Source organism: Gavia stellata, chromosome 4, assembly GCF_030936135.1.
Source record: "Gavia stellata isolate bGavSte3 chromosome 4, bGavSte3.hap2, whole genome shotgun sequence".
NCBI lineage: Eukaryota > Metazoa > Chordata > Aves > Gaviiformes > Gaviidae > Gavia > Gavia stellata.
In genome coordinates this window covers 12552284-12624372 of record NC_082597.1, presented here as the reverse complement: position 1 = coordinate 12624372, position 72089 = coordinate 12552284, and the positions used below count along the sequence as shown (strand labels likewise).

The following is a 72089-nucleotide window of genomic DNA, read 5'->3' as shown; positions in this document are numbered from 1 at the left end:
GGCATAGCAAGCTATGAACGTCCAATACTGTTTTGTACTGCGGACACTAGTAGAGGGTGTCCGGGTCACATATAGACACTTTCAAACCGTGCTGAGGAGCCAGAGGAGCTGGGGAGCCAATTCTGCAGTTTAGGCAAGGTACTGCAGTATGCACGACTGTATAAGCCCTCCCTGGAGCACAGTAATGCAAAGCGTTTTTCTCACGTGTCCTTCTTAGCTCAGAAATTGCCATGCTCCTGACCACTGCACAGCGTGGGCTTTCTCTGTGTAAAATCAACTCACTATCAGTGCTGGTCACAGTGTCCTTTGTGTCTGTAATCTCCACTGTCAAGTCACATATTCGCGTCACATGTTCACCCATGATGTCATAACTGGAAAGCACTATCTCTTCTCTCCCCAGTTCTCACTGTTGTATTTATCAATTACATATACTAGTCTGTCTCAATATCAGATGAGAGACTGAAGAGTTGACTACTCTGTGCAATGATAATTATAAAGGTCATTTTTTAATGCCAACAGCAGCTTCTTTTTTCTGCCAGTCATCAAGATCTGAAACTTTAGTAAGAAAGAATCAAAATTCAGCAGCCAGATCCAGTAAAAGGTTTGGTAAACTTGGCAGACGGACCTGTAGTGCATACTTACGTGCCCATACTTCTCTTTTCCAACGGCTTTTAAGTGATTTTTAATCAGTAATATAAATCAAGCTTTGAACTGTAACTGTAAGGCCTAGCAGCCATCAGGCTAGCAATGAGCTAAAAAGGAGTTCAAAGGAACAATGAAGTTGCCAGGTATCTCCACCACATTTCGTAATGAATTAAAAGGTTCCCTTTATCCAAATTACAGAACTCTGTATCAAGCTATCTGTGGCAAGTCACACAGCTTTAGTTTAACTAAGGGACAATCATGCTGCTTTGAGAATCAGCTTCACTTGTGGGATCTTTCGCAAGATCACATTGAGGCAATGTGTAATCTCTGATTAGAAGAGATTTGTTACAGTTCATTCCTAAATTACTTTATCATAGGTATCCTGACTTAAAGGAAGTATAAAAAGCAGATTATCTACTTTGATTTTCCATTGATCACTGACCCTTAAATTATGTACTTCTCATTTGAGAGAGACAGTTTCAATGGTCTCCTCAGTGCATTGCCTGGCATGGGGTGACCGCTCGGAACCCACGCCTTCGTCCCAGTAAAACACAGATGTGCAATGTCTTCTGAAGAGACTGTCCAGGCCGCTGCGAGACACAGTGCAGCCAGCTCCTCCTCCTGCTGCTCGCGTTCCTCATCCTTTTTATTACAGAATTTTCCCTCCACATTTTTATGATGATCGATAGACTGACTGTAGATTTTCAACTTCCTTTTTGTGGTGCAGCAGGTGTGGCTCTGTAAGTAGTATTTCAATATTGGTCTCACTAAAACTTCAAGAAGAGGTAAAATTGCCTCTTCGTACACTTATTCTTTGTTTAGCTATATAAAGATCTCTTTTTTTCCCCAGGGTCCAGCATTACAATTGTTCTAGGTCACTCTGTATAATTGCCTTAGCCTCATCATTACCTAATGTTTTGCTGGCTTGTGTGTCATATGCAAGTTTTATCAGGTATGGTATGATAATTAATTCAAAGTTATCAAGCACAGTGTTGAACAGAACAGAAATGAGTCCTGTTTTCTGCAGAACCCTTCTACAAATCCCATCCACCGGTGAAAATCTGGACCTAATATTTACATAATTGTCACAAATGCCAAAAATACGTAACTATATAAAGATACTAAATTTTATATATATTTTAAAAATCTGCCAGCTCACTTCTCTTAAATCCCTCTAAGGTCTGAATCATGGATAAAGCATATTGCTGCATTTTCAATCTGAACGTCATGGAACACTTAGTCAAAAACCTTACAGGTGTTCATCAAAAAATAAAAAGATTTATTTTTGGAAAATAAACTTTAGTAAAATGTTGATTGATTGGAATTTATTTTATTCCCACCTTGTAATTCATAAGGAACTGTATTGTATATCTGTTTTCTGTTATTTTGGCTCAGGCTGACCAGCCTACCGTAGCAGGGGATATCTTGGCAGCACTATTTCAATGTTAATATAATTTTTTTAATAATATTTCTATATGTATCATCTCATTGCTACTTTTTAATAGGTAATACAATAACACCAGATCTGTTTCTGTAGGAACAGAAACTTGTCGTAAAAACATGCTGTTTATACAATAATTGAACATCAGAATATCTCCGGAAATGAAAAAGCACAATACAGCCCAAATTCATGCCGACTTTGCCTAGCAAAACCAAGGATTGCGATGGGACTTACTCCTACTTTGCTCCAATATGCAAAAGAAGTTCAGAACAGTGAGAGAGAAGGCTTGTTTAAGAGGAAGAAAACCTACCAAATGGGTCAGTTTAGAACTTACAAGAATGTTATAAGGTTTTGGGTGGTTTTGGGTTTGTGGTTTGGCTTTCTGTTTAGTTGTTTTGTTTTGTTTTTATAAAAATGCAGTTTATGGATTCCAAACTGTTTTGCTCATTACCTGTCTGGTTTCAGTCCAAGACACAGTTCTGGGGGAAAACTGCCCATGCTGCTCTGCTCTGAAACCAGAGCCTCAGGCTCCAGCCCAGCCCATCCATGGGAGATGGAGGCACCGCTTTGAGCCTCAGGAAGTGGAAACTTGTGAACTGCAGCTATTCGTTGACATAGTAATTCTTACCCATCAGCAAGGGAGCTGCTAAGAACTGTAATGGTTTCTCAACTGACAAGTTTCGGTGAGCAGTGAGCTCTGCAAGCCTCTGAGTTTTCCGGTGAGAAGCAGTACTGCGAGCCCATTGGCCCAAGTGCCTGTCCGTAGTCTACCTGCCTTGCCAGACCCGTGGGAAGTGCAGCTCTTTAGTCACACCATACTGCACACGATCATGATGGCATTTAAATCATTGCCACATCTTCCCTTTTTTCAAAGCTTTCTGTCCTGCAGATAATGACCCATTCTGCATGCCAGCATCATACTTGCTTGTGCCTCCATTCATGACCAGCTCCTGATCACTTTATCAGTGCTGTATGCCTCTGCTCCAGCTGGAGCTCACTGCTTGCCTGGACTTAACAGCTTGCCTCTGACACAACAACCCCATGTAACGCTACAGGCTTGAGGATGAGTGGCTGGAAGGCTGCCCTGCAGAAAAGGACCTGGGGGTGCTGATTGACAGCCGGCTGAAGATGAGCCAGCAGTGTGCCCAGGTGGCCAAGAAGGCCAACGGCATCCTGGCCTGTATCAGAAATAGTGTGGCCAGCAGGAGTAGGGAGGTGATCGTGCCCCTATACTCTGCGCTGGTGAGGCCGCACCTCGAATCCTGTGTTCAGTTTTGGGCCCCTCACTACAAGAAGGACATTGAGGTGCTGGAGCGTGTCCAGAGAAGGGCGATGAAGCTGGTGAGGGGTCTGGAGCACAAGTCTGATGAGGAGCGGCTGAGGGAACTGGGGTTGTTTAGCCTGGAGGAGGCTGAGGGGAGACCTCATCGCTCTCTACAACTACCTGAAAGGAGGTTGCAGAGAGGTGGGTGTTGCTCTCTTCTCCCAAGTGACAAGACAAGAGGAAATGGCCTCAAGTTGTGCCAGGGGAGGTTCAGGCTGGATATTAGGAAAAAGTTCTTTACTGAGAGAGCTGTGAAGCATTGGAACAGGCTGCCTGGGGAGGTGGTGGAGTCACCATCGCTGGAGGTGTTCAAGGAACGTGTGGACATGGCATTGTGGGACATGGTTTAATGGGCATGGCAGTGTTAGTTGATGGTTGGACTTGATGATCTTACAGGTCTTTTCCAACCTTAGTGATTCTGGGATTCTGTGACTTCTCTGACCATAGCTGTAATACTTTGCTTTCTTTAGAGTGCCCTAGATATTTTTCTGATCATAATTCTTGTTTGCAACTTGGTCCTACTAATATAGGGGATAATTTGACTTCTGACTCCCTCATCTATAATTCCATTTCAGCTTTTTTAATGAGTGAAGCACCTTGTGGACCACTTTGCACTGCTGACCTGGATTGCTGACCTTGGACTGAGTTTCTGTTAAAGCTCTAATCGTTAGGGCAATGGTCATTCTGCACACAGCATTAGCATTCCACAGTAACAAACAGTCCTCAGTTTTTCCTGTTTAAATTCCTGACAGCTCTTTGTCATCTAAAAACATTTCCTGTTTTTGTTCCCTTAGACAGTTTTATCAAGACATAGTTTTCTCAATCTGGGTTCCTCCAATTCTTGCAGCAAAGGCTCACAACTCAGTTTTATAGTTCTGCTTCAGTCAGGGAAATCTCTGGATCATCCAAATGCCTCTCATGAGAGAAACTGAAAACAGCATCTATTTTCTTGGGAATAAATCCTAGATATACTAGCCAAACCCAACACGATGGAATAAACCGCATAGAATTGTCTGCCAGATTATTCAATCAGGTGATCTTGTGACACAGACAAGGAAGAATTATTTTTGCATACTGGAGAGGAGAAATTATTTTGTTAAGCGAGGTTTTTATTTCTGGATTCTTTTACCGCTTTCTTCAGCACTGTGGAATCCAAAGTTACAACAAAGTCTTACAGATATTGATGACAGCATTCTTCTTTCACTACAGTGGATCTAGGATTTGGTATTAATATTGTTGACAGTATTTAGCTGTTATATATTATTTCTATTGCTAACCGTAACGATTCTAATACATTACTGAAAATTTTTTCTTGTTATTTTACAAATAGATTTTATGCCTGTTTCAGCATTGTATTTTTATAAAAAACATTGTTTGTGTTACTTGATTTTATTCTGTTAACACAACTGATTCTACAAACTTTATTCAAGACAAAAAAATCTTCTGTCCTCCTCTGATACATGTGATTTTTTTTTTTTGTGAGATTTAAACAGATCAACAGAATTCTCCAAGGCAAAATTTCACAGCTTTCCAAGGGACGATTATATTCAAAATGTATTTTATAATAGCAGGCACCATTAGACATAATGTATTATTTAACTAAACACCATAATGGTATTCAATTCACGATGAAAATTAAAAATTAATAACTTTGCGACCATTGATTTTCTGTATTCTGCACAGATATTGAGAAAAGTGAACCAGTCTACTTGAAAAAAACTAGCAGCCCAAGCTTTAAGGACACTGAACATGTAAACACACAATAGAATGAATAACATTACCCAGGCAACTTGGACTAATTTGATATTTATATAAAAGTGAAGCGAATACCAAGGCAAACAAAGGAGCACTGAAATATAACCAATACAGGCTGGGTTTACTTGTTCCTGTTTGGAAGATGAAGGAAGAAGCATTAGAAACCGCTATTTCCTGTAATGAGGCTAATATCTGTTTTACACTGAGTAATTATTCATTTCATATAAATCAACAAAATACAACCCATCTTGCCACCGCATTAGAGAATATCCTGCATACTTACCCGCATCTTTGTGATGACAGGAAGTGTTCTGCTTTCTTCAGGCAATTGAAGGAGAAACTTAAATGGGAAAACTACTCAGTCCACAGAAACAAAAAATTTTGAATGGAGATGGAAATTAACTTAGATGTTACAATTTCAAGGGCTAAACTATGAGTACATCTTTCCTCCAAAATAGTTGAGGATCAGATTTTAGACAAAAAGTTATAATTACTTTCTTCATTTACCCAGTAAAAACAATGTTTTTGCAACACAGTATGTGTCAGCGTAACCTAACTACGTAAGACGTAATTTTGAAAGATGCTGAGCACCCTGGCTGTAGATCAGGGATGCACTTAAACACATGTATAACTTGAAGCATTTGAGCAGTTCCAAAAGAGAAATTCTGGCTGTACTGAATTACAGTAACAGTAAAGTAAAAGTAATGGTAACATTTCCATTGACTTTAGTATAGCCAGGATTTGAACCATGAACTTTGTTGCTACTAATAAACTGCTTAAAATTAATTTTTTTTTGGTAGAGGTAATATCTTTTATTTAGATCCACTGGTGCAGCTAGGACAAGCTTTAGGGCACACAAGCCCTTCTTCAGAAGCAGCAGAGTTCAAAGCTAAGTACACGCTAAGAGTAAAAGCCAGCCTAGATGTAAATATAACTCTGAATTGAATCTGAGACCTTGTATGCCTGACAACGAACAGGAGCATTTTGAAGATTCAGCATACATATAAACGTAAAACCATGGCAAAGGCCTTCCTTCAGACCTGCTTGATGTTGCTGCTCAGTAATAATCACTAGAAGGAGATAGGCAGTTTTATTACTTTGTTCCTTCTCCATCTCTTGTAATCAAGAGATTCCTACAGAGTCACAGTAATAGAATACCAAGGTCTAGTACTAGACTTTATGTCATCATGCCTGGGGAAGAGAAGGACAAACCCACTTTGATATACATTTCGTAGTTATTTTACTTGGTATTATTGTTCAGTACTCACAGCTATGCAACATTCTAAAATGGAAAGACTACTGCTATAACCCACACACAAATGTTTGCAAAGATAGAAAGGACCAATTATTAAGAAATTATTTTTCATTTACATGTCATTTTCTGGAATATCTTGCTTAGTATAATATCTTACATAGTTGTTTCACTCACGATACTTTTACAGATCTTGAATAAAGATGTTTATCTTAAATTAATTTAAAAAGACACCAACTTATGATGACCTAGCATTGCAAGAGTAAACATTATAGTAATGGATATTTTTGCCTAAACACTGATGTTTACTTCCTACAATTCAAAATTGAAACAGTCACTACAAAAAGGATTTACTAAAGCTTGTTTTGCTAACAACTGCACATGAATATACATATTCATGTATCTAATTTTTACTCACATGCAATAACATTTATAAACACAACACTTGGTGGTTCACAGTGCTGTTTCACACTTACTGTGAAAGAATTTAAATTTATCCATACCTACAAAGGAATAAAGAATAATGTAACTGCCCAGACCACATCCCAAAGAGGCATGTATTTCATAATATTACATGTTTACCTGATTTTTACATATAATTTGTTTCTGCTATGAGTATACTAAAGGCATAATGTTCTGAAGTTCTAGAGGATTTTGTGCTGGCCTCTTAGCACTATGGAAACAGATGTGTATCTGTGTGTGCCTCTCTCTTTCTCTCTCTCTTACAAATTAATACAATCTTCATTAATAGCATTCTCAGTTTTTCAATGAGTTCTTCTTTTCTTTATTTACACTACAAAGTCCATATCATGATCAGTTCATCTGCAGCTCAGGGTTAGAACAGACAATAGATTATGTAGTTTCTTTCGCCATAACTGTTCAGAATTAAATCTAAGAAGATAATCTTTCAAAAACATGCAAACTGCTGCACATTTGCTCCAGGCTCTATCATATTTTAGCAGAGGACTTATCTACAGTCTTTTCAAGATTGAAATCGTTAACTTACAGTCTCACACAACTTGTTGGAAACCTCATCTTTTGGAAAGGTTAACATAGTATGAATCAAATGTCAAATTCCCCTCCGCCCCACTGCTGAGCTTTCTCCTAGAAAAATACATGCAGTCCACCTCCAAGGACCTCTGGATTACACTGTATGCATACACAAAGCTGATCCTCCTCCCACATTAGTGTAATTAGCACGGCCTTCATTAAAATTGACAGAATCCTCATTGCGTCATTTCAGGGCAGCAGTGAGCACTAGGTCGTGCATAGCACTCACTGACCTACACGACATACGTCTCTTCTCCCTCCCAACATCACCATCCTCGCACAATATATACCTTGGAATCTCCCAAGGCACTGACAATAATTGCTTGCATCCATATTAACAAGCATTATTGGTGTTAGTATGCTACCGAGTTACAGCTCAATCAATTCAGTATTGTTCAGGTACAGCATTAGGAAATTTTAAAACAGAACTTGTTTTGTGGTTCCAAGACAAATTTCATTTTGAATTAAACGTATAAAGTCTTTTACTCAGAAAGGCCCTTCACAGATGTATTGCACGTGATATCCAAAGTCTGCCCTGTCATTAGTGACATTGCTGAACAAGGACATTACCATAGCTAATTAACATCTAGAGTATCCACTATCTATTAATTAATCACACTAACATGAGAGGAGAATCAGCTTCATATATGCATACAGTGTAATCCAGAGGTCCCTGAGGGTGGATTGCATGTATTTTGCCAGGAGAAGACTCAGCAATGGGGCAGAGGAGAATTTGACGTTTAATTTATATAGTGGATTTGTACCTGCTAGCCACCTTTGATGTCTGTTTTACCATTTCTTCACCTGTTTAAATTTCAAATAGCGTAATACAGCTTCTTACCCTTGGTAATGATTTAGATATGGTGTCACATGGGACCACGGCATCACATGGAAGGCCCCTAGTTAATCTGGAAAAAAATGGGGGTTACTAGAACTGTAAAAAAGGCAAGACGCTGGCTAACAGCAAAACTGCAATATACACAATTTAAAAGTGAAGCAGTAGTATGGAAGAAGATACCTTTCACTGAATCTTGGTAACACTTTGTTTTCTTAGCACAAAAATGAATTAAGTAAATTAGGTAAAATTTTATTTTAGCTTAGGCATTGAATTATAATTACGCATATAGTTTCATGCTTTATTCAGAAACTATTTTACCTTGGTCTAGTCACTTTTCCAAAGATAGAAATTGAAATTCTTTCCCAGTATCCTCTATTTCTTTCATAACAATTATATTCAATTTCTCATATGCAATTTTGTGTACTGTGTCTAGTTAAAAACAAGAGGAAGTAAGGTGGCTGAATCAGATGATTAAAATGAAAATCTGAAAAACAGCAAAATAGAAAGGTGAAGACTGATCGTTATCCCCACACAACACTGTATATTCCACACCAAACACAAGAAATTTTATCTATTAAGCAGATGCAATAGTAGCAAAAGATAATCTTAAAGAAAGATGAGCCCAAAAGCAGGTGATGGGGGCTCAAAAGGAGGTCGTATCAAACAACAGCCATTTGTTGTTAAAGCAAGCAAAATAATAAAATCTCTTGAAATAATCCTGTCTCAGGAACAAGGCTGCAAAACACACAAGAGTTTCTGAGCAACCTCCCAACTTGTCAGATACAGGTAAAAGCTGTATAATTCTAACTATAGGGATGAAATACACTATCTTATATAACCATACTGCTGTGAAGCAACTCTGATCAATGCGTTAGAACAAACACATTCCTGACATTTTGGAATAAAACTGATACATGCTGTACTGCCCAAATGCAGACTATATTTAACTATTTAACTATACTTTCTTTTACTACGCAGTAGAATATTTTAGATTGTAAGAAAATACTTTAAGACACCAGAAGTGAAGCTCTGCCACTATGTACAGATCTATATTAGCTCCAGATGTAGATTCAGGCCTCCACTGTTCTACAACTAAACATCATGTAAGACATTGTTTGTTGTAAAGCACTGCACTGACAAACTTTGTTTCGAATATTGGGAGTTTCGTGGCCACAATAGTTAGCACAATCGTTCTTCAGCCTTCTTGAGCCCTGTAAGAAGAGTATGCATTATTCCATGATCCTGAGAGCTTCTATCAATGCGAAGTAACTCTAGAATATAATCATTTATCACCTGGGTCATTATTCTGTAAGTAGAACTAAACAACTGACATTGGTGAACACAGCTGAAAAGATCTTTTATTATTTCAAAGGAGACTGCATAAAGAAATAATATCAGTGAATCATATGTAACATGTAATGAGTATTTCTCCTACTCCTGTAAAATTAAAAATCAATACAAACTGGCTGCAAATTTCAACACAAGTAACATGCATGTCAGAGAAAACATATAGAATCATAGAATCATTTAGGTTGGAAAAGACCTTTAAGATCATCAAGTCCAACCGTAAACCTAACACTGCCAAGTCCACCACTAAACCATGTCGCTAAGTACCACATCCACATGCCTTCTAAGTATGTTCAGCGATGGTGACTCCACCACCTTCCTGGGCAGCCTGTTCCAATGTCTGACAACCCCTTCAGTGAAGAAACTTTTCCTAACATTCAATCTAAACCTCCCCTGGCACAACTTGAGGCCATTTCCTCTTGTCCTGTCACTTGTCACTTGGGAGAAGAGAGCAACACCCACCTCTCTGCAACCTCCTTTCAGGTAATTGTAGAGAGCGATAAGGTCTCCCCTCAGCCTCCTCTTCTCCAGGCTGAACAACCCCAGCTCTCTCAACCGCTCCTCATAAGACTTGTGCTCCAGACCCCTCACCAGCTTCGTTGCCCTATGCAAGCAGATGGAAGCATATGCAAGCAGATCTTCAGGAGTAGCCCTGTTTTTGGTAATGTCCATGCACATAATGGTACACCTTATCCACAGGACTGTAATAGGAAAAAGGCAATAGAAAAGTCCCTAATTATGAAATAAAGTGGTTTTAAGATAAATAGGGTTAAAAAGAGAATCAAATCTGTTTATATTTAGGACTAGCTAAATGTGTAAAAAAGCAGAAATTATACAGTTCTGTTTTCCTGCTGCAGGGTGATAAAAAGAAAAGGAACTCAGGCCTATTTCACCCTTTATACCTATGGGTGTAATGACAGTGTTAAACAGACAAGAAGGGCAGAGACAGAACTGTAGCAGACACTCTTAGTCAAAAGTATAAAAATGTGTGCATGCTAAGCACATGATTAAATGAAACAAAATCCATGCAAAGTTGAAGTGTCCTACTTGTAGTATCTCCATCCTTATAACATCTACCTCTCTCATTATCACATATTTCCATCGACCATAATCTCTGCTTACTACTTTCTTATCCCTTAATCTGCACACTTACACTTGCCAATATCCAAACCACCTGTTGTTTATCTCAGAAATCACTCTTTATCCTTTATTTCCAAACCAGAAAACTATCCCTAAGCTTATTAATTTTCCTCACACCATTCTTTCGTGAGCAGCAGTCTACATCACTACCTCTGTCACTTTGTCACAGGAGACGCCAGAAACCCTAAAACAAGACTAGACTCCCATATATGAGCGGAATTGTTCTGTAATAACTCTTATCCCATGGTACCAGTGTGGAAGTCTGAATGAGAGAACACAAAATGGACTGCATACATGAAACACTCAGGAGGGCAAATGGCTGGTGGCAGAGAAGCAGGTCACACCTCTCAGCTGCCCAGCCGTTCTCCATAGCAGTAGCACAATGAAGACGGCCAAATAAAATGTCTCAGAGGTCTTACGAAGTGTTAAGAGTTAATATTGTGCAGGGTTACTTTAAGAAAGGATTTTATACCATGCTTTGCTAGGGTTGAGTGCATGCCTACCAACCAGAAAATGTTAAAATTATTTAAGTCACAGTTTAATTGAGCATTACCTGCTTCATTTTACGTCTTTGCTTACTGTTTATTCAGTGTCAGCGTTCAAAGACCCCTGTAAAGAAGAAAACCCAACACAACCAATAAAAAATGAACATTTGATACACTTTTCCATCAAGACTAAGTACTACAGAAAAAACTTTAAATTTACCAAGTATAGTAACATCTAAGTCTGACAAAGTCTTTGTACTCTAATGCTAAAACACCTCCTGTACTGTAAAATTCTGCTCTTTTCAAGCTCATTCTGAGGGCAGAAACTCTTGACATCCTACAGGAATAAGAAATCCAAAAAACTCACTGGGGAAGATGAACCTTAATTCTTAACAGACTTGCCTTGTAGACCCTTGTGTCTTAATGAATGTTGTGACTGAAACTTTTCCTGAGATTCACAAGGTTTTATCTTAAGTGCAGTCTGTTTATTTAAGAAATTCTGTGAAATCTACCTTGTTTCAAACTGTGCTCACAAGTCGGTCGGGGGCAGGGGGGAGTGGTGGATAGGAAGTCATGCAGAAGCTCAGCTGATCCTGCTTTGGGCAGGAGGTTGGACCAGATGATCTCCTGAGGTCCCTTCCAACCCGAATTTTTCTGATCCTATTATAAGGTAATAGGATCTTTCTTTTGCAATCCAAACAGCTCAACACGTGCACGGTGGGGAAAGCGTTGGAGACATTGCATATAGTTTTCTTAGGGGTTTTATATTAAAGAACAAAACAAGCAAGCAACAAAACAACCCATCGATAGCATGTAGCTATGCAGACACTTGAGCTCTGAGAAAGTACGCCAGGCACATGAAGAGAAAGTTGACCGAGTAGTTTTGAGCCATGGGGTGGGATCATTTTGTTTGGCTTTCTTTTCGTGGGGGAAAAAGTACTGCAGCCTGGTGAGTCTCAGGAGGGCAGAAAGCTCCGCTGCTGCCCCAGGCCCCCTCCAGGCCCCCTCCCGGCCTCCCCCTCCCGAGGGCACGATCGCCCTGCGGCCCACAAGCACTCAGCGCCGTGGGTGGGGGACAGACGCCGAGGCCCTTTGACGGATCGCGGCAGTGAAGCGGCGGGAAGGGAGCACAAAGCAGGCGGGGACGCCGGTAGCCGACGGCCACCAAGGCGGCCCCCAGGCGGGGCCATGACTCAGGAGAACACTCTCCTCCACCAGCTCCCGCTCTGGGCCGCGCCTCAGGCGACCTCAACCTCCGGAACCGCCCCTGCGGGCGTTGGTACGGCCCTGCCCGGCGCTCCCCCGCCTCACCGGGGAATGGAACCGCCCGCACAGAACCGTTTAAATTCGAGCCCTCAACAGTTTTCCCCGCGCTACTGGCTGGTGTCCGGGACTCGCATCACACAGACGCAGCCCAAGGCGAAGGGAGCTGCCTTCCTCCTCCCGCGCCCGTGTTTAACCTCATTTACGTTTTGGTTCCGTTGCGCTTCCCCCCGCCACAACGGCTCACTGATGCTGTGCGCACGCGCAGTCGCCCCGCCCCGCCCTGCCCTTCCCGCCGTGCACGCGCTCGCCCCCTCCCCTCCCCTCCCCGCTCCGCGTCGCCGCGTGGGCAGTGCGCGCGACCGAGCGCCTCTGGAGGGGCGGGGGCGGTGCCGCGGGAGCGCGAGGGCCGCAGCGGCGGGAGCAGCAACCTCTCGGCCGGCGGCAGCGGCCCCCGGTGCGTGGCCTCCGTCAGCAGCCTTCTGCCTTGTCCTCCGCGTTCCCCCGGGGACGGCTTCAGGAGAGCCTCCCCTCGTCGTCCCCCCCCGTTTTCTTCCTTTCCGCTTGCTTGCGTGTGAGGTAAACTCGGCGTGTGGTGCCTACGCTGCCGTTGCGTTTCAGGTGAGGGAGGGGGGGAAGAAGAAAGAGAGCGGGGAGGCACTCACTCCCCCTCCCTCCTCAGCGCCTCTCCGGCGGCCCTGGGCGCGAAACCCCGCCGCTCCCTTTGCTTCTATTCTCCCGGCGAAGTAAAACAGCCCCATTCCCAAAATGGGCTGCACGCTGAGCGCCGAGGACAAGGCAGCGGTGGAGAGGAGCAAGATGATCGACAGGAACCTGCGGGAGGATGGCGAGAAGGCGGCCAGGGAGGTCAAGCTGCTCCTCTTAGGTAAGGGCTCCCGTGAGGAGGTAAGGGTCCACCTGAAGTAATCCCCCCAAAGCCCTGAGGGAAGACCTTTCCTGAGGTAAGGTGCCCCCTCGCCTTCCAGCCCTGAGGTGGGGGCCCCTGTGGAAGTGAGGGCGGGGCAGGTGCTCACCGAGCCAGCTCGCAGCTAAGGTGGCACCCGAGGCTGGCTGAGGAGAGGGCCCCGCTTCGCGGGCTTGGAGGGCAGTTGGGCGGTGGGATGCCTTCCTCTGATAACGTGGCGTAGTGGAGTATGTGCTTATGGCCCCTCAGAAGTTTTCGGGGTGAGGGGAGGCACAGCAGCCTGTTAACACAGGTGGGTGCCTCGGCTTCTTTCAGGGTTAGAGGCAGGGTCATTCTGGGGAAACAGCACGGCGTGGTTTGTCCTGGGGCCCTTGTTTAGAGCGGGCCCTGACTTCCATATGAAGGGGGTAATGTCTCAAACTTTTGACGTCGGTTCTGTGTACCTCTCCTCAGAGGAAGGAAATTTCAGGTTGGATGATGTTTGCTCTTAATGTTTCTTGTGGACCCGAACATCTCCTAAACTGATGCTGTAAGAATATAGTGCAGAAAGCATCAAAGGAACACAAGGCAAAGCACGATTTAACTTTTTGCATTGTTTTATTTTTGTGGAAGCTGCTTATGTTTCTGAAATCTTACAAGGGGAAGTACAACCTTGATAGGGGTTCTAAATGTACAATACAGTGACTCACATAATATGCTAGCATGTGTTCTTGAGTTTTGCTCACAAGTACTTGAAGCTGGCTTTTATTTTAAGTGATACGTTTGTGTGTAAAGATAAGTAAAATAAGATTATTTTTAAAAATTACAAGAAAAAAGGAAGTGAGGGTTTTAATTAGAAATACCTTTGTGCAGGACTAAAACTACTGTACTGTTTGCAGACAGCTGAGTGCTGCAAGATTTGCATTGTATTAATGTTGCAGGGAGTTTCGTAGTATATGCCGTATAGCTAAACCAGACTGGATCCTTCTAATCCAGAGTTAAGAAGCTGTTGAATTGCAGCTTTCCTCGTGCTGCCCTTCTCCTCCCAGAGCTACAGTTTCAGGCAAACTTCTTAAACAACTGACCAATTTCTCATTCTCCTCGACATTGATTTTGCTAGATTGCTCGTCTGCAGTACTCTATTCACTACAAACATTGTAGTAGACCTCTTAAATAACTTCTTTCTGTTCCTAAAATCTAAAATAGCTTCAGAAAGGTACAGGAAACTGAAGCACTTTAATGTGTAGTTGAAGAGATGAAACAAACCTAGTATGGGAAAAACAAATGTCCTAAAATGTGTTTATAGATTTAAAATTTCGCTTGTGAGAGAAACAGTTAAAGCTCTTCTTTTTCATTTGTTTTCCAGAAAGTGTTAGGCTTTTGGTTGGTACTGTGCCTAGTGCTGTACATCTTTGGAATCCTCGGACTGTTGCATGGAAAGGTTATCCTCTATGTTATCAATAGCAGTACTGCAGAAGAAGTTACCGTCTTCTTTGAAGGTGGTGAAGTGATGCTTTATGTGTCTTCTGGCAAGGCATTTTAAAATGATTTTTCACTATTTTGCTGTTTTGTATGGAACTTTTAGTACCTGTAGTTTGGTAGTCGTCTTCATATCTTTCGTCATATTCTGTGGATACGGATAAAGTCCACGTCTATAGAAAGATGCTTTAAACTTGAGAATGAATTTTGTCACTATTTTTCAGTTGTTCAATGCTCTTATGTATGAAGTTCTGTGTTATGAGCTTTTATTTTTAGATTTTATAAATTCTGTGGTTTTAATACAAAAAAGCTTATGAGGAAGGTATGTTTTTCTGCTGGGATCTCATTAAATCTTAAGATATGGAACAAATGCCTCAAATACATATGTTTTCTTATAGTGTTCTGAGCAGTAGCTCAGTTGGTTTAATATTTCCCCCCTCCCCTCTTAAAAAAAGGTGTGAAAACTAGTGGGCTAACTTCTTCTAGGACCAGTGTTTGAATCATTATTTATACAAGAATTGCCTAAATGTTTACTGAACTTGGAATGAGGTTTTATATATACACCCATGGATGCATTTGTATATTTCACATGCCTTGGAATGAAATTTTTTCTGTTACTTTTTCTTGCAACTGTGTCAGATGTCTTAAATGTTATGTGAATGCTTTATCTTATGGAAAACTATTTACAGTTACTTCCACTAGAGTCACTTTCTTCTCACTGCTCACTTTCCCAATTGCTTGTTCAGCCCATATGTCAGTTTATCATCTACTCAGTTGTATTCCTACATCTATTTATGGGCTTGTTCTGTTGAAAAGGTACTGAAGTAAAAGGAAAAGTACAAATTGCGGTCTGCTGCCAGGAAAATACAATGTGTGAGAGGCATCTAAAGTACCTTGCTTGTGTAGAAAAAGAGCATGTAGCTGTATATCTATTGACCCAATAACACAGATTTATTCTAGCATCTATAAAAACTATATTTTTGTGTGGTGATTAGAGAATCCTGCTGAAGCTTGAGCTAGAATGCTCAATTGAGGGAAGATGTGTTTATGAAATCAGTCTATTTCTAGCCTTTAAATTTAATTTATTCCATTATATGCTTTTCTAAAGGTTTTTCTAAAACAGGAAATTGCAGTGATTTAATTAAGAGAGATGGATGTGACATTGCTGTACCTAAACCATGACTTTGTGAACAATATCACTGATCTGTGTTGGTTTTATATTTTGTTTTCCTGTCTCTAGGAAGAAGCAGACATATTTAAGCTGTGCAAAATACTGTTGGCCTGGATTGTCTAACTTTCATCATATCTGTAAATTGGTGCATCATTTTGTACAAATCTGACTGCAGGTCATTTGGAATAAAAATACTGGATTCTTAACATTATTCATGTATAACAATATTTTAACCTTGTAATTCTGTGCACTTCAATGTGCTATACCAACAGCAGGAGAATCTTTTCTGGAAAATTTCTCAGCGCCATCCTCAGCTGAATTTGAGCATATAGTTTGTAAGCCAAATGGAAAATGCTTGTTGATGCGTGGAATTTGGTGATTTTTTTTTTAAATCATTAAATAAGTGAGCTTCTTTCATTTAAAATTATTTTCAATCAATGTGTGACAAAGAAATACTTAAAATTCGTAGGAACTCAACAAAAATACAAGTGCAGTCTAATATATTGTCCAACACTAAAAATTTAACACACAAAAGTACTTTCCCTTAAGTGCCTTAATATTTGTGTCAAGTTGACAGTTCCTAAACTTCTGTTTCCTAATTGTTTGAAGTAATATTTTGTTTTATTGGGGTTTTTTGTTGTTTCTTATAAATAAGCTCATATACTTAGTGTGTTGTTGTTTCTTATAGATAAGCTAAGAAACTTAGTGTGAGCGAGATTTTTGAAAGGCAATGTATATTTTGGCTGTCTTCCAAGTAGAGAAAGCAGTAGACCCAAGTTGTTTTTCTCTTCCATGGTTCCTCATCTTAACTTTTAGTGTTCAACAAATAAAAATTTCAGCGATGTTTGCAGAATGAATGTAATTCTACTCATGTTGGGAGATGGTGGTTTTGTGTGACTGATCTGTGTGCTGCATTAATATACATGTGATCCAGATCAGGTGTGGATTTGCAAGTACATTTCTGTTGAATTAGCTAAAGCACATAAAACTGAATTTTTGCCAACTGCAGGAGAACAGGCAGTACCTCATTTAGTAGAAAGCCTTCTGGTATGAGGTTAACTCATCAGGTTTTGTGAATACATTCAAACTAGCAGCATGAGTTTATAGGATTAGCACATTGTCTTGTGGATTATCACATTCTTCACCTAATATAGCAACTTCAGTGTTCAGGTTCTTAGTATCTTGAATGAAAAAGGCAATAGATATGTCTGAAACATTCTTTAGGAGAGGCTTCTGGGATCCAGGAGGTCACAGACCATATATTTGACAACTGTAATTATGTGTCTTCTTTCTGGATAATCATGTTTGCAGATTTAAGTTCAGTGGATACCTTTATACTCATGACCAACAGATCCACTTTTCCATTCCTGAATAGATCCTTGTGATTCATACTGGAACATTGGCAGGTCGTGTTCTTAAAGATACCTGTGTTTTAACTTAGAACAGAGTACTGCTCTTAATCTTTTCCATTGCACTTTTTCCTGTTCCTTAAGGCAGTACTTAGAACAATTCTATTCAGTTGCTCTTTTAAATCTTCACATCTTGGGCATCTTTTTCTGGCTGCTTTGCTTTTGTTACAGAACTGCATCTTTCTGTCTGCTCAGTCAACTGACTCCCACTGCATATGCATCTTTTCAATAGCATGATCCTCACGGTCCTTGGCAATACCTGCGTTCCTCCAGACCTGACTGCACGTTGGACTAAAAAAATATATATATGCTGTTTGTACCATTACTTCTCTTGCCTTTCCTCCAGAGTATTCTCTTTCTTCACACTTGCAGACAATTTAGAAGTCTGAACTTACGGGAGCTCTCAAAAAAGCCTTATTCTCACAAACAAGTATTGCATATTTCAGAGATGTTGACCTCATCTTTATAAGTTATGCCAGCCTAGTCTGATACATTTCTGACAAAATATTTCCTGTCTCGCCTTCAGAGAGAACTATCTATAGATATTTACAAAGTTCACCTCTTATTTAAAAGCTGTTTTGTGATGCCTAAAAAAAGTGTTTAATGTTTGGGTTTGGTTTTTTGGGGGTTTGGTGTGGTTTTTTTTTTGCTTGTTGGTCTTTTCTGTCTGGCCCCTTCCTGCCCCAACTTTCTGCCTGTCTCCTTAGATTTAGCAGGAGTTTTGAACTAGGAGCTCTCTTCCATTTTAGTATGGTACAGTTGGACTCTGGCAATCAGGATGTTTTTATGTGGACTTTTGTATCTGACTTTGTAGTTAAGTCAATGAAATCCTCAAGTCTTTGTACTAAATATAACAATAATTTCAGAGAACAAAGTCAAAATTACTAGATTCCCACAGTGTAATAATCCGCCTTGCTTCCGTGAAAGGAAGCTCAAGGATGTACAGAAAACACAGCCATTCAGTTATGGATGTGTTTGTATAATTGCAGTTTGGATTCTTTTATGCTTGTCTCTTTCTATTTGAATGTTGATGTAATAATTTACAACATCATAATATTGGTCTTTAATGTGTGTATAGACTTCTTCACTACAATACAAATTATCTTTAGTAATTTCAGGTCACCCGTTGCATTATTATTTTAAATCTTCATTTTGGAAGCTTCTTTATAAAATCACCATTTATGATTGTATCATGATTTAAATTCTTTAACATTCTCAGTAAAAAATTTACTTCAGTACATGTTGTTTGAGAATGGGCTAAAGGGAAACTGTACATTTTGTACTATGTCATGATAACAGTAACGGCCACTTTGCTTTTTTGTCTCTCGATTAAAAAGTGTAGTTATGTATATATAGAAGTTAGTTTAACATATCTTTTGTATCAGGCATTAAGGTTTTTTTTTATTTTAAGATTTAAACAACAAAAATTTTAAACTTAAAAGATGATTTTTTCTTCAAGTTGTCTTTTAAAAACAATGTAATGCTGCTTTTCTTTTTTTTCCCCTCCTGAATTAGAGACCAAAAAAGCCCTGGTAAGGTCTTTTCTTGGTAAGCTGTTCACTCCCAGCACCAGTGGTGCCTCAGGACTACACATAAGATCTGTAATACACTGACTTAATTAGTTTCTTCCTACTTTTTCTGGCAGCACAGTTTACTGTATCATCATCGTGCTGACAGTTTACTTCAGTCCTATAGATTATATTACTGAAATGTGTTTAAGCTAACCTCCTTTTGTGAAGTTATTTTTAACTCACTTCAGAACTAAAATTTACAGTATAGATCCTTGCATAGTTGTGTTGGCACAACTTGAACTTGGGCTTTGTGCTATAGACTTAGGCTACGCTGATTTATATAATCATATTACCAAAGTGAATTGTTCTTTTGCTGCCACATTTTACCCTTTGGTCCTCTGAGAAGGAAGAACTGAGTAGTCGGCACATCCTAAAGTCTGGCTGAATATTTTGAGACCAAGCCATGAGTCCAGCTTCAGCGGGCATGAAATTCTGAAGTGAGTTTTGCTGCTGAGCTTGATGGATGTCTGCAGTGTTTCCTGTAATATGCTATCAAGCAAATGTCGAGGTAGAAAACTGGAAGTAGAAAAGAGATATTTAAGACATTCTGTTAAGTGTGAAGTTTTTCTGCCATGGAAACGCTGAAATAAAGATCTGAACTGACTTGATAATTAGCTGTTAAAAGGTTTTTTCCAAGATGTGTATGGGAGAACCTGTATTGATGAAAACGTGCTATTCTGAGGCTGACTCTTAGTCATTGTCCAGCTTTACTGAGGTCAGCTGTTCTATTTATTGCCCTTGTTTGCTCAGTGTCCTACTGTTACCTCAGGCTTTGTGTAAATTACTGTTTTGTTATTGTGCAAATGGAACTTAATTGGCTTCACCTGAGAGATTCTGTATCCAAAAAGAAGTATTTAAGTTGGTAAGGTATACAGAGTGCAGTTGGAAAAATCAAACTTCGAACTTGTGAGAGCAAGAAGTTTTGAGTGTACTATTTGGAAAAATGCAGAGTTTTTGAAGTGGCTCAATTTAGTGACCTTTCTGAGCAGAAGGATAATTAAGATATTGAAATTTATTAGATGCTTAAGATAAAAATAAACTCTTTTTGCTGAGACACTTTTGTGTTCTAGGAATGTATGCTTTTGCAATAAAAGATTTGAACTCATTTCTTCTTAATGCTAAACATATTTTGTTCTCCTTGTCCATTGAGTAGGAGCAGACAAGACAAAAATAAGATTACTTAATGAGAATCAGGGTGGGAAATGAAGGAATGATATGATGTCATAGACTAATTGTCCATGTTTGTGGCTGTCTGCTCATAACCCTTTCACAGTGTAGCTGTAAGAAGTGTTAAGAGTTGGGGATTTGGAAGATGCTTCGCATTATCATGGCTTTGCCTTTGGAATTTGCAAAGCTGTGGAGCCAGCTTCAAAATCTCTGGAATTACCTATAGCTTGAATATGTAACAGGAGGTGAAGCATCATGTATCTGTTTATGCTGTCCAAGCAAAATGGCCTAAAAATCACCTAGCGTCACAGATACCCATATGCGTTATTCCTTGCTTTGAAGGTATGTTATCTGTTGAGGTCAAATTTTGACTTTCTGTTTCATTTTGGTTTAATGGATGACTAGCCCCTTCCTTGACAACCATATTTCTGTGTAATTTTAAAAAAAATTCTCTTGCTATTATTCTTTCAGGATCTCAACTGATGGGGGTAACTGACATAGAGCATTTAAGAACCAATTCTTTAAATAAGAGATTTATGTTGTTAAACATATGATAGACAAATAAATTGCTTTCCTTTTCCTGGATTTGGTAATTGAAGGGTCATTGAAGCTCTGAGTAATACAAATTCTTGTCTGTTTAGGTATCAACTTAATAAATCAAGTAGTAGTGTTGACATATCTATTTGTTTGAGTGCTATGTATATATATTTAGAGATGCATGTAAAGTGCAATATTATATGTACGTATATAAATTGATATTGAAATTAGAAAATACTTTTCGTAAAGCTACTTATTTAAAGGAATCAACACCATTCAAATATACACTGCTTCAATTTATGAAAGAAACTGTACCTCATTACTTTTTAATATATGCTTTTTAGAAATGTAGTATTGCATTTGAAGTGTGTAATATACTTAGCAAAGGTACCTGATTAAATCTTTAGTGAAATATAACAGTATCTGGGCAACCAGAATGGACAGGAAGTCTTTAATATCATTGCTCTAAACAGATTACTTTTAAAGAAGAAATCGATATACTGTAATGAAAATTCCTGTTGAAGCTGTGAAGCAGGTTTATAATTCTTAATATCTTCTAGAATTTAATATGGTCTCTTTCTTCAGATGAAAATACTGTTGGAATCAAATGGCTACCTACGTTCCAGCTTCTCTTTGCAAAGCTGATAAAATAATTTCTTACATACAATTACATGTTGGGGTTTTAAATGAATGAAGCTGTTGTAGTTGTTTGACTCATAATATGAGTTGTTACCCATCATGATCGTAAGGATGTTCTGAATCTCTGGGGCTTTTTTAATAGTTTCTGGTAAAACTCAAGAGGTTCCTCAGGACTCAGTGTTGGGGCCAGTTCTCTTTAATATCATCATCAATGATCTGGACAAGGGGATCGAGTGCACCCTCAGTAAGTTTGCAGATGACACCAAGTTGGGCGGGTGTGTTGATCTGCTTGAGGGTAGGAAGGCTCTGCAGAGGGATCTGGACAGACTGGATAGATGGGCCGAGGCCAATTGGATGAGGTTCAACAAAGCCAAGTGCCGGGTCCTGCACTTGGGTCACAACAACCCCATGCAATGCTACAGGCTTGGGGACGAGTGGCTGGAAAGCTGCCTGGCGGAAAAGGACCTGGGGGTGTTGATTGACAGCCAGCTGAAGATGAGCCAGCAGTGTGCCCAGGTGGCCAAGAAGGCCAACACCATCCTGGCCTGTATCAGAAACAGTGTGGCCAGCAGGAGTAGGGAGGTGATCGTGCCCCTGTACTCGGTGCTGGTGAGGCCACACGTCGAATGCTGTGTTCAGTTTTGGGCCCCTCACTCCAAGAAGGACATTGAGGTGCTGGAGCGTGTCCAGAGAAGGGCGACGAAGCTGGTGAGGGGTCTGGAGCATGCGTCTTATGAGGAGCGGCTGAGGGAGCTGGGGTTGTTTAGCCTGAAGGAGAGGAGGCTGAAGGGAGACCTTATCGCTCTCTACAACTACCTGCAAGGGCGTTGTAGCAAGGTGGGTGTTGGTCTCTTCTCCCCAGTGATAGGACAAGAGGAAATGGCCTCAAGTTGTGCCAGGGGAGGTTTAGGCTGGATATTAGGAAAAACTTCTTCACTGAAAGGGTTGTTAGACATTGGAACAGGCTGCCCAGGGAAGTTGTTGAGTCACCATTCCTGGAGGTATTTAAAGGACTTGTATAGGTGGCACTTAGGGACATGGCTTAGTGGTGGACTTGGCAGTGCTAGGTTAATGGTTGGACTTGGTCTTAAAGGGTCTTTTCCAACCTAAATGATTCTATGATGCTGTACTTTCTAAATCCCTATCGGAATGCTGGAAATAAGCAGTGCATGTTGTCTAATACTGTAGTGACATAAGCAGTTGAGCCATTCTAGAAGCTCTGTGTTACTAAAAAGGGGAGTGCTCTCACAGCATCTGGCTGAATGGTTTTGCCCTCTCCCTGGCACTTTTAAATGCTTAATTCTGTTTTGTGCTGGTTTAATAGTCATATTGGCTTTCCTGTTCAGACTTAGTTCGCTGCTAGAGCGGTCAGTTTAACTGGTATTTCATAATGGTCTGGTGAGGACCTGATTACAGGCATCATCGAGGAGCAGAGATACATGACCTGTGCAAATGGAGTACTGGAAATGCATATCAGCGGATGGAGGGGAAAGTGGGTGCAGAATAGGATTCTTTTTGCATTTTCTGTGTCACAATTCACTGTAAAATCAGCTTAGGAATAATGTGAAATTGTGTTCACCTGTGAGGTCCAGTTGATAGACATGTAAAACTATTCAACACCCACTTCTTTTAAAACCTCATTGCTGGAATAGGAGATAGTGCCAGTCTTTCTCAATGAGTGTATTGATTAGGGCACTTGATCAGAAAATAGAGGTCAGAGTTTGTTTTCATTCCAAGTCCAAGGAGTCTCAGGCCTATGTTCCTTATTCTTCCGAATGCTATTCTAACTTATACGTTGTAGGCTTGACTAGGAAGAATCCTCTTCTACCTAGCACTTTGTGAAGAATGCAAGATGGTAGTGGATGAGAAGCATAGCTGCCAGCTCAGTGTCCGAACAGTCGAGAGGAGAATGGAGACAGTCTCTAGTTAAAACAGTAAAGTTGTACTAATATTATAAACAGAATACAGTGTGAATGTAGTATTGGAGTGCAATTTTAAAACTTGCTATGACTGGAGATAAATGTCTTGTAATAACAAAGTTGGAAGTAAACAAGAGTACTTATAGATTTTATTTAATTAAAAGTAATTTTGAATGCTCAGTGATTTCAGAATCTACCAGCCATGTACTGTATAAGAGTGGACTAAAAATAAGCTGCTAAGTCTCATTTAAGTGTTGTCTGTATTCTTGATGCATTAAATATTTCTTGAAGCATTTTGAAAGTGGATTTCTCAGCTGTATGCAGATTCAGTTACTGATCCTTAATAAATCCGGTAAACTCTTAGCAAAACCATTATATGCTTTCTAAAGCTCTTAAAGACGTTGACAGGGATTCCTTCTAATATGCTTTAGTGCCTCAGTGTTTGCTAGCAAAGGCTGTAATTTAATTCCTATATGAAAGACTACTTAGATTATTTTCTCTGTCTGCTGTTCTGGAACATAGGGCCTTTTGGGGTTGGATTAGATCGGACTTTGACAACATACCTGTTTGAGGCCTAACAAGCTGCTACTTATGTAGGTATCTATTTTTTTCCTTGCTTCTGGGCTTGTTGGGTGCGACTGCCTGTTTGAATGCGTTGAAATTTTTATATACTTTAAAGCTTTCTCAGTTTAATACAAAAGTCTGTTTAAACAACAACAAAAAAGCCAGATTTTTGTTGTAGTACTGTTAACCACAAATAATATTCTGCTTGTAGGTAGCTTTGCACGTAACAAGAGAATACAGTTGAGTATACACATGAATTTTCTTTCCTGGTTCAAATACAAATAAGAGTTCCAAAAATGTTTGCTTTTGAAAAAGATCAGTCTGGATAGCTAGATCTTTTAATTTAACATTTCAATCTGTGTCACTTTGTAAGTCCTTACAGTTTTTTGGTGGAGGTGGAGACCTTTTTATAGTGAATTTAGGTCAATTATCAGTATGCTTATTCTACTTACTTCTGTGGGTCTTAGTTCTTGAGCTACAAGATGAAAAAAACACACTTTTTAAGTTAGGTGTGGATGAGGACTGAGGATTTTATGAACTAAAGTTTATTGCGCTAATTTTACAATAATGGCTAACTTTTAGTATAACTGTGTTTGCCCTGGTATAAACTTTCACAGTACCCATTTATCTCATTTGCAAATAGTGCCTTGGTGTTACATGACAAGCAGAGGTTTGAATAAAATCAGATGAGGTTTTCATGAGACCTTTTTCCTATTTTGATAGGAATGCATGCACCTTGATTTTTGATTTTTCCCAACTCTTTGTACAGTTGCATAGTAATATGAGGTAGCAGGGACAGTTGGATCTGTCACAACTGTAGATAATACAACAGTAGTGTTGTTCTGAATTGCAAGTGGAGCCTGAGAGGAAAATATGCTGTGAATTCCAAGTTCTTTTGTTGTATCTGTCCACCAGAATACCCTGCATAAAGTATGCCTCTGTTGCAGTTGGGAATTTTTTGTAAAATATATTTGATTGTGATTAATGATAGTCTGCTTAGTAGTAGAAGTTCTCTCTGGTATCTCAGTCACTGAACCTACCATCTTTGCACACCATATTTATAGCTCAGTGAACAGTAAAAGGCCATGGAGGCCAACAACACTGTCAAGAAAAATGTCAGGGCACTCTGGATTTCTAGAGGTTTATTAGATATGTGTTTGGAGGTCTGGATGAGGCATGCTGTACTCTGTTAGCAGAAATTGACAGTGCCTGTCATGCTAAACATTGTAAGAGCAAAGGAGGTGGTTCTTTCCGTTGGAGCACTCAGCATTTATCTCATGTGTAGTGTGGTCATACACAATATCGACTCAAACTCGTGTTCTAGAAACTCTTTAATCATGTTCTTTCATACCATGATTTCAAATTATGTTGAGGTGTTTTCTGAGCATACTACTATGTATGGAAGAAGGTAACCACTTTAATTTTTTTAAGTAACAAATTTAAAACTTATTTTAATTTTGAAGAGAAGATCAGTTATTTGCTATTAGTGAAGTTCCATTAGAAACACTTAACAAGTTTCTGGACTTTTGAATTTTGAGGAGATTCACAAATCTTTTAAGAGGATAGTAGTGTGGAGGCTGGCCTTTGATACATTTTAAGTAGTCCACTGATACTCTTACCAAGCTGCTGTCGGCATTGACATGTTAGATGAACCTGGAGACACAAACATTTTAGCTGCTGGTGATGTGGCATATAATTGTCAGGCAGCAAGCATGATTACTATGTGGTTTTCATCTCTAAATGTGCATCCGTTCCCTTATTTGATTTCTGGCGTAAGTAAGATGTGAATAAAAGTTACCTTAAGGTTTGCAAAATGGAGTGTGTGCTCTGCTTGTTTCACCAAAAGCTTTATTTTTCAGAATTCATTGAGTTCCAAATGTTACACTAAATATAAAACCATACTTTTTCTTTGTTGTTTCAATACTAAACTAATTAATACAGTCTTTATCACTTGCTTATGTGTTTACTGTAGTGATAGCCTAGGTATCTAAGAAACTTAAAGCAGTTTATTGGAGGTCTAGACCTGAATAAACACACAGGATGCTAATGGGAGTTAATACACAATTGCTTCTTGAGGTAACGTTTTATATTAATGGTTTTCTTAAATGATGTTTTAGCTATAATATATTGACTGTTTTGTTGTGTACTATTGATTTCAAACATCTAAGAGCAATACTGAAGACCTAGGAAAGAAAGAAATAGTAGTCATTAATTCTTAATTTGTTAGGGTATTTACAAAAGTGACAGTGGCTTATAGGTTTAAATGGTGCTTCTTCTGTAGAACTAAGCCAGCATGCAGCTACTAAAACCTTGAGAAATATCTCAGATCTTTTATCTGAGTCAGTGTCATAATTTTAGAATCTGTCACTCCTGTGGTTTCAACCAGTGATGTAATCTGTGATTCACACTCTTACTACACGGCTAAGTTACTGAAACATTTTCTTCAGCTATTGTTCACACAGCTTCTTTCTTAACTCATTCAAAGTTTCCTGACACATTCAAATTCCAGTAGCTATGGAAATTCCAAGACTAGTGCCACCTTATAAGTAATGAGTACTGTCAACCTTTGGTTGACTATGTGAAAAGACAAAGGGGACAAAAGACAAAAAAAAAAAAAAAAAATTTTGCAGGGAGATAGAGCAATGTGGGCACTGGTGTCAGAGAATGTTTCCAGTAGTGGTCAACCTGTCTAGTGGATGTGTAACAACAACTTTCCACTATGGGTTTCTTATACTAGCCTTGATGTAGTTTGAATATGGTAACAATGATTAGCAGCTTGAATTCTAATGTCTCATGTCTGGTTATGTGTCATGAGGTGATAAATTTAAGAGATTATACTTCCAAGCTATCTGCTTGCCATGTGCTTTTGTAAGAGATTACTGGCCCCATAGCAGAAACAGTAGAAATCACTGGGCATTTAGCTTGTGCTGTGACCAGTGGCAGCTGAGGAACAGGCACTATTCATCTTGTGCCTTCTACTGTGAAATACTAATGTCTGACAGAAGACTGAATAGGAGACTTGTGGGGAGAGGGCTTTACAGTAGGTGAATCCAACAATTTATGGGTCAACGTGTTTTATTTTAAATTTCGTATGTCTCTATGTTTAAGTTAATCTGGTGCAAGTCTCCTGTTTTACAGTCTGAAAAGCTGACAAGCATCCACTGGAAGTTTTATATTAATTACTCTTGTCCACACTTGAACTCTCTTCTGGCAGCATACAAGACTATTCCACTTGTTTGTGGGTTCTGTTCCTTTGTCCAACTTAGTTGGTGGTTCAAAGCCAGCCCTGTTCTATGCTTCAGTTTTTATCTAACTCTTCTTTTAATCTAGGGGTTTTTTTCCCAAAAAATGTAGTCTACAGTTTTTTCTATGTTAGTGTCGCGAGGAGTATATTTGTACTATTAGGAATTGTTGTACTTCACAGTTGGTTTCCTCCAAAGAGGGATACTGTGAACTTGAAGTTTCCATTGCTTTTTATTTTGCTATTTGATTAGTTTCTACAGTAAGCAATCAGCAAATGCTTCACGAGTTAGAAATGTTACTGTTAAGATCTCAGCACTTACAAACAGCAGTTTCTGTGCTTGGGTGCATAAAACATTTGTTCCAGAAATTTGTGGTCCTGGAATGCTTGCTATGTAGGCAGTGTGTGGGATATTAAATCATGAGACAGTATGAGTAGTTTAAAGTAACATTTTTGCTGACCTGTTATTTTTAATCAAATTATAAAATATTTATCTCAATTCTTTTTAAACACACAGAAAGAATATTGAATCTGTCTAAAATTGTTTGCTACAATTTCATAGTAGTGAGTCATAGGATGATAGAATCATTTAGGTTGGAAAAGACCCTTAAGATCATCGCATCCAACCGAGTCTGACTTTTTAATATTTTTCTAGTAAGTCCTTGTGTAACTGGCCAAATATCAGCTTGGAGAATCGAGTACTGCTTTAGCTGTTTCTTAAATTAATTTGAGCTTTGCTAACCCTACTCAGTTCCTTCAGAGTACTATACGTGAGGTTGACCTGTTAAATTGTTTTTTGGTTGTTTTTTTGAACATGAAAATCCTTTGATTTTTCTCTCTGTTTCCAAAATTGAAAGTTGGCTTTGGAAGAAAATTACAATACAAATTCAGTCCCTCTTATTTGGCTGAGTTTCAGATCAACTGTGCCATGGATGGTGCAGCAGTCATAGGCCTGGGTTTATGTGCTAGGTATGAATTCACTGAGTGCTATCATAACTCATGCTGAATCCAGGTAAACGACTGCTTTGGATAGCACCAATACTAGCTGTGGAAGTATTGAGCCTGATTACTAAACTTTGAGGCAGAAGACCCTTCAGATTATAGTAGAATCTATGGGGGAAAACGTGATTCTGCTGTTTCCTGTGTTAAATTGTCCTGATTAAGTTGGACATGCTTTGCTTTTGCACTTTGTCAGTCTGCATGATGAAGCATAAGGACCTACCTGCTTTCTGGCAAGCAGGTGTAATAAGAGTATTAGACTTAGCTGAAGCTTATATTCATACTGAACTCTGTGAATAAAAGTTTTAAAATTCTGTTCTTTAAATTGGATTTTCATAGGATGTGTTGCCCTTTTTTTTGTGAGGAGCACATGAAGGACACAAAGTGTGCAAGAGAGGTGAAAATACTCATCGGTTATTAAAACTTTCCTTTGTCAAGGTTATGACCTAATGGTTAGCTTAGACTTTTATTTAAAACTAAGCAAACAAAAAATGCCCACCATTCTTTCAAATTTGGAACTGGTATGCTGCTGTTTTTCTATTCTGAGCAGAACTGTCATGTCTTTTTATTAATATTTTTTGTTATGCATAAATAGTAACTGAGCCAATAAGATTGTCTTTTCAAATTATTGGCAGTAGTGAAGCTGAAATCAAGTATCACACTTAAGTAGTAGGCAATAAATAGCAACCTTTATTAGATGATTGAGGAATATACAATCAAGTCTGTCTATATTTGGGTAGGGTTTGGTTGTGACAGTACAGCTAGCTCTGACATCTTATATGCAGCTGTCACATGAAATATTTAATACTGCTTGCTCGTGTCTAAAACTTTCTAAAACAGAATTAGTTCTCATTTTGCTGTATGGACAACTCATTCACACTGAGATAAAGGAGGAAATTTTACAAATGCATCCATCAGAAAACTTGTCTGAGCTCTGCATTCAGGAGTGCAAAAATAATGAATCTCCTTTCAGTATGGGACAGAAAGGTGCAATTTTCTTACATACTTTGCAAAGATTATTCGGCAAGCTGCAGGCATTTTATCATGCAGTTAAAGAAAAACCCCAAGCTAAACACAACTGTTTCTATTTTCCATTAAATAAAATAGGGGAATGCATCTTCCAGGAACTCAGTGTTGATGTTAGGTACTCTGTAATAAATGACTTAATTTTTTTCATATGTATTATGAGTATTCGTGGTTATGTTACTGAGAAGGCTTTTATGAGAATTCTGGGTATTTGGTACACATGATTTCTAATACCATAGAGAAACACGCATATCTGACTCAGGAAAAACTGAGTAGAAAGTGTATTACAAAATAATTAAATTTTGATACTGTGACTAGCTAGCCCTGACACTGACCTGCTCGATTAGTCAAATGTGGTAATTTTTTAACAGAAAGAGCACTTCAAAAGGTTATGTGAATTAAATGCTGTAATAATACTTCTTAATATCTCCAAAATTGCTGTTGAATGCAGGCCTATATACTTCCTTAAAATTGTTTGAATAAAAATATTAACCCAAAGCAAGTTATAGTAATTTCATTAATAAAGCTAATTTTTAAACTTTTGTCACCTATTTGTGCTTAAGTGCATAACTAGGTATTTACAGGTTAAGTGTTAATTTGGGTTATGTATGTTTCGGGAGTCACAGTAACAAATGACTTTTGTACTGGTCTCTCTGTTTTCTGTTTATATTAATATACTGATATTGAACTTCCATCGCAGCTCAACATCTGAGAACTATTGCTGCTCTATAAAGAAACTGTCAGGTTTATTAAAAATAAGTCTTTTACTTGGACATTAGCTAAAGATGGCATTAAGCAATCTTAGACTGATGTTGACAGGCCTCCTCTATTCGTTAGCTACTTTAGTTCTGCAGCACACGAGCTCCTGTTGGTGCTAACACACATTCTGCTGTGTGTTGGCGGAAGGGAAGTCTAGCCACATCAGTAGCAGTGCTGGGGAGGAGGCAGGACAACTTTTGGCAGCCAGTCTTAAATTGGTTTGAGCCTGTCATGAAGCTACATACTTGGTTTAGTAGGAGGAATATCCCAAAGGCATCACTATACAGTAGTCAAAGTATAGAAATATTTTGTTTTACTGACATGAAATAATATTTTAAGTTGGAAGAAACCTTTAGAGGTCATCTAGCTCAACCCTTGCCTCAAAACCAGGCTAACATCAAAATAGACAAGGTAGCTCAGAGCCATGTCCAGTTTAATCTTGAAGATCTCCAAGACTGAGTTTCTACTTCCTCTATGCGCAATTGGTTCCTGTGCTTAACCTCTTCCATGGGGATAAGTTCCCTGCCCCTCCCTTATATCTCTGTGAAACTGCCCGTGCTGCAGCTTCTTGATTGCCTCACATCTTTGTTGTGTACCTCTGAGAAGTTTGCTTCTGTCTTCAGGTGTCTTAAGTGGGTTTTATGGAGAGGACAGCAATTAGACACACGCCTCACCCCACTTCACCTTTCCCACCCCCCCCTCCGCCCCGCCCCGGTAGTCTTTCCAGGATTAAAAAACTCAGTTCTGTGTAGCTTTTCCGTGTATGCCATGTGCACCAGCCCCCTAATCAACTAAGTAACCTTCTACTGGTTTTTGTCTAGTTTATCAGTATCTCATTTACTGGATGCTGAGGCAGGGAACAGTATGCAGTGCTCAGATACAGCATCATGAATGCTTACTGCTGGGGAATAACAGCTTATTTTGGCTTGTTGACTCCAGTTTTGCCAGTGCAGCAGTGGTAGCTGTTGGCTGGGGTCAACCCAAACACCCACACAGCTCCTTGATTCGTCTGCTCTCCCTTGGGATAAGGAGAGAATAGAAGGAAGGTGAGAAGACTTGTGGGTCAGGATAATGACATTTTAATAGGGAAAGCAAAAGCTTGCACACACAAGCAAAGCAAAAGGAAGAATTAATTCCCTGCTTCCCATTGGGAGACAGATGTTTGGCTACTTCCTGGAAAGCAGGGCCTCAGCATGCATAATGGTTGTGTGGGAAGAATCATAGAATGATGTACGTTGGAAAAGACCCTTAAGATCAAGTCCAACTGTTAACCTAACACTGCAAAGTCCACCAATAAACCATGTCCCTAAGCACCATGTCTACAAGTCCTTTAAATACCTCCAGGGATGGTGACTCAGCCACTTCCCTGGGCAGTCTGTTTCAATGCTTGATAACCCTTTTGGTGAAGAAATCTTTCCTAATAGCCAGTCTAAACCTCCCCTGGTGCAACTTGAGTCCGTTTCCTCTTGGCCTATCGCTTGTTACTTGTGAAAAGAGACCAGCACCCACCTCGCTGCAACCTCCTTTCAGGTAATTGTAGAGAGCGATAAGGTCTCCTTTCAGCCTCCTCTTCTCCAGGCTGAACAACCCCAGTTCCCTCAGCTGCTCCTCGTAAGACTTGTTCTCTGGACCCTTCACCATAACCACCCTTCCAAAGGTTATGACAAACAAGGCTTAAGACAAACATCGTAACCACAAATGTCTACCCTTCCTCCTTCTTTCCCTGAGCTTTTACTGTTGAGCATGGCATCGTCTTATGGAATATCCCTTTGGTCAACTTGGGTCAGTTGTCCTGGCTATGTCCTTTCTCAACCTCTTGTCCACCCCCAGCCTACTTGCTGGGGGTGGGGACAGAGTGGAAAAGAGAAAAAGCCTTGATGCTGTGCATGCACTTTCCAGCAATAGCAAAACCCCTAGTGTGTTATCAACACTGGTTTAGCCACAAATCCAAAGCACAGCACCATATGGGCTGCTGTGAAGAAAGTTAACTCCATCTCAGCCAGACCCAGTATAGCAGCCTGGTATGTGGTTGACCTTCATTGCCACAAGGGCCTGCTACTGACTTCAGGTTGTTGACCTCACAGTTGTTTTCCACAAGGTTGTTCCCTAACCCGTTAGTCCCAAGTCTATTGTTGCATGGGTTATTCTGTGCCACTTGGAGGACATTTGACTCTGTTCGCTGTCATGAGGTTTCTGTCAGCTCAGTCCTCTAGCTTGTTGAGGACCCTCTGAATAGCACATCTGTTCTCTGACACTGTGACCACTTCCTGGCCTCTCAGGCTGATGTCGCCTGCAGACTTGATGTGGGTGCATTCCATCCTGGCTTTCAGGTCATTGATGAAGATGTTAAACTGTATTAGCCCAGTATCATCTCCTGAAGATTGCCTCTTCTAACTGGCTTCCAGTTAGATTTTAAACCATTGACAACAAGCCTTTAAGTGTGGCTGTCTAGGCACGTTTTCAGACACTCTGAAGTTGACATTTATCCAGTTTGGTACAAGGATGCTATGGGAGGTGGCATAGGAAGCCTTATTAGAGTCAAAGTAAATGACATCCATTGGTGTCCTTCATCCCTAAAACCAGCTGTTTCCTCACGAAAAGTTACTAAGTTAGGCACAGTTTGCACTTTGTAAATCAATGCTGGCAATTCCCAGTCACCTTCTTTTCGTTCATGTGCCTGGAAATGACTTCCAGGAGTATTTGCTGTATAGTTAGTCTGAGGGTCACAGTAAAGCTGACTGTCGCATAATGCCTCAGATTCCCCTTCTTGCCCTTTTTTGAAGATGAATAAGTATAGCCTTTATCAGTGGCTTCCCGTGGTCATAGTGACCTCTGAAGAGAGTTTTCTTTGATTGTATTGGAATTGGACAACTGGTGATCTGTTTGCATTAGAAACACCTGTAGACTGTGTGAAGATTATCCTCACTTCTGCAAAACCATATTGAAAAAGAGGAAATGTAAGAGGGAGAGTTCAGCACAAGACACAGACAAACCAGGAGTGTGCTATCTAAAGGGATTAGGTCACAGCTCTGTGTTCCACAATTTCTTCAGAGAAAGAAGCAGATTAAAGAAAGTGGGGGTAAAGTGAACTAAGGTTGTTGAGACAGACCTGCTGACAGACATACTAATTGTTTTGTAAGCTTTGTATTTTAACATAGCATGCTTTTTTTTTTAATTTGTTAAGCATTGAGAATGGTAATGGCATGTCTGGCAAACCTCACGCAGTCTGTTCCAACAAGAAGTAGTCTGACAGTGTTGGTTTATTCTTGCAAGGGCTAGAAGATGGTTACAAGAACTAGAACCCTAAGAGTTTGAAGATGTTCATTTGCAGCACTGAATACCATTAATACAGTGTGAAGAACTTACAAAGGAGGGTTTTGGTTAGGTGTTGATTAAAAAGGCAGTTAGAAGAATTGAGCTTCAGACTCTTAAGTTGAACAACTGATCATCTATTTGCATTAGAAACACCAGCAGACTGTGTAAATATTATGCTCACTTCTGTAAAAAGAAAAGCAAAGGCTTTTTAGAGCTGAATGATTTGTTTTTAAAATGTCTTGATTTTGAAACTTCCAGCTTGAGACACTTACATTTTGACATTAAAAATTAATTTATAACAAATGAACTTTTAACTATTGAAGGTTTTTATATTGGTTAGGTATTTGAAGTGTAGAAACTAAATGTATTTTCAAAGATCAATAAAAGTCTACTCTAATGAAGTTTCACAAATTTATTTTTCAGGAGCTGGTGAATCAGGGAAAAGCACAATTGTCAAACAAATGAAGTAAGTATGGTAAAATACTATGGTAGAGAAATATTTTTTTGTTTGAATAGAGAATTTATTTTTTTTCCCTCCGTAGGATTATCCATGAAGCTGGTTATTCAGAGGAAGAATGTAAACAGTACAAAGCTGTTGTCTACAGTAACACCATTCAGTCCATTATTGCTATCATTAGAGCAATGGGGAGGTTGAAGATAGACTTTGGTGATCCAACCAGGGCTGTGAGTATTGAAGTACACACACAGATATACAGCTGAAATATCCATTCATTTTCAATTTTTGTCCATTACTACTTTCTGAAAAAATCTCTTGATATCTAAAAATCTTCTTTGTAGGATACAAAGTTTGATTGTAAACTAAATGCTATTGGTCTTTACACGGCAAGGTGATCTACAGAGCAATCGGCACTGGGTTGATTCACAACAACTATTTGGTTTAGATACAATTCTCCAAATTCTGTCTAAATTTGGAGAACTAAACTTCTGAGCCTTAGCGAGTTTTTGAAAGGCATTAAACTATGCAGTCATGTCTCTATTTGTATGGACTTACGGGCTGTTATGTTCTGCAAGTCATTTAAATTAGACATCTTCATGTTCCTTGAAAAAAACACAGCTTAAATAGGTAGGCATCTAGCTACTGTCTGCACTTCTCTACTAGGTCATAGGCGCAGCGGTGCCTAAAACATTTCCAGCCTCTGAGCTTGATCCTGTTTCATACTGTTTTCCAGTGTGGAGGACTTCCCCCCTCCCCCCAAAGCCATGGTCATAGATAGCCCTGCTGCTGGTATCTCATTTTTTTCATGATACCGTATGGATTAAGGATTTTTCTCAAGAAATAGGAGACCTTTTTCTAAGCTTTTCTGCACGTTTTCTATCTCATTTCATCTAATGTCCCACATACAAATGTCTGATGGGTCTGTTTGCCATTCCACCTATTGAAGCTGGTCTGCAGAATTGATTCTTTTGGCTTATTCTTTCTCCAGTCCTAACCCTATGCTCTTACCTGCGGTGACCCTGATTACATCTATATCTGGTCAGGAGGTTAGAGGCTCTGAATCTCTCTGTGAAATACTTATCTTAAGTGTTTTTGCTTGTCTTCTGGTTACAGGAATCCACTCTGTGCTGCAGTGCTGAAATTGATCACCAAAGTTGTTAGTCTGAATAGCATTGAAACTTAGTTCAGGATGTGTGCCTTTATTTTCTTTCCATAGAAATCAATGTTAGAATATGGAATGCTCACCAGTATGGTTTTTGAAGCAGGAACTAGCCACATTATGGTTGTCTTGCAGGAAAGATGGAGGAAGTTGGTTTTTGTGTTCATGTATAGAAATAAGTAAGTAAGGTAGTCAGAGGGATATTTTGTTGTAATTAAGTTCTTTCCGTCACGTTAAGGTTTAATTACAGTTTGGGAGGAGAGGAGGGTCTTGAAAAATTAGAAATGGTATGTAAATTCTTCATTCATGACAAAGTCTTGTGTTCAAGATCTTATTGTTTGCTTAAAAAGCCATTTATAAATATTAGAGAGTATACCTTCAGTGACCTTCTGAAATGCATTATGTATGGTTGTCATAAGGAAGACAAATGTTCCTAAGATTATATAAAGTGGGTCATAAAGTTGTGTCTGAAATCTAAATCTGATTAGCAGTCGTGAATTATTAATTTCATTTTCTTCTTTGATAGTCATTATTTTTATTTTATGTACATATGTTAATTCTACCTGAAACCTCTTTAATTGTAAACATAACTAGTAAAAGCTTTGTTTTCATTGGTTATTCATCTCTACATTTGTTCTGATGTTTGTTGGTTAGGACTTTCCCTTAACACCAAATTTTTCCAAGGCAGCGACAGTATCTTATTGCATGTTAGTTCAGTATTTGTGCAATGGAGTCCTCTCTGGAGTCTGGCAGTTAATGTTGGAAAGAGGCAGATGGTAGACTCATGTTACTAAATACATAGTAAGGGAAAAACGGAGGAGGAGTAAATTTAGGTGTTAGCAGATAAAATGACTACCAAGATTTTGAAAGCTATTTTATATATGTTATCAATTTGAAGTCATCTGAGTTTGTCGATTTCAGAGAGCTATGTAAATGATGAGGCAAACTTTGTCAGGGATAATCTTAAATTAGCTGTCCATCCCTTTGCACTTAAGCAGATCTTGGTGGTCCAAGTTCTTTTTTCGGAGGAATACTGCTGTGGAACGTCAGTACTATGTTTTTGCCAATTGTAAAGTCAGAAATAGAAAAAGGAAATCAGAGCTTGTTTTATATATCAGTCTCACTTTTTAAAAAAAAGTACGGTTATTCCTCAATTATTATAGTATAGCCTTTTCAATTTTATTCTATTTTGTTGTAATTTTGTTGGGTTTTGGCAAAAAAAAAAAGACTCAGAATTGTAATTCCTCATGAAAACTGTTACATTCAGACTCTCTTCCTTAAATTTCTGGGGGGAATTTGGGAGAGTTTTACTCTAAATGGAATAAGTTTGTTTGGAGAAACATATACTCTCATTTCTGTCATAAGACTAATGGTAAAGCAGTGAGTTGAACGTTTTCTTTTTCAAAGCTGTTGACTCAATGGAGCACAGATTACACCAGCAGCTTCAGTAATGGTCAGTCTCAAGACTGGTGTATCTTTGTCCTACAGGACGTTTCAGTACTAAAGTAGAAACTATGTTTTGAGAGACATTTAGTGAATGTGCTTTGAAGGACTATGGACCACTTTCTGAACATAAGATTTGCTGTAATTAGCTAGAGCGATGGTTAAATTAGTTTCTTTATCTCATTTATGAAGTCTGGTATAAAAATAGTGACACCTAGAGAGGAGCTGCCCCATTCCAGTATAATTAAAGGAAATTATCTAGCATTGGTTAATAACGAGTTGATCAGTGGATACTACCTCACTTGCGGTGCCTGTAGTACTTGCCATCCTTAGAAAAGGGACTATGGGGGTAACAGAGACCACTTTTTATTTTAATGTTTGGGCTTTTGAAAAGCTGAAATGGATTCTCTTTTTCCACCTGCCCTTTCCCTACCCCCCCATTTTAGAGCATGTAGAGATCAGAGCTCCTTGAAACAGAGTAAATTTTGTTTGTTTGAAAGTCAGACCATGTTAGGTATAAAATGGCATCATCATTCATGACAAAATTGACTGTCGGTTTCTAAGCTGCTTCCGTCGTGTCTTAACATATTGACTTCTTCAAGATCTGGTGCTTCTATGAGTTGTAGGTCCTTGGCATTTTTATCCAGAGACAGCATTCAAGACCAGAATTGTTGTTCAGGCTTCTTTTATGCAGGCATATTGCTCAAACTACAGTCAATGAGATCTGACTGTCCAACCCTTTGATCTTTACTGCTCTGGTTAGTGTAATCCACTGAATTTTTATTAGTTGTCTGCAATTTGTCCTGTGCATGTACAGTAATCACTATTCTGTTAATTTGTTTGACAGATGTTTATTTTTAGATTTGCAGCTACTCTAGCTTTCAGAAGACTTTTTGAACTGTATATTGGATACCTGTTGTTCATATGTATAACTAAATATGTATACATATATATAAATCTCTTCAAGTTGCCTTGAGTTGACTGAACTTAAGCTTTTTGTTTTCAAGCTGTGAATATCAGTCTTATTCAATCCATCTGCAAACAATTTCCCTCTTAGCTGTCATAATCTTTGATTATTTAAGTCTGCAGCGGACAATATCTTTAGAACAATCACTACTTTCTGTGCTTATCCTGAAAATGCTTTTTTTTTTTCCACAGCTTATTGTTTGAACAGCAAAGGTGTCAGAACCGGGTTTTTCTGCAGATTTGCATCTGTATCTACACTTGCCGTTTTGTGAGAATAACCTTATATGCTGCTTTTTTTATCCTCTTCTTTCTTGAAATACTCTCAGTTCCCAGCTGATGTGCCTAAGTCTCTCTTTTCTCCTTCCTTCTTTCCAGTATCATCTGTTATCTTTCTTTTCATTATTGGACAAACTGTACATGCTGTGGGTAGTAGTTACAAGCCACAAATACGTTGATTTTTCTTGCTGACGTACCTTGGCATTATATAACATACAGCTAGTAAGCAAGGTCAAGCAGCTACCCACAGCAGAGTACTAATGTGGATCTCTTTCCTCTACCCAGCTGATATCTTCTTTTCCAATGCCTTACAGGTATAACATTTTCAAATTTCTTTCCTCAGTCAAAATTGGATGAAGGTGGCCAACTGGTCAAATTCTGTTAAGGGAGACTGGTGGATTGACATCCTGTATTCCATTAGCCTCACTCACAAAGGCAGTCATTATATATAGTCTTAAAATCCAGTATTTGCTCTCTTAAAAATCTTGATGTTTGCTTGATATGGCATTACCAAGAAAACTTGATCTCTGTAGAATAATTAAAGTAATGGATATTTGTAACTGATTTCTCTGGAAAGGTTTTAAGAAGTATTTTTCTATTTCCTGGTGCATGATTTGGGAAGAAATGATCACTTACCACTTTCAAAGAAAGTTGGTTTCTGAAGCTTAAGTGATTAATGTGTTTTCTTCAGTCAGTCAATATACATCTGCATTTCTGAAGGCTTTGGTATGCATTGTAACCATTCTATTCAGTTTGTGGTATTTGATAAGCAAATAAGGTTAACTTGAGACTTGAGAACAAAATATGTTACTAGTTCGGTTTATAGAAGCTTAGTTCAAGTTATAAACAGATCAGAAGAAGCTTTATCAGCTAATGAGAAATTTGGTTAACTCGTCTTTCTGTTCTTGAAAAATGTGGGAATTAATATCCTATGAAGAACACTGAAATCAATTGTTTTCCTTCACTTTTTTTGGTTTGGTTACATTTATGTTTACCAGGTTAAGAAAGTAACTAATTTGCTGCATATAGTTCTTAGGTGGTAGTACTTTCGTTGTATTTCTCAATGTTTGTCTCTCCACTTTCTGTTTACGTCCTAAAGGATGATGCTCGGCAACTCTTTGTGTTAGCTGGAGCAGCAGAAGAAGGATTTATGACTGCAGAGCTTGCTGGAGTTATCAAGAGACTGTGGAAAGACAGTGGAGTTCAAGCTTGTTTCAATAGATCTAGAGAATACCAGCTTAATGACTCCGCTGCGTAGTAAGTACTATGTGACAAACAAGACTCTCTTTGTCTTGTGAGTAGTAGCTAAAGGAACAGAAGAGAAGTCTCATCTTCTGAGAAATTCTGCTCCCATGTGGATCAAAAATTTAGAATTATTTGGACAAAGATACTGTCTACTTGGGTCAAAATGCTGCAATTAACCTTCAGGGTTGGAGATAATTATGGTGGTATAATTATGAATTTGAGTCATGTTCTGACCAGTTATTTCATCCTCTTGAATCATAGAATAGTTTAGGTTGGAAAAGACCTTTAAGATCATCAAAACCTTGGTTATAGTTCAAAGTAACTTGTAGTTTAGTAGGTTACAAAGATGAGGGTGGTGTTCTAGTTAGTGCAAATAGCATTGGTGTACGTGGAACCTTGTTTGCATTTTTGGATTTCAGAAGAAGAATTCTTTGTAGTGGAGTCAATTGCTTATGTTTTCTTTCTTCGAGGATGAAATCTCTTTGTGTGTCTAAAGCTTATTTCAAAAAACACAGAAAATTGAGGGAAATAATGTGTCTTCTCTTTCGTCTTATCTCAGAGAAATCTATGCTATAAAAGTCAAGCACAGTATAATGAATGGACCTAGAACTTCTGTAATTCTTTGTAATTATCATGTTACTGTTTTATGAATAACTGAAAGCAGTATTTGTTTTTACCTTCAGTTACTTGAATGACTTGGACAGGATAGCACAAACCAGCTACATTCCAACCCAACAGGACGTTCTCAGGACTAGAGTGAAAACTACAGGAATAGTGGAAACTCACTTTACTTTCAAAGATCTTCATTTTAAGTATGTAAATCATGCTGCATGTTTATCTGTCTGTTACGGTTTCTGTAAAGTTCTAGAAGATGGAATGTCAATGAAATGAAAAAAAATTCCTCATGCTTGGCTCAATTTTCTGAAGGGATGTGGGAGTCATTGGAACTCCTGTAATAACTCAGAATAAATATGCAGACATTAAGTAATAAATGCTTTGGTTTTATTGGAAGCTTTTTGTAAAGATATTTTGTATGTAAATTAAATCTCAAAATAGTCCATTATCTGCCATGTTAAATAGCTGTTCTTCTATCAGATTATTCCCTTTTAGTTCAGTTGGAGAGCTGGAGGCTTATAAATGTTTGCTGGTGTTGTATGAAAGAGTAGATCGATTTTCCTGAAGAACTGAATTCAAATATGTGTTGACTTTAAGTTAGTGCTTTATTTAGTGATTAAAAGAATGTGACTTATATTTCCTGTGATGTGGGATTTACAAAATAATGTTAATATTCTGAACGTTTTATGTCCAAAGACATTCATGATGAAAACATAAGGTAGTATAAATGTAATAGTATTCTACCGCCTACTGATCAGGAAGAATGAGAAGAAAACTCAGTAAAACTCACATTGCATCTGCATTTAGATTGTGCAGAGATTGTTGTCAGCATGTCTATACTATATATTTGTTTAGTATCTTCATGGAAAATATTCTTTTTCATGTAAATGCATAGCAAGTACTGTGATATGGATGCTTCAGGGCCATCAGTACTGTGGAAATATATTTTGTTTCCTTGTTTTAGGGTTTAAGTATACAAAATTTGTATTCATCTATAAAATAATATCTGGTAAATGGGAATGAATCTCTTGCAAACCTAAGGAGAGTAGTTCTTAGCCAAGCCTCAAGAAAGGACTTCAGTCGTTTGAGGAGCTATCCATTTGCTCACTCATTTGCTAATGTTTCTGGTTCAGTTCCCTATTGTAGATGAGTTTAAATTCTTCTACATTCTCAATGAATTTTTATGCAGGTAGCTACTTCTAGTATGTACTGGTTATTAGGACTGTTATAAGGACCATATGATTATGCTTCTATAATATGTGTAAATTTACAGCTAAATAGGTCCAAAGGTCTTTCTTAATGTTGTACATCTGAACACCTGTACAGCAGGTGTTTAAATTTTAGGTGCCTTAGGAAATAGGCTTAATGAGTTATTGGAAGGACTTGAAGTCTTCAAGTCTACTCTTACATAACATTGAAAAGAACTTTTAAGAGGAACTAAAGGCATAAAAGGCTAGATTATACCAAGGGAGGGGTACATAAACATGACTAGCTGTGCGATACTTCATTTTTTTTCATTATATTTTCTTTCCTGTTTTGGTGTGCGTGTTTAGAGTCTTTGAGGTTGAGCCTGATTTCAGCCTCCTCTATAAAGCACTTAGCATAGCTTTAATCATTGATTCAATCTAAAATACAAATAGCAAGTCATCTTCACCCTGTTTCTATAGACTGTTTCAGAAGTAGAGTCCAATTATTTACTACTTTTGTCTTCAAAGAACACCTTATTTTGTAGAAATGTTCTGATAATTTAACAAATTCTTATGGGAATTCAGGACTTAGTACAAAATTATAAAATGTTAACATTAGAATTGACAGAAGTAATGACTAACATTTAAGATATAAATTATTAAGGTATACAAGTACAAAATCTCTTCCTGTGGGTATCTCCATCACTATTTGAGAACTAAGAAGGAGTAGGTGGCTGACTTGCATTTATATAGGGTGATATTCAGAGACTTCCCCTGAAAGATATCTCTGAAGGTAAGGAATACTTCGAAGGAATCCTTTTTTAATTTTTAAATTTCAATAGGAGTAATCTTTAAAATGTTTTTAAGATGGCATTATTCCATTGTAGAACATTAAATGGGCAATGAGCATTGTCACTTGCACGATAGTATACCCAAGCAGAAGACCTCATCGGAGGTTATGATGTTTCTGACAGTTCTTGATCAGTAAGCCAAAGGTCTTTGGTTTTATTCTAATTTGTTTCCTCCTCTACTTATTTTTACTGTGCATTTTTTTAAATAAAAATCTAGCAACTCAGAACACTTTAGATTTCTAAAAATAACAGCTGTAATTGAATCCATTCAGGTGCAATTTACCTAGTCATGTAGTACACTAACATTAAATTGGTAGGGTTTTTTATCTACCTGCACCCCCGCAATCTTACAGCTCAGGGAAAACGGGAGGATAATAAAAAATAAAGGTCGGTTTTAATAAGTGTGTAATATGTCAGACTTTCCAGTTATGTATCGTATTTTTGTAAACACTCACCCTGCTTCAAAAATGTATTTGTCAAATTCATAGTCTTTCACAAGGCTGGGGACTGGAACGAACAACTTTTGTAACCTTAAAAAAGAAGTGAAAGCAATCATAATAAATATCTGGTGTCCTTTTGGCCTATGTCACATTTTGTATGGGTACTGGAATCATGTTCTTTGCTTAAATAGTCTGAAAGAAGCAGAATATAGCACATCTGGTAACACTAGCTTTCAAAAACATATTGTGCTAATGAAAGGACCTTGCATAAGTCCTTAAATTTGCACAATTGCAGATAAACCATTCAGAAAGCTACCCATTTAATACAGCTAAGTAACATAGCTTAGTAGAGTGATGACTGGAGAAGAGACTTTAACGCTTTACTTTTAGTTCAGTGAAGTAATTTGTCTTAACGTGGCATAGTCATCTTGTAATCTCATTGGAGAAATCGGCTTTCTTTGAATAATGGAATGTAATTAAAGCATTTCTCTAATACCTTCATTCTTTAGGTAGATTCAGCTGTTACAAACGTCAATTCTTTCAACACCGCCTTGTATTTCTTTATAGTTCATTGTTGACTCTGACTTACCTTGCATAAGCAAAGTATGGTTCTTCTGAGTAGTCAAGCCATGGATGGTACTATGAATTTTAGCACCTGAGGCAAGTGCTTAAAACGTGGGCTTGCACACAACCCTGTGTGCACACCCTCCCATATTGGAAGGTAGAATCTGTAAATCATTCTTTCAGAACTTCTTAAAATTTATCTGCAGATTAAGCAGCTTCTATGAGTGTTTCAGTCTTTCAGGACTGTGACCTAAGAGGCCTTAGTATGACTTCTAACAGGGCAGATGGAAAGCTTATGAACTTTAAGACCACTCTGTTCAGAATCACTAATTTGAAAAGAATTCAAAAGAAACAAGACTCACCTTTATAGCTCAGTTTTCCCACTTAATTGCATTTCAAAAAAATGCATTTATTACAGGGAAAATGATTGTTCTTACTATGTGATGCTTATTTTGTCTTTTAAGAGAATTTTGAAAGTAATTTCAGTGTCTCTTAAAAAAATATCCCATTTAAACATGGACAGTTGAAAAATTGATCAAGTTGCAATTTGGTTTAGGAGAGAGAGGAGCTGAAACTCACCAGGATTTAGAGATTCCAGATTAAATTTTAAAACGTGAAAATTAGATTTTACATATTTACATTCAGAATACTAAAAAAGAATAATGGAGTCAGTGTTACTCGTATCCAGCTTCCTTAGTATTGCATTATTTCCAAGTATTAAAACAGACACCATTCTGCTCTTAAAGCATCTTACGTTGTTGATCAATACCTTTTATTATTTTAGACTTTTTATTCATTTGGGCTAAAGGTTGAATAACCCTTCCATCTAGTTTACATTTAGTAAAGCTAATTGTGTTTTTATTTTTTATAGATTGCAATTAACTTCATTAATGAAATACAGTACAAATTATTTGTAGATAATCAGTCCTGTTCAGCTTTCATCTCACACTTTGCATGTTTTGTAAAATGTTGCACAGGAAGACATTTCAGGCTTTATTAGAATTGGTTTTTTATACTGAGACATTAAATAGTAATAAATGTTGCACATTTTTATGCCTTTTTTAAAAATTTTGTGATCAGATTTACACAGCTGATACGTTCAGATTTTATTGGTTAGCATTCAGAAAACTAGAAATTCCAAAGTTCATTCCCTGCTTTGCACTTCTGTTTTGCAGAATGTTTGATGTTGGAGGCCAAAGATCAGAGCGGAAGAAGTGGATTCATTGTTTTGAGGGTGTTACAGCAATTATTTTTTGTGTGGCATTAAGCGATTATGACTTGGTCTTGGCTGAAGATGAGGAAATGGCAAGTACCTTAATGTTGAAGAAAGTAATAGTTGTTGGATAGAAACTAAATAAGTTTGAAAGGAAAGCTATAAATACATCTTTTAGAGTATTACTGCTTTATAAGATGTGTGGGTTTTGTGTAAAAGGTCTCAGAGATATGGTGATAGAATTCATGCTTTCAGGTTTCAAAGTGTTTCTTCATATTCTCAGAAGGAACACTATGAGACAAGTATTCTTTTCAGCTACACTCTTTCATGTTTTAAAGGACGCATAAATTAATGAGGATGGTTGTCAATAAGATGCATTTTATTCTCTATGGATGCTAGAAGTGTATAATAAGAAATTGCTTGACTTATCTGTTTCTACTTTACCATGTTTTGTTTTTCCTTTCCTTCCTCAGTCTTCAGTTTTTGTTTCTTTCTAAATGTGTCACTCTGATCTCGTTCCTTAGTTGTAGAAATTTTTCTCTTCCTTCTCCCTTCCAATGCCCTCCACTCCTTTCTCCTTTTTCAAGGTGTGACACCTCCCCTATCGGTATGCGCAGAGTGGATGCTTTTTTTTATCTAATTGGTCTAAAGTGATGCTTATCTATTGTGTGTGTGTGAAACATTAACAGACTTCTGTGCTCTTCCTCATCTTCTGCAACTTCTTACAAAATATAGTTTGGGGAGAAAAGAGAAATAAAAAAACCTTTCAAGTCAAATGTAGTCAAAGAAGGTCATAGCTAGCATCCTGCTACTTAAATGACTGGGGCGTGGCCAAAGTAGTTACATGTTGGATAATCTTTCTACAAAGCTAAAAATTAGGGTAAGAGGGGAAAAAAACAGCTCACTCGATTCTCTAGTTCTATAGAACTATTCTTTTTTTCTTATGCTGGAATCTCAGCTAGGTGCAGAATTTAATTTTCAGTTTCCAGAAGATCTAATCAGTATAACACAAATTCAGGTAACTCAGCAACTCTTGTAGAATATCTGTACTGCAAAATATCAAAACACACCAAAAATTTCTAAAATATTAAACAGCCTAGCCTGGAAATTGGGGGGGGGGGGGGGGGGGGGGGGGCGGGAGGGGTTGCTTAAACCCTGCTCGTGAAAGCATTCTTTGTAGTGGTCTTGGCCTGTTTGTATTTCCCTGTGGTAAAATGTGATTCTGTATGCTAGAAACTTAGTTTTGTAACTTATCTGGTTCATTTGTAACTAATTGAAAATATGTATCCTGATTTTACTACTCTGATAAAATACAACAAGGTGTTCTTTTCCAATTACAGAATCGGATGCATGAAAGCATGAAATTGTTTGACAGTATCTGCAACAATAAATGGTTCACAGACACTTCTATTATTCTCTTCCTGAACAAGAAAGATCTTTTTGAAGAAAAAATCAAAAGGAGTCCCCTCACTATTTGCTACCCTGAATATGCAGGTATTGGAGGGGGGTGCAGGTGTCAAGTAATTTTTGGTTAAATTACCTCATTTTTGATGCACAAATCAGGAGTTTAACTCTAGGTATCTAAAATATTTAAATGAAATAAAGTTTAAGATGGGGGGTTTGCTTTTATGGCTCACAAATAAAATAGTGCTAGGTCAGATTCATCTTTTTAACCAAGTGAAATAATGCTGGTCTGCTGATAGCATTTAAATGTTACAATGTTACTGCTGCAACTCTTCAGCTTAATTTATTTAGCCCATTCTTCTTTTCTGATGTCCTCCTATTTTTGTATTTAGATGTAACTTTTTTCACTAGCAAGAATCCCTGAGGATACATGAGAATTTATTTGAACAGGGGGTGTACATACATGTTAGAAGTAGGTGGCTTATTCAGGAAATACATAGCAAAAGAGGATGATTTCATTTAACAAGTCTTAGCCTTTTTATGTATCATTTTCATTGTAACTTCAGACTATTTTGTTCTACAGAAAATAGCACGTTGGAGGTAAAAAGCTTAGGAGAAATGTGTATACCAAATGTCTTTAATTGAGTCTGGGAAAAACCCAAACCTTTTAAAAACATAAAAATTGCAAGTTAATAACTTGAATGAAGGAAACAAAATATCCTAACTTAGGGAACAGTGATGGGTCATTAATGACGTGCTCTGTCTGCTGATGAAGTAAATGGAAAGACTCTTCTGCAGATGGAATTAAATTGAGTCTTTAGTTTTTATTCTTAAAAATGTGTCCAAAAGTTTTCCTTCAAGATTTATTTATGGTATCTTAAAGCAACAGCAGTGGAATTAATCCTCTTCAGGTTTAGGTTAACTATTTCCAAAGAACCACCTCCTTCATAGATGTAGTATGCATCTTGTTCTTTCTCAGTTGGAAACCTGTGTACTGAGCAATTTTCTCCTTCTAGGATCTAACACTTACGAAGAAGCAGCTGCTTATATTCAGTGTCAATTTGAAGATCTGAACAAAAGAAAAGACACGAAGGAAATCTACACTCACTTCACATGTGCCACAGACACAAAAAATGTGCAGTTTGTTTTTGATGCTGTAACTGATGTCATTATTAAAAATAACCTTAAAGACTGTGGCCTCTTCTGAGAACAGACAAAAGGTTGTTAAATGGTAAATTACATGCCTGAAAACAGGACTTAGGCAATTGGAATATGCCCATGCTGTGTAAAACCTTCATAGACATACTTAATTCTCTTTTATTTTATTTCTAGGTTTGGAGAATGACTTCGCACAATTCTAATCTGATTCTTTTCAAGGTGAAAGAAATACAAAATACATTGTGCTGAATGATAGATCAGTACTGTACTTGCCTGTTTTAACAGCTTTATTTATGTTTGTCTTGTAAATTTCAGTAATTAGTTAACACTGAGATGTCAGTTGATTGTATGTAAACTTATAATTGTAGTAATGTATTTGTATAAACGTTGAATGGAATATTTTAGTAACTTGATGTCCTCTAAAATTTCCATGTTTTATGAAGATACTCTTAGAGGAGACAGACACTTTTTGCCTTTGGATTATTTAAACATCTTGTAAAATTAAATTTTCTTTTCATCTTAAGGGTGCATGCTGCCTTATTCTTTACTTTTGTTGGTAATACTGTATATGGTGTTAGCTTTTTTGATATTTAAACAGCCTCATACACCTGCTCAGACTTAAAGAAACATAACCAATAAAACTTGTTTTTTGCCTTAAGTTTTGAAAAGATCTTTTTATAAATTTAAGATAAATGCAAAGATTATTTTTAAAATTTAAATGAAATCCAGCATTTATGAAATCTGGGCTTGCAGTCTTTGCAGTGCAAATGTGGCAACACTGAGAAATTAAATTTTAAGGTTCAAATATCATTGAAGCTGATGGAAATGCAAAAAGGAAGTTGTTAAAACCATTCATATCAATAAAAAAAAAGTTTGAAACTGTGGTCTTTACTCAGTGGAGTGAATGGCAAAATTACCTTTGGGGTTTTTTATAAACCATTAACAAAGGCTGGACTTCAGAGTAATATTTTTTTCTGCTTAAGAAGTAAAATCCTGTTCTCCTTAAACTTTTTGATATTTTCTGGTAATAAAACTAGTTTGATAATTTAATAACCATGGAAATATCAGGTTCTCCCACAAGACATGGCACACAGATTAAAGCAATTTCCTGTTGCATATAAAAAGAATCTTCAGTATTTTGGATAGGTTGTTTCAGTGACTTGCAAATGCTAATTCTTTAATTTCCTCTTTGATTATAATTAAAGTCTCACAGTTCTTTAAATAATAAGTTAAAGAATATGATTTTCTTCTGGTTATGCTTTCATTATGTGATTTGATATCTTAGGTACATATCATCCATTGCCTTATGGGTAGTGCCAAAACTGATTTTTTTAATACAGATTTTTAAGATGAATAAGCTTCTATTTGTAAATAAGTTCATGGATGGTTTTCTTAAATGTATGTCATCTAGAAAATATGAACGTACCAAACTTGGAAATATTATTTTCTATAATTGTTAAAATATTTCAGGCAGCTACAGTACACTGTAAGTTCTTTGAAAAGTAAATAAGTCTTTGAACCTGTTGCTATTTTTCTGTATTATCTTAGCAGTTATGTTCTTAGAAATGTTCAACCAAAATATTTAAGTAATTGTTCTGTTATTTAATTTTTGTGTATGTGTTTCATTTAGGCCTCAGATAGCTTGAGTAAAAATTATGTGCACTTCTCATTCTTTAATGCTTCCTTTGTTAGGTACAGAATTGCTAAATGCATTTCAAATGAAAGATTAGAAAGGAGATAAGTTATTACTGGACGTTGTTAAATATACTCATATATTATGAACTCTTTCAGCAGTTATGGTAAACAATCTGTATATCCTGGGCTGCTTTTAATTGTGCTTTACAGTTCTGGATACATAACTGATTTTAAATCTCATTGAACTACTTTGTGGAAATTGTATTTACACCTACGTTCAAGATGGTTTTTGTACTTAATGTAAAACAAAAATTGGGATTAATCAAATTACATAAATAAATCTAAATTTTGTGCCTTGCTTGAAAGAAATGTTTTTCATTAAATGTGCTGATGGAAATCTTTTTGCATCCATCCTGTGGAGATAACTAGATAGTAAAAATGAGAAGATATGAAGTCAAGAGTAAATTCAAAAACTTTTTACAAGAAACAGTAAAATGAAAATGAGCATAAATTGATGATTATTGATTAATTCCTAAATATTTTTCCTTTACTAGTGTTCCTAACACCTTCATTTGGATAATTTTTGGAATTTCATAACTGGTATTTTCTGAGGTATTTACATCTTAACACAGAACAAAACTGTGAAATACTTTTGCTTGCTAGGCCAGGCAGATGAGCTTGTCTTTTCTGACTTGATGAGTGGACCGCAGGTATGTTTCCTTATAGATACTCTGTACTGGTTAATCAGTCTTTGTCCTGAGATGAAAGTTGTCAGCCTAGGCCACTGCTGTAGGAAAAGCTACAAGAGGAAAACATGCAATAGTAGGAGCCACACACTTAATTTTCACTGCAATTGTAATAAGGCCTCACTCCATCTTTGTTCTGTCAGGAGGCTGCTTCTCAGTCTGAGACCACTACAGAAAATGGAGGAAATCCTGCAGGTCCACCACTGTCTTAGGACAGTCTCGTCCCTCCGTTCTCTTGCAGTTCTCCATTCCTCCCATTTCTTCATACAAATTATCCAGGCAAACTGCTTTTTCTAGCCTTACACAAGGAAGCTCCCTCTACTAGCTTAGATATTCCTTCAGATTATTTTAAATATTTGAAATTTAGTGTATGTAGGGAATTACAACCTTATGGAGGCTTCTCCAGCCCCCATGGTCTTGTGAGCATATTGTCTGTGGTTGAACTCTCTCAGGAAAATGCAGCCATCATTAAACGTGTAGTTATTTTTAAGGGGCTTAACTGTGAGGAAGTGTCATTTGGAAAATTTGGTATTTGGCTTCATGATGCTACCTGTTGAATTCAGAGGAAGTTTGATGTTAAATATAGTAACTTCTTAGTAACTAAAACAGCGTCCACGATCATAGCATGGAAACAGCATAGCATTTGCCGGATTGCAGTTTCTGTTTCCATGTACACCATTAGCAGCTTCATGATATAAATTCTATATAAAACCTGAGGGAGCAGAAGAGATCAATCTGCAGCATGCTGAACAAGCATGATGGCTACTATGCATTTAGAATTGGGGAAAATGAAAACATAAGTTCCTGTTCCAAATCAAGCAAAAAGGAAACTCTACCAAGATACTGGCTCTCCAACTGTGTGGATGTCTTTTGAAGTTCATATTAAAAACTAATAGCCTGTGGGTCAAAGAGTAATGCCGGGGTTGTAAACTTCAAATCCTTGACTGTTTCATTTTGAAAAAAGTGTAGAAGGTGCAACAAGAGGCTGAAAGCAGCTCAACGTCAAATAATTCATAGCCTGTGAGAGAGTGCACTCACGGGCTATGAATGAGGAAGACGAGACTGGTGAAAGAGAAACTGGAAATCAAAGGACACATTTTGTTGAGTAACTTAATTGCTAGTCATTAGCTATATCAATGCCTGTAATTTTTGCAAAAAATTAGGGGTTTTGGACTCTGAAGAAGAGGTATATTAAAATCCATAGGTGCAAGAAAACCATTTCCAGCTCTGGCTTTGGAGTTCTTGCAAAGAAGCTGCCTTGACATAGTGGAAGCTAGGAGCAGAATTTCAATCAGTTATGTTTCCAAGTCATGAAAGTATGCTGTATTTAATACATGGCTGAGTTAAAATGTATTTATCAAGCTTTTTATCCATAGCATATTTAGGAGCAGTGATTTTCTAAGTTGGTCATGGTTCCAGATAAGGTGTTTCTGGTTGATTTGCTCTGCATGTGGTTTCTTTTTTGTGGTAGTGGGAAGGCTTTATGACTGTTACCTAACACAGCAGAGATCAGGGTTATTGAGCAGTTTTATCTTAGTAAAAAGTTGCTTGGACTAAGACATAATTCAGATTATTTTTTAACGTGGAATCAATGGGTTGAGATCCACATGGGATAGTGTAATGCTATACCATTTTTGGTCATACTCCCTTCTGGATTTAGGGAGGAAAAGAGTTGAGCCCACAGGAAACACTGTTCTGTAGTAGAACTGGATTTCTATAGTGCAATGCCTCGATTCTAAAAGGAATCTCAGAACAGCTGTTACAGAAGAAGATGTATGTATGCAAGGATGTACTGATCAGAATGTGCTATCTGAAATTTGATTCTGTTTTTAATTGCAATGGAACAAAATATGTTTAAGACCAAATATGTTGTCAGCAGAAGTCACTGCAGCTTCACAGAACTAGCTGTTCCCAGTTAACTTCTTTATTCTCCCTTCTTTTCTGTCCTTCTGCTAATAGAGAAGTTTGGGAAGAGGTGTTGTCCATCTGCTTTCCCACTCACAGGTTGTGCTATTGCGTAGACATCTAAGGAATGACTGCCTTGTATCCTGCGGAATATGCTGGTCTTTAATTTCTTTTGCAGATAAAAAACATACAGATGTCTATATTTAATGGAAGATTATTATTATTGTTACAGTGTAAGAATGTAAGAATATGTAAGAATATTCAGACTGATTAGAGAATAAATAAGTGTACTTAAAACTGCATGTGTTTATATTGAAAAACATGAAGAAAAGTCTAGGAAACCAGGAACTTGAACGGGTGAAGCTTTTCGATTATGCACCTTATAGTTTCAGAGTGATACACAGTCTGATCAGAAGTCTTTACAGTATGACAACAGAGCACATCTCAAATACCTCTTACAAATAAGTGTCGTCTCTACAAAATCAGAATGCACCTTGAGACTGCACAGGACAAATGGCTGAGTGGGAGACACATTTCGAATAAATACCAAGGTGCTCCCACAAGGGTTTGGCCATTTGTCAAAGTAGCAGTTAACTAAACTAAAACAAATGAATAATCCATCAGTTTTGCACATAAGCTCAAAGGTGTAATGATTTACCTCGAGAACCGTAACGTCTTACTCTGAAAGTATGCTGAGGTATTCCAATGTAGTGATTCTCTTAGAAGATGTTGTGAGGAGATGCAGTGAGGTATGTGCAGTTGCTCAGCTGCTTGCACCCTTCCCATGTGAGGCTGTTTGATGTGTGTGGATTAAAGGTCCAGGCAGCCTGATCTTACAAATATTGAGGAAAAGGGTTGTGCCCTTTTCCTTACTGTAATCTAATGTTCAGGGTATTTTTGAGTCTGAAAAGTTTTGAGCTGCCTGTTACATGTGAGGGACAAGTTACTGCTAGTTATACTACTTGTTGAGCGTTTCTCTCCAGCCTGCCAGAACTGTGCAGTCAGGAATAAAGAGCTACTCAGCAAAAAGAAATAGCCAAGATTCTCCTGAAGAGGAGAGAGGGAGCACTCCCCTGAGGAGTGAATAGAGATGGGGGGCGAGAGAGGCAGCTGCTCTTCTGTTGTCTATTATAAATTTTGTATTTGAATGGTCTCAGGGTTTAATACAATTTTACAAGAAGAGGTATTTGGGTGCTGCTGGGAGAAACTTACTGGTATATTGTACACTTAATCTTGAAACATCTTCTCCTAGATGGATTCTCAGCCCTTGAAGATGTATCTTCCTCTAGTTAATAAAAGCCATGCCAGAAAGAATAAAATGCTAATATAGCTGCAAAGTAGTAGTTTGCTAGTCTTGAATGAGTTTTTTCTTCAAAACCGGAATTTTTAACGTTGTAGTCTCAGAGATGATCTAAAAGATAAATTCTGAGGCTGTTAAATGAGTTTTATCATGTTTTAAATATTAAAGTGCAGAAATAAGGACAAGCTGTTTCATTTCACTTCATTTTTTCTTCAGTAAATCTGTGAAAGGAAGATTAACGGAGCACTCAGAGTGCTCTGTATGAGCCTTTCTGAGACCAGTGCTGAAATACAATGCTTCCATAGGCTGTAAGAGAGGCAGAATGAAGCACTTGTATCTGCCGTGGAATTGCAGCAAAAAACTGGTAGTGCTTTCTGATAGCTCTAATGTTTTAATCCAGTACATTAACAGTTGGCATCCTTGACGAAGACAAAAGAGATGTCAAAATAGTATCAATGTTATAAGACCCTAAACTACCAGAGCACAAGTGTTAAGGTCCTTTGAGGCCAAACTGTGATGACTGCTGTCGAGGAGTTGTTTACATAAACTGACTTTCAGTGAAAGCTTTAAAAGGACGTAGCTGTTTCATCACTTTCAAAAGGACTTCAGAAGGCAGTGAGCAGTTCTGTTAGAAATGGGATAATTTGCTCACTTTAATGTTCAGCATCTCAAGAGAGTTAAAACAGTTTGTCAAGTGATCGCCTATCAGCTGGCATGTGGTAATGAGTATGTTTTCTTAGCCTTTGACAAATGCAATCTACTTCAGTTTATTTAAAACACAATGAAACTTGTACATCTAAGAAATAAGGAAGACATGATCACTAAGAAAATAATTTGCAGAATTAAAATTATGCAGATTAGGTAGCCAAGGCTTGCATTCTTCCAGTAACACTTATACACATGATCACATTATGTCAGCATTTCAGAAACTCATTTATGAAGTAGATAGATCTATGTCGAGTTTTTGGAGATAGTACTTCTCATTGTCACACTATATACAGAACTGAGGGGATGATGGCACCAATGGTATTTTCTGTAATCCAGTTGCAAGGCTGTTCAGCTGGCAACTGGGATGCTAAGGTTCAAACACAGTCTGATTTTTGAAATACATTTGGCCTGCTCAAGTCTGAGAAAAGTGCCCTGGCAAATGGGCTGGTAAATACTCCGATATGGTTATTTTTACCTTGTCCTGTTAAATTTATTTCACTTTACATAATACTGACTTCTCATTTCTGCAAGGGCTAGAATCTGTATGTATCAGTTACACACATTTGTTGCAAAAGAATGAATGATTAGGATTGGTATCTTGTACGAAGTAAAATAAGTTCAGTAGAAGATCTCAGAGTTAATTTAATTTACTCATATCCTTGCTCTGAACTGAAGCAGATGCTGAACTCATTTGCTTGTATCTTAAAAGAGTACCCTAGCCAGCTGTATTATGTTGTGTAAGTCTACAGCTAGGTCCCTCCTCTTCACCTTTGAATGGTAACAAAGTCATCCTTTTAGACCTTTTTTCCAGATACCATCTTATTTATAATAGTTTACAATGTTTAATTCAATTTGAAATTAATATATCAATCATTTTTTAACTACCAGCTACTTACAGAGCTCACTTAAGACTGATCTGGTCATCCTTTAGCTGTTTCTTTGTTGAGGTGGATGGATTCAGCCTGATGAAACTTTCTGTACAACGCATGTTTTTTTAGTCCTTCATTCATTCTTGCAATTCTTTCCTGCATCGGTTTGCGTTTCTCCTTGTGTATCTTGAATTGCAAAGCTATTTGTAAGTGAAAAGGGTTTAAAAGGGGAAAGCTTTTTTTTTTCTTTAATTTTCCTTTTGGTAGGATGGATGGAGAAAGAATACGAAATGAGTGTTTTACCAAAAAACTACAAGTTTGAATCTCTCAACAAGTTTCAAAATTTTCCATTCCCAAAGCTTAAATATTATTTGAGAGGTTTGTAGATTACTAAACAATTTTATACACTTCTTTAAAAAAAAATGTAGATTGAAAGACAGAAAAATATATGATCATAGGCTGAAATACCAAAACCCCTTTCTGCCTCCATGCTATTTCTGGACAGACTAGAATAATTAATGTATGACTTCCATTAAGTCATGATGTTATTAGACCAGGGAAAGGTAGACAAATATCAGAATACTAGGTTCATTCTGGAAGAATTCAGGTAGCGTATTGAGGAAAGGCCATCAATGAAACAGGACTGCAGGAGTTTAACTGGACAGCAGAGTACTTTAAATTTCTGAATGAAGGCATGCAGCTTTCTTGCAAGTTGTTTGTCCCTTGTCTGATTTGGTTTTGATTAAAGGCTACTGCTAAAGCATTTCTTTGCCTCACTGCCACCCAGAATTCTGCTCTAGAGTCATTAGTCTTTGACTACTGGGTTCAGAAAGAGATTCCTAGGAAGTCAGTTTTCTTCTTTGCTTTAGCTCTCTTAACTCCTTAGGGGACTTTTTATGTTCTTAGGTGGGCAATGGCCCAGGAGGTGTAAGCTGAACTTTTAAGGCTGATCTTTCTTATGAGCTGTATTCTGGAAGGCAAAATAGTGACTTTAACATGTTTAACATGTTAATGTGGCTTCTGTGCTTTTAAGCGCAGCAAATTGATGTTACTAGCATTTCATTATACCAGAATAAGGTACTTTGTTTGCCATTGTATCAGCACAGCTCTTCACTTGTATTCTAAGTAGGTGCCCAGTGGTGCTGCATTCTGCCTCACTGCACTGAATTCTTTGAAAGAGAGATGACATGAGAAGCATGGTAAATAGCTGCTATCATTTACCTTCCTATATCTATTAATCTTTAAAATCTGATTTTTTTTTTGTTGCTGTCAAACAACATGAAGGGAATGCCGCAGAACACAATAATCATGAAATGGCATAATCAAAATGTGCTTTGAGTCACAAAGATGAATTTGCTTCTAATGCCAAAGGCTGAAGGTAATGGAGGAGCAAGAGCCAAATGACAAAACTCAGTACTTCTGTGGTGTATTTGAATAGTTTTGTTCAATGGATCTTTGCTTTAGATCTCAGCTGGCTGCTGCTCGTTGGAGGCTTTTTGGCTCAAGAGGCAGGTGGTTAGTTTTGTGGCATTGGTAGTTTGTAATGCTTTGAAAAAATTTCATTCTGTCTTTGTTGTAAAGTGTTCCATCATAACTCTGCCTCGGTTCCAGAGACATGATCTTATGCAGTATATGGAAAATGCCTCAGATAACCATCCTTCTACAGCTCTATTCTCATTGCCCAATTATGGGTTTAAATATTTCATGGGGGGTTTTTTTCCTTCTTTTTTTTTTCCTTTTTTTTTTTTTATTCTCTGTTGTTGCTCCGTTTTCCATGTTCTGTAGCACTACAGCTGTGCTAAAGATACTGAGGAAAAAAAACCCCACAGGTACTTTTGTTGTGGACCACAATGATTAAATGTTTCCTCCACAGTTTAGACATGTCATGCATGTTTTCTTTTTCTGTTTTGGGACTCCACTTGAAGGTTTGAGTACTTTTCCAAATTACTTTTTAGTGTAGGCTGCCTGAAATCTCTCTGTAGCCTAACTTTGGCCATTAGCTCATGAAACAGATTTTGGTAAAAGCTGAGTAGTTTAATGAAGCTGTGAGCCAGTGTACCTTTCTCTACTTACAGGGTTTTTTTCCCCTTTAGTTATTTATCTACGGCTAAAATAAATGCACTTGCCAAGAAATGCGTTGATTTAGGGGGATTTTTATTAGCAGAGGGGGGTAACAGGAAAGGCAGTGAGTGGACCGTGGGGAAGAGGAAGCAGCTGGGGATGCCAGTGGCTGTGGGATTTGTTATAGTTGAAAAATAAGACTTTAACGTCTCTGTTGTGAATGCTATTTTTAATGTTCTTGAGAGGAAGCAGATGGAAAGAGACTGTCAGATCTGCACAACATGGAAAGATGAAGAATAAGCCCTTTTAAAGCAATATATAATCCTTACGGCTAGGTCTTTCTTCTGTAACAGTGTCCATATGATGATCATATGGATATACACGCAGCCTCTGGCTGTCTTCCATGCAACTCCTGAACTCCATGCCTTATGTATGATCAAAGGAGGTTTTGACATGTGTTTCTGAATGCTTGCTGTGTTGTGTTGTAAGTGCTTTGTGCACGACTATCAACTGTATCATGTGTGGCTTTGTTGGGGTCGGTATGTCTAAAAGTGCAGTTCTCAGTCACTCTTACCCTGCTGATGGAAAAAGAGAACTCCTGACTGGCTCCTGTTTTAATCGTGGTAGTCGCAGCTGGTCAGTCTGATCCAAGGCAGTGGAGTGCTAAGTATGAAACCATGCCGAATTGGGGATGAAGCGGTGATATACAAGAGGATTTAGAGGACGGCCAAAACCAGACTTTCTAAATCTTTCCCATTTAAAGTGAACAAACTCTTCCTGAACTGGAAGTTGCCTCATTTCCTAGACAAATTACCCACTGTAACCAGGAATGCAAGATCCTTTTGGCTTTGTTTCCATAGATGATCATTTGAGAAGAACTGTCTGGAGGAGCATTTCATGGAGATAAGACATGGGTAAGATTCAGTTCCCCACAGTAAACTGGAAGACATAAGAAGTCATTCCACAAAGTGAGTCACAGGTGACGAGTCTGCAGAATGTGCAGGTAACATGATGATTTACCAGTTGGATAGGATTTTACCACAGTAAGCTTGAGAGATTAGTCTGGTCTTGAGAGGGATATGAATCCTCTTTAGAAAAAAACCACAAACATCAGAACACTTACCACACTTCATCCCTCAAAAAGCAGTGTCAGAGGTGGGGAATTTCTCTCAAGACACTAGCAAAAGTTACTGGTACTAGAATACAACAGTAAAATGTACCTGACAGTGCTACTCATTGCTTTGCTGCCAACATGGACAGGAGTTTTGTGTTCAGCATCGTCTGTCCCACACAACTGAATTCTGCTTCCATGAAGGTTAGAGGATGACTGGCTAACATAATGCTGACTTACCTGTGATGACCACAAAGCCCCATGCAGGCTATTAAGTCAGGTGAACGATCACCTCCTAACATGGCAGTACTTTTAATGAACGTTGTCTGATGCATAAATGGTTTAGTAGCAGTACTTTTTAGCAAGACGTTTGGTATCTGGCAGGCATTTAAGATGGTCTCTGTTTAGTCTGATGCAATTAGATCCAAATGCTGTCACAAACAATAGCATCATATAATAACTAGCAACAAGACTTCCTGTATTAATACAATGTTTTAATGAATCTAAATAGTTCTCTATATACTTTAAAATCCCACTTTTGTTCTGAATTCAATTGCTTTTTATTTATTATGTATGAGTATATAAACAATATCATGTACAGTACAGGCGAGGATGGTTCTTGTACCTGTAAAACAGACCCTTTGCCCATTGTAATGTGCTGTCTTGTGTTTAAGATATTTTCTGTAGGAACAAACTGGAAGTTCTTTTCCACTGATGGAAATTATATGGGGTATTACTCTATTACTGAAAACAAAGGCCAAAACTGATTTCAGTAGAATCTATCAAAGACCATTTCCTGGCATACCTAATTCATTATGATAAATCTCTTGCTCTAAGTTGCATGTGAAGTCTGTTGCAGAACAAGTGATACGAGATAATCATATTCAGCCTTACTCTTTAGGATGTCTCCAAAACTGCACTATTATCCCTCAGCCATTTCTGGGATCTGGTTCTCTGGACTGCGGTGATGTAATACAGACAATTTCTTTAGTACTTAATTATCCTTATGGCCCGGAAAGGTACTGAGCCTTTCTTTAAAGGCATCGGTTAGAAAAGTAGCCTAAACTTTCCAAAGAGACAGGGTAAACCACTACTTTAGAAATTAGGTATATAACCTTTTTCTTGGAAAATGTATGTTTATGTCCTTTTAGAAAGCATGTTTACCTGAACCTTATCTTAGATTAGTCTGGTTTACTGTATTTTCTGACTTCAGAGTGGGATTAACTTCTGGGAAATACATTCCATAGCTTCTCTTCACATTTTGTGTCTTTCTCAAATTCAGTTGTAAGATAGTAAATTTTATGTACTAACACTGTTTACAATATGATCTGTCAGCAATCCTATTAAAGTAAAACTGAACCTCTTTTCAAGGATTCATAATAAGTGATACTAAAAGCAGATCTTAGCTGAAACTGAAATTGCTAGACCTGTTCCAGCCTGACAGGCTTTTTGTATCCATTAGAGAAAAACAGAACACTGCAAACACACCTTGAGCATAGAAACAAGCTGAGGAAGGTTGTGTCTATGCTAACTTTAATAGGCATTATGGAATGCATCTAAGTTCTTCTCCCAGGTGTTGCAGACTGGCTTGTGACCATACTGTTCTGTCTTCCTGCATTCTACAGTGGCTGTACCATGGTTCAACTGCAGCACAAACTGTTGCTTCTTCTGGAATGTGTCTCTAGTGTTCCCTGTGCTCGTGGATCACTTGTCTCACACTCACTTTGGCTATACCTGTTAGCTAGCAGTGCAGACCAAGAGAAGCAGATTTGTCAAAGTAAAGTGCCTGTTGCTAAGGATGCACTGCCCAAGCTCTGTGCGTTGCAGGGGATTTTACTCTGAACTCTGTAATCTGCGCCTTTGGATAAAGTGCTCCTTAGCAACTGGAACGTGGTAGGTGCAATCCTCGTTCAGATGTTGCAGGACTTGTCCACAGTGGAAACCAGTGAGGATAACTGGAAAATTTGCTTTGGAAGCACATTCCTGCTAAAAACTAAATCTAATGTAGACACACCTTATGCTATTCACTCTACGTAAGAGCCTATGCATAGATGCTCAGCCACTGTGTATCACTGGTATAGAAGCAGGCAGCTGTCTATCTACAATTACCATGCCCAGTGCTCTTATTTCTGCTGAAAGGGCATACAGTCTCCTGGGAACTCACTCCTCTGGAAGAGAGCATTGCCATTGCCCTCTGGATCTTGGAAAGCCTTCACTTGTACTCGTCAGCGAGGAATCAATTAAAAGTAAGATGACCATCTGCTGGTCGCCTAAGCTTGTGATGCCATATTTCACTTTCAGTGTAGTTTGGTCCATAATGGTTGCATACCCGAAGTTAATCGGTACTGGTGGTCTTGCCGGGGATCTCCCAATTGAAAAGGAGTACACATGCCTGTATGCAGCTTTCATAATACAATTACGATTGTGTTAACTAATAGTTATCATTCTGTCATTTTGCAGGGCCTGTGAACTGTTGTGGAAGATCAATGGTTTCTGTGAGTCTTTGCAGCAACAGCTTACATCACCAATTGGCTTTTATACTGCAGCCATTTTGCACTGAAGATGCATTTCTTCTCAAAGAAAAGCTCATCCTCCAGGGTACCAGTGTATGAATCGATGCTCTTCATTACCATTCAGCTCTACCAGGAGACCAAGAGGCTCATGCACTTGCTTTGAGAGGGTCCTAACTCCTCAGTGTTGACATGCAGTGTGTTTTCTGTCATCTCACTAAGGAGAGGGATGCTGTGGGACAGCCTTTCTGCCAGCAGCTCAAAGTGCTTGAAATCACTGTGCAGGGAACAGAGAGCTGTGAGCTGTGGTGTACCCTAGTGAATGGTTTGGCAGGGCCAGGGGTCAGCAGGCTCAGCCTTGTCCCAGGCTGTCTTTCTCCAAACGTCCCTGCCTCCCTTCTAGCACAACTAGATGTTGCACTCATCTGTATTGTTTCTGTTTCCCTGCCTAAAGCACTGATCTTTTCTCCATAGCAAAAGCGTGCTATATGCACAAAATGTCCTATAGTGTATAAGGGCACTTATAAGGGCACTTGTATAATACAAGGCATAAGCAGTATGTTGCTTTTTATTCCTCAAAAAGGTCATCCCTATTCCACAGGGCTAGGAAAATTTTTGTGAAGAACTCTCAGGCATTTATGCTGGAAGGCTGTTCTTTAGCCACCACCAAACCTCTGCAGGCTTCTGGACATTCCTCCTTACTACTGCTAGCCTTTTATTTATGGAGATTAAAAGCGTTCCTCCATAGTATCTTTCCTGTCTGGCAGCCTGGATTTCTGTATCAATCCTTCTATGTGGGCTGCCTTCTTGGCAAAAAGCTTGCTGTTTGGGAGAGGAGTAGGAGCAGAAAAGGCTCCCAACAAAACATTGAAACAAACAATTATTTAAGATTTATTTTTACAGTTTTGGTAAGGATCCAGCCAGCCTGTGTGTGGGGAGGAGACTGGGAAGAGATTGCCAACTGTCTTGGTGGCAGCCTACTTGGCTTCTGCCAGGGCAGCTGCTTCCTGGACATCTGCTATTCCCCTGAGGCCAGAGAAGTGTCCTGCCGTGGGGTCTTGTGGGGTTGGAGGCTCAGATTAGAAAACATGACCCAGGAACTGCTCTTTTGTTGGTATCCATGACCTTCCTTCGGATGTAGCCCATGAGAACATGTGTTTTTCTGTTATTCCTTCTTCTCTTGTTTGCAACATTTTGACAACCAGCCTGCTGCTGGATGACCCACGCTGAATTGTACGTGCCAGCCTGGCAACAGGTGAGGCTAAATTCTCAGATGTTTTCGTGGCGAGGAACTCTTTTAGTCTGAAGGCACGCACTGTTGCCCATATCTGTACTTAACATACGAGGACCTCAAAAACAAAGATTTTAGTAAAAATCTTCAGTCGATCATACCAAAAAAAGACTTCTTGGAGAAGGGCCTTTACCGAGATGAGTTACTGACTGCTGCTAAACATCCTTCAGCATGGAGAGGGAGTGGATGGCAGTGCCCTGTGTTCAGTCTGGACGATCTCTCTGTTTTGGTAGTAACCTAGAGATGAGAACCTGGAATAAGCTTTCCTGTAACTGTGGGAAACAGCAGTGGAGATGGGAGTGTTGGTCTGGGTCTGCTGTGGGAAGGATTTGATGCATCCCTGTTTTTTCCTTGTTGCCGGCTCTGGAGGGATTGGATTGATTCCTTTGTGCTGTTGCAAGGATTTGCTCCATCATTAATCACAATAGCTACATCATCCTTTGGGGAGACATCCTCTTCTGCTGGGAGTTGCTCTTAAGACTTGCTGCTTTTCAGCCAGATCTGGGACTGAGACTATGTGGTCTGCTGCTCTTCCTGGTGGCAAAATACCTGGCGTGGGCACTGCAGGAGAATCTGCTGATGTTCCTTCTCCTGAGGAGGTCAACATTTGGTATCCGTACCATGGACAGGCTGTCCTGGTAGAGGACAAGCGGTCTTAGGAGCTTGGAGTGGTCTTGTGGAAGAAGGTGGAATGTGGAGGGCAGGGAAGATGGGAGTGGGATAGTAATCAGGGCTGCTTCTGTACTGGATGATATGCATTTTGTGATGAAGAATTTCTTCACTGAAAGGGTTGTCAGACATTGGAACAGGCTGCCCAGGGAGGTGGTTGAGTCACCATCCCTGGAGGTATTTAAAAGACATGCAGACATGGTGCTTAGGGACATGGTTTAGTGGTGGACTTAGCAGGGTTAGGTTTACGGTTGGACCTGATGATCTTAAAGGTCTTTTCCAACTTAAATGATTGTGATTCTATGTCCATCTCCTAGGTGCCAACAGCTACTTGCTTTCAAACCATACCGTATGTGGCCAGTGTGCAGCCTGTGTTGGCACTTCCTCCAGCCCCAAGCAAGCAGTCAAAGCAAAGCAATGCAGCATGGCTGAGTTTCTGCATTTTGCCTTACCATTAAGGACCTGGGGGTGAATTATTTATGACTGAGGCAGAAGGATGAGTGATGATGTTGTATTAAAAGCCTTCTTGGCCTTAGCGCCCTCAAGGGTAGTGAGTCCATGCAGTTACAGAATATGGAATACTTATCTTTCCTTGGATTTGGGAAATGCTACTATGGGGATGTGGATTCTGGTACTCTGGGATGCCAAAACGGCAAACCCGAGGATCTGCAACTTCTGCCCTTGTCTCGATTCAAGAAATATTGTTTTAGAACTGATTGGGGTGAAGAAAAAATTCAGTGAAATAGTGCAGAATTCCTGTCAGGAATTTCATGGCAGACAATATGGCAGAACAGATGCTGTTGGCATGGGAAGAAAAGGAAAAGGGCAGGTTTGCTGCTGAAGGTTTCTGAAGTCAAATTTTCTGAAGCTGGTCTATATCTCTACCACAGGACTCAATTTGCATGGTCTGAATTTTGTAATGTTTTCATAACTGTAAAAGTTAATCATTCTGTTTGGGGAAATAAGCTGTGACCTCAATTTATTTTCTTACTTTTTTTTTTTTTTAATAAAAATGGTAATAAAAAAAGAAAGTAAGATGGTTATGTTGTTCTTTCCAGTTTTTGGTGCTTGATTGCATGATATAAATCCACCATTGTAGTCTATTTAACTTTGTTCTTCAGTAACAAAAAAACAGTTGGATCAATAAGATTTAGCAATTGTACTGTTTGCTTATAGATCTGCTCACTAGTAGAAGCATTCAAGGATATTGCTAAAAATAAGCACCCTCTTCCTGCAAGGCTGTGAACATGGACTGTAAAATGCATCTTTAAGGGAGGTTCACAAAGTAACAGGAAATCAGCTCAGTCTTCTTTCAGTTTACTAGTGCTTGGTAATGATGTCACCTTTCTAAAACAAGGGTTAGGTCCTGAGAATAGAAGTAGTAATTTTCTTTGTTCCACAATCCTATGCTTGAATGTAATGATCTCTGGTTAGCTATCTGCCTGAGCCAATATGCAGTTAAGAAGAGGAAGGCAGGGTCGTTTGAGCTTTCTTCTGGGGCACCTACTGTCTTCTTTGAAAAAAGTATGTATATTCATATACACTTTTTCCTTAAGTGATAAAGCCAGTGATAAAACTCATGTATTTAATCTTGTATTCCTTATGCCAATACAATTAATAAAATTGTGGGTTTGCAGGTCCTTATTCCCTTCATTTCTCCAGTTAATGACATCACCTGATAATGTGAGTAACACAAGTTAGCACTTAATTTGGGCTGCCAGAATTCTTGTTTGTTGCTTAAAAATGGCAAAAACAAACAAACAACAACAAAAAGAAGAAGAAGAATAATTACTTTATTGTCCCAATAAAGGAAGTGCAGGGTCTGTTCAGTTAAGTACTCTCCTATTTTCTAGATAACAATGATAATGGGTTTAGCAGATGAAAACTTTTTAAGTGCCTCGACTCAAGCTAAAAGTATTGGTTTCAAATGAAATTTGTAACCCATGAGCCTATTTAAAGTGGTTGCTTTAACAGCCAATGGTATTTTTATGTTAGAAGAAAAATTTGCAATTATAACCTATATTCCAAACTTCAGTGAGGTTTTCTTACTTTTGCTGGTTTGTTTTTTTCTTTTTTTTTTTTTTGCGAGGAGGGGTGATTAGGTCTGTTTAAATGTGTTAATGGCTGCACACTAGACTTCTAACAGAAGTCTAATCACAGAAGTGATTAGATTTCAATGCTGAAGAAGCCCAGTGTTTTTTCTTGCTTCCTTTTTTCAAGTGATAGAAACTTTTGTTAGTGTAATTTGTGTAATTTGGCGCTAAGAGGAAGGATTGTCCTCATTGCATTAACAATTTTCAGCTGCCTTTTGCATTGTGCTTTTTAACACTTTTGTGTTTTACCTTAATGCAAATGTTTCATCAAGATTCCTACGAATGGCATCATTAAATTCTTTATAAATAAATATATGTTACAATTCTTATGTTACAGAAATTATTCATAGTGCAGTGTTACAGAATTTATTCATATGAATATATTAATATTAATTCAAAGTGCTTTATTAAAAGAAGTCAATACAGTTATTCTCTTCCTATGAGTGGGAAACTGAAAGAGAGTGAAAAGAGTCGCTGGGGCAACACAGAAGCCTACTGTTAAAATCAGAAAGATTGTCCTGTTTTCAGAATTCTGTTTCAATGCATCCCATGCCATCCACATAGGGGGTATATGTACTTATCACATAGGATGAATCCAACGTCCATAGGCAAAAATAATATGTTCAAATATTAAGGGCTGTCACTGTCCTACTCAAAAGACAAAAATCCTGTAGATTATGGCAAGTTTGCAGAGCAAAAAGCCAAAACCTGAAGTTCCCATTTGTGTGTGACTCCCTTTTTAGGAGGCCTTACATCTGTATTTCATATTTTGGATACTTGTGCAGTTCATGAAGTTATCTGTGTCCTGTCATGTTGAATCCTGTCAGGTGTCATTATATGTAACATTATTTCCTTTCTGGCTTGAAAAGAAGTAAACAATGAAGCTCGACTTTGTTCTGACTAACACTAGGACTCTTAAGAGTTTCTGGATATCTGATGCCACCTCTATCCATCTTGTTTAATAAGCTATGTTGGCTCTGAGTGTCAAAAGCAAATGAGCGTTTACTCTTTTAGAAACTGCAAGAATTTCGCAGGATTTCTTCAGTGTTCAAGTTTTAAATAGAGGAATAATGACTATCCAGTGAAGGCCCCTTTATACGGATAGATCTAGTTGCACATGCTATTAACATAGGGTGCTTTCAGTTAAGTTGCTGAGACTGATTCAACATTTGGGATTTGGGATCCAATAATCCCAAAGCGAAGAATATTTCAGGTATGTTGGAAACTTTCTACACTCTTTGCAGCCAAATACTTTCAGCTGCATTCAAAGGTGATGTAAATACCCGTGCTCTTCACTGCCAGGCATCCTTACTACTTTCAGGTAGGTTTGCTTATAATTCTGTCCTCAAAATATTATATGCTGTTTTCAGGTGAGTCCAAGGGGGGATATCGCATGGCTGAATCATGTAATTAAATAGTCGTCACAGCCAAAGTCTAGCAAGAAGGGTTCCCGACAACATATTTCTGTTGGTTGAACAATGCAAGCTGGTGGTCTTCTGACTGTTTCTTTCCTAAAGACAACACTGTCTTGAAAGCAATGTGAAACCACTTGTCTGTTGAGAGAGGAATAAAATTATTTTTCTGCATCTCAAAAGTAATAAAAAAAACCCAAAACCTTTTAAAATGTTGCAAGGCTTTCAGTAAAGGGGGATTCTAGCTAAACAGCCTCAAAATTGCATTGCTAATTATGACTGAGATCTATGAGGTGTTCGGTATTTTGAAAGATCAATATATCAAATCACAGAGTTTTGAGAACTTTTCATCTTCTGTTTCCTGAGAAAATAGATATGATCTAGCAGAGAGGGAAAGGCATCCAGTAGACAGCTCTTGTACCTACTGATGCTTTTTGATCTGGCTGAGCTAGTACACAGACAGTTCCATTAACAGCTCAGGCAAAGTGCTACGCGCTATAAAGAAAACAGCTGAATAACATAGAGATTTTGTGTGTACTTTCTAGATTTGTTGTATCTATACTTGACTATCTCTTTGGGTGCAATGCGTAACAGTAAGGGAGGTGAGGATAAAATGAGGAAATGTCTTTCGAAGACCTTTTTGACATGTATCTGGAACTGAAAGTACAACAAGTAATGTTCAGATCATTGAATTATTAATAACAAACTAGTTCACCGTCTTTCAATCTAAAACCCCAGGCATACAGGGATACCTTTGTTCTCCAATAAACCACTTTAGTAGGTTTAACATCAGGCCTTAATGTTATTCAGAAGACTTGAATTGACTTTTGTACGCTTTGGATGTAACACTTTATAAGCAGAGTAATTCAGAGGTGATGAATCCCTTTTCTTTTAGGAAAATAAATACAGAAGTCACTTATGAAACATTCACATATGTGACCAGGGACTTAAATATTCCTCATGACTTGGTTTCCTTCAGGAAGTAGAAAGAAATAAACACTGAACAGACAAAGCCATTACAAGAATCATTCTCCTGGTGGTTAAGCTCAATCATCAACAGATTTGGAAATGTGATATAAGTGACCTTTGAAAAACATGAACTACTACCAGAATATGCAATTTTTAAGACATATCTCAATGTTATAGGAAAGATGGAAATTGCATCAGTAGCCAAGGGACACATTTTCCATTTAAAGCTTAACATTTTAGGAAGGCAAATTGTCTATTACCAGTGGAGACAGATTTTTATGTCTACACTGACTGGTATTGTCTTGCAGTTTAATTTCATTCTGTCTATACAAAGCAAGCGTAATCAGTTTTTTTCAGCAGAGTTTATGGCTACTTTTCATCTTTGGGGTAGTATAAAGCAGGTAGGGTATGTTGATGAATCTGGACCTATACTTTAATAAAGTAAAAGTAAATACTCTAGGCAAATATTTACCATGCCTGGCAATCAGCAATGAAACGTAAAACAACTTCTGAAGTTAACATCTTTTTCTTTGTGCAACTGATCACTTGTATCAGAAATGGTGTATCAGAAATGGTGTGGCCAGCAGGAGCAGGGAGGTGATCATGCCCCTGTACTCGGCGCTGGTGAGGCCGCACCTCGAATACTGTGTTCAGTTTTGGGCCCCTCACTACAAGAAGGACATTGAGGTGCTGGAGTGTGTCCAGAGAAGGGCGACGAAGCTGGTGAGGGGTCTGGAACAGACCTGGTCTGGAACACAAGTCTTATGAGGAGCGGCTGAGGGAGCTGGGGTTGTTCAGTCTGCAGAAAAGGAGGCTGAGGGGAGACCTTATCGCTCTCTACAACTACCTGAAAGGGGGTTGCAGAGAGGTGGGTGTTGGTCTCTTCTCCCAAGTGACTAGTGACAGGACTAGAGGAAATGGCCTCAAGTTGCGACAGGGGAGGTTCAGGCTAGACATTAGGAAAAAGTTCTTCACTGAGAGAGTGGTGAAACACTGGAATAGGCTGCCCAGGGAGGTGGTAGAGTCACCCTCCCTGGAGGTATTCAAGGAGCGTGTGGATGTGGCATTGTGGGATGTAGCTTGATGGACATGGTGCTGTGTGGTGTTGGGTGGGTTGGTTTTTGGTGTGTTGTGCCTTGTTGTTGTTGTGTGGTGGTTGGCTTGCGTGGGTTGTTTGTGTGTGGTTTTTTTTTTTGTTTTTTTTTGTTTTTTTGTTTTTTCAGGTTGGACTCGATGATCTTACAGGTCTTTTCCAACCGTAGTGATTCTGTGATTCTGTGATTCTGTGATTCTGTTTTTTCAAACCTAGATTTGCAGTTTCTTATGTCTGGGTGAGGGGGGGAAAAAAGCAAAGATCAAATGCTTTTTGAAGTATTCTAGATCAGATATTCCCTAAAAGTGGTATACTTGCCAATTTTTAAATTTCAGGCTTTTGTGAATACTTCTACTTTCTCCAATCAATATTCTATTTCACTGCAACAACAAACATGGCAGAAGCAAAATGGCACAACTGCACCAATAAATGCAACAAAGAAAATTGAGCTTTTTTTTTTTCTTATCTGTTGTAATTCTTCACGACAGACTTCCTGTCTGCTTTGAGTACTCCACACACCTGTAGAGAAACATCTATTTTAAAAATTCTTCAAACCAACAGTGTGGACTATGGAGCTGCTCGCTTTGCTGGAGGTTAGAGAAACGGCGCTGAAGATGAGTGGGAGAGTTACAAGCAACAAAGGTTGTCCTCTAGATCTAACCATACTGTTTCTCTCGATGCTCCTGGGACAACACTGGCTCTTGTGATAATCCAAACAAACATCTCCATAATGTGGGTGATGTTACGGAGGAAAAATTTTCTGCCCTCGTCCTTTGTTTTGTGGAAGGGAGAGTCTGGTGGACTAGGGGTTGGAATCCAACCCTCTCTGCCTTTCAGGGCTTTTTGTTACGTCGAGAGTCTCCAACAAACAGAGCTGCTGTAAGAGGAGAACAGGCTGCCTTTGGCCCTACTGGGTGGCCCTGCTTGGGTTTGTCAGAGCTTTGGAAAGCTGAGGGAGGATGTTGCCTGGAGTGTGGTGGGGTGCTTTGAAAGCACCCCAGGGCCATGGGTCCGTGCTTCCCCCTCCTTTTGGGCTCCTCCAAGCTGGATTTAACACAATGGAGAGTCTTTTCTCCTGCCACTCTGTCAGAAGTTCTCACAGATGATTATCCACAGACAATCCCATTACTGTTATGATTTATTATGAATTACAGAAGCCTAGTGTGGCTGAATGACAGCATGGGCAGCAGTAGCATTACCAGAGACGAACATTGAGAAGTGTCTTGGCGCCGCACGTTTGCTTGGCGTTGTAATATCAGTTACAGGCTGCACGTAGAAAGTGGGAAGTTTGGAGTTTCCCACCTAGGAAGGCTGAAAGGAAAAAGTAATTCTGCGATGCTAACGTACAAGTGGCAGGAAGTGAAGGCTAGTGAGTTGTTATATTTTTCTTTGGTTTTGACCAATTTGATCTCAGCAACAGTATTTAATTGTGGTCATGATGCTGACAGCTTGCTTCCTGGGAAGGTATATACAACTGTACAGAATGACTGGTCTAAGTTGTAGCAAGGCATTACATTTACAAATTTAAACTTCATGCTCATCATTGTGGGTTTTTTAAATACTTGGAGAGCCAAGTTGTTCAGGCAGGTAATTTGGTCTGGTTACATGAAACTAATTGCATATTTATTGGGTCCCATAAGCTGAGAATTTGGCTGAAAATCCATTATCACACTGAGTCTTGCAGTACAATATTGTCTATGTGTTGTCATTTAAAATAACATACAGTGAAAGAAAGGCAATGGAAAGGATATTGTCACTGAGTCATGAATGAATGGTTGAAAATAATACAATCTATAATGGGCTTAATGGCTCTTGGTTCCTTGCCTGCCGGAAACCTTTCTTGGCACATGATTTTCTTGGTTTTGCAATGTCTATCAGACCTGGCTCTGGAGCAGGTTAAACATAGCACACTGAAGTGCATTTTACCAGATCATTTGTAATGTTGCCTTACTGCCCTGCTTTGAGAGGAGGAACACTAGACCTCTTCCTGGCTTTGTGAAATGATGCTGCAAAATACGTGTGACTGTTGATAGCTAAAATCCACTTCTGGGTTTCAATCTTCATTTCAGGTGAAAAACGCATCCTGCTCCAAAGGCATGGAGGAATGAACATTTTAAAGCATATAGAGAGATTATGATTTAGTGAATTAGTCAGAAACCAAAGCACTGGGTATTTTTGCAAAATAACAATGAGTCAAGAAGTTGGCTGAGACAGAAAAGAAACTGCCCTTTCACACATCCACATGCAGTCAGTGGAGCAGCTGAGCTAACATAAGTTACCACTGTCAGCTGAGCTATGGGATTAACCATGTGCGCGCTCCCAGTCAAGGGTAAATGCAAAGTCACTTTTCAAGGTGTTTTCAGTTAATATGCTTTACTTTACGGTGGCATCAGAGTAACAGAGACATCTCACCTGTCTCTGCAGACAAGTGGGTGACACGCTAACATCCCATTTTTATAGTGTTTGCTCTGGTAGCACGTGTTGCAAGTTGCTTAAAAACCTACCTGACATTTCTCACTTTTATCTGAAAATTTATAAATAAAAGATACGAACTGGATATGTGAACGTCTGCTCAGGAATCTGTGTGTATTAGGAAAGCATATTTTAAAATGTCTTCAATGTTTTTCCTCCTTTTTCTCCAAATCTCTAAATGTTAATGTACAAAAAGTTTCAGTTAGCTTTAAACGTCTTTGGGGAGTCCTCTCTCTCCTAAGGTTTTTATGATTCAGCATGCAATTTTATACAAAAGTGTTCTTGAAGCATTTTGAAAGCTTCCCTGTGAATTATTTCTGGCCTTCTGGTATTTTATGAAGCATCCTATTTTGCAATTGAAATATTTTTAGCATGATTTTAGCACGTCTGATTTTCCAAAACCTTAGAGAGCCTCTCTTGAAACAGATGGAAAAAGTGATAAACAGCTGAAGGAGAGGCTGGAAATAAAACGGACAAGTTACGAGTGATATTCTGTGTTGGACCCCCTTCTATTAACTTCATCTCCTTTGATCTCAGACTCTTTCTGCGCAGAAAACTTGAAGCCTTTTCTTTTTCTTTTTCTTCTTTTTTGGGAGGGGGTGGGTACTGAGGAGGGGAGGGAACATCCTTTGGGACTTATGTTTCAGGAATTCATCTTCAGCAGCGGAAGGCAGAAAGAAAAAACTCTTCTGACTTGGTTATTTCATAATTTGGCATTATTATGAATTGCTTCCAACCTCCTCTAAAATATTAATTACTCTTGCTGTAGTCCTGGCAGTGTGATTCTGTGTATGACTATCTTTGGTTTTTCCCCTACTTACAGCTGCTTTCAGATGCATTTAATGACAGTAATTTGCTGAAATAGACTCACTGAATTTGTCTAGGAGACAAAAATAGCATTCTAAACTTTTTTCCTGTGCTCCCAAAACACAAATCCAGGGGTGAATCTGAGTCCTCGAAGAAACTGTCCGACCTCTGTCCCCAACAGCCGTGAGCTCTTGCTTGTACACCAGGTTGTCGTCACGTTTTGTTTTTTTTCCCCTGAAAGGAAGGATTTCTGCCTGCTGTATGTGTTTACTTCCTCAACATCTGTGTTGCGAGGACACGATGTACACGTCGCAGCACTGCCTGGGCTCCGGGGAGCGGGGCTGTGCGTGGCCCTGGCACTTGTACGCGCTGCGGTTTGATCCGTGACAGAGTCCTGGAGCAAACCCCTGGGCTGGGGTACCAGGCTCTGCCCATCCAGCAGACAACACTGGAAAGGTCAGGGGAGTTTGTGCTTCAGTCTTCCCGAAAGATGCAAAAGGCTTAAAATTCCAGCCCTGTAACTTCTTTCTCATGGTGTTTTTCCTCCCACTGAAGTAAATGCAAACAGGATCAGTCCTGACGACAATAATTATTTCCCAATGATGGAAACGGGCACAGCGGGAAAGTACTCTTCAACAAAAATTTTAATGCGTGAAGAAACCAGTATTTTTGGTTACTGAGGGACTGCTTTAGTCCTTAGAACCCCCCAAAGACTGGGGCTATCCATCATGCTCTGTCACTGCAGACAGCTGGTGCTCAGCAGGCGCCGACTTTGTTGCTGTAGGCTTTTGTGTTGCTTTAAGATTTTTATAATTAAATATGAAGCAGCAGTTAAGTATAATACAAACTCAACAGGATGTTTTCTCAGTAAATCAGTGCAGTTCCACTGGCTTCATTTATAATAGTTAGCCCACTGGTGTGCTGGGATCCTTGCTAGGCATGCTGACCAATATTGTTTCACTGCTCTTTTACACTAGTGTGTGTATCATCTCTTGATTCTTGCTTTGTGCTGAGGCTACAGAGCTTATTCAAGGTTATAGTGCAACCTGTTGTATGTTTTCAAAGTAGTGTTCTTCACAGTGTTTCTTGGTGTTATGATAATCCAAATAATAATAATAAAAGTTCCGGGGTTAAATTGTACATTGGAGAGGCATGATGTAGTGACTGAAGCCTGGTGTTTGTCAGGCTTCCAGGAGCGGGGTTTGAGCTCTGCCGGGGAGCTGTGAGTTAGGGGGTCACCTGCTGCAATCTCTCAGTCCTTCAGATGGGGCTGTAACCTGGTTTACTCCATACAGAGGTAAAGATTTAGCAGTGTTTGCCTTAGATGATCCTATCAGTTTGAGCAGGTTTGGCTTAAATTTGCCCTAGAAGTACCTTCTGCTTGTACTCTTCTGCTTCAGAAGTGGTTTCACTTTAGTGAAGGTACATAAATGTATATCCAAGAAACAGCTATGAAACAAAATGGTCTAATATTTATTAGCATGGGTGGCTTAATCATTTCTGCCAGTATAATCACAGAATTTTGTCATAAATAAAATCATGGTGTCACTGGAACTGAGTTTTGCATAAGTCTGATGTTTGACTGACTTTAGTATTTTCCAAAGAAAGCTGTTATACAACCTGTCCAGGTTCTTTTAACATATACACATATATAATATTTCAACCAAATGTAGGATAAAATGTGTCCTAAGAATTTTCAGATTTTGTTTACTTTGACGTTTGGTGGGGGTTTTTTATAATCTTTGGCAGGGAGGGTTGTAGTGAGAAGCATTTGGTCTGTTCTACATTTCTTGGTTAGTTATGCTGGTTTTATAATTTTTTATCAGAAAGTGTAAGACTGTTGTCTGTGTTTATACTTAGACCATATTTGATCACCCATGCTATGGTGTATTCTTACTGTGGCAAAGCATACAGAGGTTTGAGCAATATAGTGACTTTCTCTCTCCAAGGCTCCCCCTCTCTCCTTAGCATCTCTTACCCCATATTGCATTAGACAGTCACTGTCAGGAAAAGACCTAAGTTTTGTTCAAGAATTTGTGTCACTGGGCCGATTGCACATCTGCTATAAGCCTGATGACAGTAGGAATTAATTGAAAGGCAGAGTGTTTTCTATATTCCCCTAACTGGCGTCACATAGTTTCACAGAGTCTGTTTCACATGGCTTTAACTTCGTTCACAAGACAGGCGTGTGATGGAGCCAATATTTCAGTTGGGTAAAAC

At 38.6% G+C, this 72089-nt stretch overlaps 1 protein-coding gene across 3 annotated transcripts; it reads left to right on the top strand.

The window, feature by feature from the left end:
* The first annotated feature begins 12980 nt into the window (after positions 1–12980).
* Positions 12981–47101, top strand: GNAI1 (G protein subunit alpha i1). Of its 3 annotated transcripts, none has more exons than XM_059817236.1 (9): positions 12981–13426; positions 33664–33706; positions 33783–33924; positions 38641–38798; positions 39470–39598; positions 43619–43748; positions 44997–45150; positions 46077–46280; positions 46393–47101. In XM_059817236.1, exons 1-8 carry the CDS (start codon positions 13309–13311, stop codon positions 46265–46267), a joined length of 1065 nt encoding a protein of 354 aa, XP_059673219.1. In that variant the 5' UTR covers positions 12981–13308; the 3' UTR covers positions 46268–46280; positions 46393–47101. The 3 variants fall into 3 exon arrangements, with proteins under 3 accessions (XP_059673219.1, XP_059673218.1, XP_059673217.1); XM_059817235.1 differs by having other exon boundaries at positions 46077–46291; positions 46393–46410; XM_059817234.1 differs by having other exon boundaries at positions 46077–47101.
* The last annotated feature ends 24988 nt before the right edge of the window (positions 47102–72089 follow it).

What these genes read in the sequence shown, in the direction of transcription:
- GNAI1 (XM_059817236.1), top strand. Translation starts at nt 13,309, where the DNA reads ATGGGCTGCACGCTGAGCGCCGAGGACAAGGCAGCGGTGGAGAGGAGC. An exon ending in CTTAATGACTCCGCTGCGTA is followed by an intron (nt 38,799 to 39,469) that starts GTAAGTACTATG and finishes TTTTACCTTCAG; the next exon opens with TTACTTGAATGACTTGGACA. An exon ending in TTCAAAGATCTTCATTTTAA is followed by an intron (nt 39,599 to 43,618) that starts GTATGTAAATCA and finishes TCTGTTTTGCAG; the next exon opens with AATGTTTGATGTTGGAGGCC.